The sequence below is a fragment of the Crinia signifera genome, chromosome 5 (assembly GCF_055691185.1).
Source record: "Crinia signifera chromosome 5, ASM5569118v1, whole genome shotgun sequence".
In the NCBI taxonomy this organism is placed as follows: Eukaryota; Metazoa; Chordata; class Amphibia; order Anura; family Myobatrachidae; genus Crinia; species Crinia signifera.
This window is the reverse complement of record NC_139221.1, coordinates 335633918-335705525: the sequence shown is the minus strand read 5'-3', so window position 1 is coordinate 335705525 and position 71608 is coordinate 335633918. Positions and strand designations below refer to the sequence as shown.

The following is a 71608-nucleotide window of genomic DNA, read 5'->3' as shown; positions in this document are numbered from 1 at the left end:
TGATGTAGCCAAATATATAGGAGATACACGCACCTTATATATCAGGTGTCCTTGAGGAGGCCATGTTACACAGGGGAGATCCTGGGGCCGGCTCTTACCCACATCAGAGCCGTGAGCAGGGGGGGGGTGAGACTGGGCCCGAGAGGAGTGGGGGGGGGGAGACTGCTGCCGCAGGCCGGGAAGACTGCCGACACGGGCTGAGGAGGAGTGTGGGAAGAGGAAGACTGCAGGCATGGGCGGGAGGAGGAGGTGAGGATGGGCATTATTGCGGACGGGACGGACTCAGAGGAGGCTGATGCCGGGCTGTGTTTGGGGGCAGAAGCGCACTGTGCCTGGCTCCCTGCACACCTTAAACAGCAGCGAGTAGGCTGCCGCAAATGCTCCCCTCCTCCCACAGCAGAGGGGACACTGACAGCTTCCCACTCTGCGCGCCGTGCACCGACCCGCTGCGGGTGCCTCAACCCGCAGCGGGACCATTTACACCAGCCTCTACAGGGGTCCTGACCGTGTTCTACCCAGGTCAGGACCAGGGTAGAGGATCCGTGTAAATGGACACGGCTTGACCCCATTTACACCGCCGCAGATCCGGTCTGACCCGCCGCTGACCCGGAATTTTGGGTGGTGTAAAAGGGGTATTACTCTGCCTACTCCCTGTAACTCTTCCTCTTACACCACATAAACCCTTCCACTATACCCACTACTTCCTGTATCTCTTCCTAATAAACCACATATTCCTTGCCACTAACTCTGCCTACTACCTATAACTCTTCCTATAATACCACATAACCCCTCCCACTAACTCTGCCTACTACCTCAAACTCTTCCTATAACACCACATAACCCCTCTCACTAACTCAGCCTACAACCTCTAACTCATACTATTACACCACAAAACCCCTCTCACTAACTCTGCTACTCGCTGTAACTCTTCCTATTACACCACATAACCCCTCCCACTAACCCTGCCTACTACCTCTAACTCTTCCTATAACACCATATAAACCCTCTCACTAACTCTGGCTACTCGCTGTAACTCTTCCTATTACACCACATAACCCCTCTCACTAACTCTGCCTACTCCCTGTAACTCTTCCTACAGTATTACACCACATACAATACAGTACAGTTGGGGCCAGGGATGGTCGCACGCATGCAAGTTTCCATCCCCGGCCCCCGGAGAGAGGGTGCCCTGGACGGAGGGAGATGACTGAGGGAGGTGGACGGATGGCGGCACGGTGACAGGCCCCCCCCCCGGCAAGGACGGGTGCACCTCCTCGGCAGGAGAAGCGGCACTGGACCAGGCCGCAGCCGCGACACCAGCACCGGCACAGCAACGCACACGGGACACCAGAGGCTCTAGACCCGGCCGCAGGCTCGGTCCCCCGGCATGATGACCCCCATAGGCACCAGGAGGCGGCTCCCAGCCGCAACAAAGGAAGATCAGGCCCGCAGGCCTCAGCCACTGTCCCCCAGCATCAGCGCAGATGCGGGAGCCCTCTATTCTGTGAAATGAGTTACGATTAGTCTATAAGGGGTAGCGGCGTGGAACTCAGCCCGGGGAGGGCCCAACTCCAGCCCCAGGCCTCACTGTCTCTCCCTAGGCCTCAGTGACTCTCCCCCACTACCGGTTTTTCTACAGGAACTTGGTGCCGCAAATGGCTGCCTGGGATCTGTGCACTCAGCCACATGTCCCCTGTGTGATAACTGTAATGTTCCTGCTGTAACTGAGCTGTCTTTGCCCATAATGTACTGTCCCTGCTTATATCATTACCTACCTGGGGGCTGCAGCGACCAGCTGGTATTGCTGATGACCGCTTAGGCGCTGTGCTGCTCGGCGGGTATGTGGTCCCCGCATGTAATGTCTCAATGTAATGTATATAATGTATGTAACTCCTTCACCCCCCCCCCCTCATCCGTGCTGATGCTGCACTGTAAATCCACAAAAAATTCATAGTGTGCGCAAGCACACATGGCCAATACAGTTGATTTCTATTCTATTCTAACACTTCCCACTAACTCTGCCTACTCGGTGTAACTCTTCCTATTACACCACCACATAACCCCTCTCAATCCATTCTTAACGCCGCTGCTAGGCTCATCTTCCTCTCCCGCCGCTTTACCTCCGCCTCCCCCCTCTGTCTATCTCTTCACTGGCTCCCTATTCCTTTCCGAGTTCTCTTTAAACTCCTCACCACCACCTACAAGGCTCTCTCCTCCACCACCGCTCCTTACCTCTCTTCACTGATCTCTATCCACACTCCCTCCCGTCCTCTTTGCTCCACCGACGACCGCCGCCTGACCTCTCACCTAATCACTTCCTCCCACTCTCATGTCCAAGACTTCTCTCGCGCTGCCCCCCTGCACTGGAACAACCTCCCGCCACCCATCAGGCTTTCTGATTCCCTTACCTCCTTCAAGCGCTCCCTCAAAACCCACTTCTTCCGACTAGCCTATCCCTCCGCCTAACCTCTTTCGCTCCTCCTATCCTGCCTACCCTATCCCTCCATCCGTTCCTACTTATCCTATTGTTTTTCGTTCATCCACCCACCTCCTTTTATTCTGTTAACTCTTATGAGTAGGGCCCTCCTTCCTCACGTACTCACCCTACCTCTTTACCTCACCTGTCCTCCTGCCCTGTTCTTCTCTTACTCTACTTCATCTTCAGTCTCCTCCACAATTTCGACACCTACTTCAAAACTGATGCTGATTTTAGTTCTACCAACTATACCCCTATTTATGCTGTATTTTATCAACACACCCTGTACGTTAATTGTTTTTTTGTTTGCTGTGTACGGCGATGTTGACACTTTGTGGCGCCTTACTAATAAATGAACTACTACTACTACACCACATAACCCTTCCCACTAACTCTGCCTACCCCCTGTAACTCTTCCTATAACACCATATAACCCCTCTCACTAACTCTGCCTACTCCCTGTAACTCTTCCTAATACACCACATAACCCTTCCCTCTAACTCTGCCTACTACCTGTAACTTCCTATTACACAACATAACCCCTCTCACTAACTCTACCTATGATAACGTCTAGTTATGGAAAATTACATTATAACACTTAAATATGACGGCAATGCTGAAATGATTGCACACCAACACAACCTTGTTATAAAATGTATGACAATGCTTTTCTTGAAAAATAGCTTCATTACAGGTATTTGCAAATGCAGACTAACACAAGAAACATGAAATTGATTAGCTAATACTTAAACAATAATTCTGAATCAAATCAAAATGGAAACTTTTCAAGGACAGTGATTAGCCATTAAACCTCCTTCATAGTTACCTCCAGCCCCCTGTGCCTGCCTGTTCTTCCTCAACTGCCTCCCCCTTCCTTCTCTAACTCTGATATTTAAACCTTAATCACATTAATTAATTACTCATAAGCATTGAGTCTTATTGGCAAGCTGTGCTTTCAATCATGATGTCATAATTAACCAGGGTTGCCGACCCTCCCGGAATTTGCGGGAGTCTCCCGAAAATCGGGTCCTTCCTCCCGGCCCCCGGAAGGGTGGGCAACCCTCCCGGAATCATCGGGACCCCCACTGAGCCCCCCGATCGTGGCATTTATATGCCGCAATCCGCGGGTCTCAGGGGAGGGGGCGGAGCTAAAACGGCACAATCGTGATGTTTTAGCCCCTGCCCCCTCCATGGATAACTGTTATTCCGACTATTTGCTGTAATGGGGGCGGGGCTTAATGACGTCACAGTTAAGCCCCGCCCCCAAAACGCGTAATGCAAGATTCCTCTCCGGGCTTCTCCCGGAGAGGATTTTTTGAAAGTCGGCAACCCTGTAATTAACCCAACACCCAACTTCCTTATTACTAGGCAAAGATTCAGTGGCCTTGGGGTCTACGCATGTGTGGCCCTGTTCCCATATTATTGATACGTTTTGTGGAGACTAGCTGTCTGTCCTTGCTCCATTATACTGTCAACATCACATTCTTAAGCTTCTAAAATGTTATTATGCAAGTCATAGTTCACAAAATGGTTGCTGCTTCTAACAAACACCTGCTGCGTGGCACAAAGGGTAGGCCTCATACGTCGTGGCTAGTACCTTGTGCAACAAACTAACACCACCTGCAGCAATAAATAACAATATTTGAGAAATCAGAGTATAACAAAAGCATAGAATTATTGATGCGTTATTTCTGTTATAACAGTAGTTAGCACGTTGGGTGCCAATTATGAATGCTAGGTAATTTCTAGTCCAGTGGACAACAAGGTAGTTAGGCTGTATCTGTTACCTTTTAAATTTACATCCATTACCCTTAACAACCACGGACTAATACTGTAAGTCTTACAGTATCACACGTCACTAAAAGCGTGTGACTCAGACGCTATATTACAGGTTGAGTATCCCGTATCCAAAATGCTCGGGACCAGGAGAATTTTGGATAACGGATTATTCCGTATTTCGGAATATTTTAATATTTCAATGATGTATTTTGAAGTATCTTGCATGTATGCTGTATAAACACATAAAATACACACAAATATATTTTATTACCACATAAAATACACACAAATATATTTTATTTGTTCAAAAAACAAGGTTTTAAAACATGAAACAAAATTTGTGTACTATCTCAGATATTGAATTTGAAGGCCAAGCAATCATTTTCTTGCACATATATAGTGCCAGTTACATATCATGTCACCAGTAGTGCTGTTACAAATGTCCCCAGTGAGTTTTTAGCAAAAAAAAATTTTTTTTTCACTTTCTGGAATGTATGGTTTTCGGAATAATTCGGATAACGGATACTCGGATACGGGATACTCAACCTGTAACAGAATACCACAATTTGCAAGCTTCTGGTTGCTGACAATTATCTTTCTGTATAAATCGTTATTCACACTTATAATAAGAAAATCTTGTGAAGCGTCTGGTACGCTATTATGATTATAACAAAATGATACACATAGACACATAGGGGTTTATTCTAGTTCATTCTTTCTGACAAAATCCTTCTTAGATGGACAAAACCATGTGCACTGCAGGGGGGCAGATGTAACATGTGCAGAGAGAATTAGATTTGGGTGAGTTATTTTGTTTCTGTGCAGGGAAAATACTGACTGCATGATTTTACACTTCAATATAGATCTCACTTTGAAGAAAAACCCCACCCAAATCTAATTCTCTCTGCACAAGTTACATCTGCCCCACCCACAGTGCACATGGTTTTGTCCATCTAAGAAGGATTTTGTCAGAAAGAATGGACTAGAATAACCCCCATGGTTTTGTCCATCTAAGACGGATTTTGTCAGAAAGAATGGACTAGAATAACCCCCTCAGTTATGTTGAGATTACGGGTCCAACCCCGTGTCCTAATATATTGAAGTCCTTAGTGGACAAAGGTGACTAAAAGAGAAACAACAATACAATCTTAAGAAATTATACAATACAACTTATACATGAATAGACATTACTATGATTTGTACAAATGCAGGTACAGCCAACACCCAACAACAAACACACATATATGGATATCAATTACCGTCATAGATGCAGGGAATAAGATCAAATGGTTTCCCCCCAGGATACCGGGCATCTGTTCTATTTAGATCACATCTGACTAAACTGTTCCCGGGATTGCACTTTTAAAGCTAGGGGGTGGGGAGGTCAAACTAGATGATCATTGGGTAAAGAAAAGAAACTGGGCATCTCCTCATTGGTTCTTCCTTCCACGGGGGTAACTTCCTTTTCACGGGAGTAACCTCCAAAGCATGCGATTCTTTGTCTTGACCATGAGGGAGAAAACTTTGTCTTTTGTTTGGTGTTCCACATAATGATTCACTACACATACAGATATATCTAAGGTCATGTATTGTGATGGCATTACGATCACTATACTGACCTTGCGTCTGTGACGGCAATTACAACAATATTAAATGTAAAGTATGGACGATCAGATTCCAATACTTTGGGGAATACATAAAAACACATGAAAGGGCACATACCATTACAATTTGGACATTAATGTTTCACGTCCGTCCTTGATCGCTAGGTTTAAGCTATGGAAACGCAAATGGCGTAATTAAATGGCGTATGAGTCGTTCGTAATACATTAATGGCATAGAGATCCCCTTCATTTTTAATTACAGGATGTGACGATCGGCGAGGGTGGAAGTTGTTAGATGCCCTCACAACGTTTTGTCATTTATCTGTAATTCACGTAGGTGTAGGTTATTTTGTTTTATTTTAGCTGCATTGCTCCGCTCGCCACAGATTTGTATTCCACTTCCAAGTATACGTGGACCCTGTGCATGATGGGAAAATTGACAAAACTGAAGGATCTAGACACTACCTAGGCAGATCCCCCTATATACCTGGAGGGCGAGAAGCAAGAAAGAGCCTAGCCTGGCCCATTCGCTCTGTTGCCCTGAACCAAGATAGCGGTACTGGCCGCACAGCACTGCCAAGCACAGACAGACTCTGTGCTATGCCTCCTGTCCCTCAGTTGTTGCTTTACATGCCCACCACCCGCCTGTCCTGCAAGCCTGATGGATGCATGCCAGCCGATGGTGGACACGGACAGGTGAGTACTATGCCCACCATGTATAGTGGCTCTTCCTATTTCAGTGTGATGCCTCCTATTACTCCTCATACTCAGTGTAGCGCCTCCTATTACTCCTCATACTCAGTGTAACTCCTCCTATTACTCCTCATACTCAGTGTAATGCCTCCTATTACTCCTCATACTCAGTGTAACGCCTCCTATTACTCCTCATACTCAATGTAACTCCTTCTATTACTCCTCATACTCAGTGTTACTCCTCCTATTACTCCTTATAATCAGGGTAACTCCTTCTATTACTCCTTATAATCAGTATAACTCCTTATAATCAGTGTAACGCCTCCTATTACTCCTTATAATCAGTGTAATGTTTCCTATTACTCCTCATACTCAGTGTAACGCATCTTATTACTCCTCATACTCAGTGTAACGCATCCTATTACTCCTCATACTCAGTGTAAAACCTCCTATTACTCCTTATAATCAGTGTAACTCCTCCTATTACTCCTTATAATCAGTGTAACTCCTCCTATTACTCCTTATAATCAGTATAACTCCTTATAATTAGTATAACTACTTCTATTACTCCGTATAATCAGTGTAACGCCTCCTATTACTCCTTATACATCTGTGTAATGCCTCCTATTACTCCTTGTAATCAGTGTAACTCCTTATAATTAGTATAACTACTTCTATTACTCCTTATAATCAGTGTAACGCCTCCTATTACTCCTTATAATCAGGTTAACTCCTTCTATTACTCCTTATAATCAGTATAACTCCTTATAATCAGTGTAACGCCTCCTATTACTCCTTATAACCAGTGTAACTCCTCCTATTACTCCTTATAATCAGGGTAACTCCTTCTATTACTCCTTATAATCAGTATAACTCCTTATAATCAGTGTAACGCCTCCTATTACTCCTTATAATCAGTGTAATGCTTCCTATTACTCCTCATACTCAGTGTAACGCATCTTATTACTCCTCATACTCAGTGTAACGCATCCTATTACTCCTCATACTCAGTGTAACTCCTCCTATTACTCCATATAATCAGTGTAACTCCTCCTATTACTCCTTATAATCAGTGTAACGCCTCCTATTACTCCTTATAATTAATATAACTCCTCCTATTACTCCTTATATTCAGTGTAACTCCTCCTATTACTCCTTATAATCAGTGTAACTCCTCCTATTACTCCTTATAATCAGTGTAACTCCTCCTATTACTCTGTATAATCAGTGTAACTCCTTATAATTAGTATAACTACATCTATTATTCCTTATAATCAGTGTAACTCCTTCTATTACTCCTCATAGTCAGTGTAGCGCCTCCTATTACTCCTTATAATCAGTGTAACTCCTCCTATTACTCCTTATAATCAGTGCAATTCCTTATATTACACCATGTAATCAGTAACTCCTCCCATTACACTATGTGGCCCCACCTATTTCTCCTTATAATCAGTGCAACTCCTTCTATTACTCCTTTTAATCAGTGTAACTCCTCCTATTACTCCCTATAATTAATATAACTCCTCTTATTACTCCTTATAATCAGTGTAACGCCTCCTATTACTCCTTATAATCAGTCCAACTCCTCCTATTCCTCCTTATAATCAGTGTAACGCCTCCTATTACTAATTATAATTAATATAACTCCTCCTATTACTCCTTATATTCAGTGTAACTCCTCCTTTTACTCCTTATAATCAGTGTAACGCCTCCTATTACTCCTTATAATCAGTGTAACGCCTCCTATTACTCCTTATATTCAGTGTAACTCCTCCTTTTACTCCTTATAATCAGTGTAACGCCTCCTATTACTCCTTATATTCAGTGTAACTCCTCCTATTACTCCTTATAATCAGTGTAACGCCTCCTATTACTCCTTATAATCAGTGTAACGCCTCCTATTACTCCTTATAATCAGTGTAACGCCTCCTATTACTCCTTATAATCAGTCCAACTCCTCCTATTACTCCTTATAATCAGTGTAACGCCTCCTATTACTAATTATAATTAATATAACTCCTCCTATTACTCCTTATAATCAGTGTAACGCCTCCTATTACTCCTTATATTCAGTGTAATGCCTCCTATTACTCCTTATAATCAGTGTAACGCCTCCTATTACTCCTTATATTCAGTGTAACTCCTCCTTTTACTCCTTATAATCAGTGTAACGCCTCCTATTACTCCTTATATTCAGTGTAACTCTTCCTATTACTCCTTATAATCAGTGTAACTCCTCCTATTACTCCTTATAATCAGTGTAACTCCTCCTATTACTCCTTATAATCAGTGTAACGCCTCCTATTACTCCTTATAATCAGTGTAACGCCTCCTATTACTCCTTATAATCAGTGTAACGCCTCCTATTACTCCTTATAATCAGTGTAACTCCTCCTATTACTCCTTATAATCAGTGTAACTCCTTATAATCAGTGTAACGCCTCCTATTACTCCTTATAACCAGTGTAACTCCTCCTATTACTCCTTATAATCAGGGTAACTCCTTCTATTACTCCTTATAATCAGTATAACTCCTTATAATCAGTGTAACGCCTCCTATTACTCCTTATAACCAGTGTAACTCCTCCTATTACTCCTTATAATCAGGGTAACTCCTTCTATTACTCCTTATAATCAGTATAACTCCTTATAATCAGTGTAACGCCTCCTATTACTCCTTATAATCAGTGTAATGCTTCCTATTACTCCTCATACTCAGTGTAACGCATCTTATTACTCCTCATACTCAGTGTAACGCATCCTATTACTCCTCATACTCAGTGTAACTCCTCCTATTACTCCATATAATCAGTGTAACTCCTCCTATTACTCCTTATAATCAGTGTAACGCCTCCTATTACTCCTTATAATTAATATAACTCCTCCTATTACTCCTTATATTCAGTGTAACTCCTCCTATTACTCCTTATAATCAGTGTAACTCCTCCTATTACTCCTTATATTCAGTGTAACTCCTCCTATTACTCCTTATAATCAGTGTAACTCCTCCTATTACTCCTTATAATCAGTGTAACTCCTCCTATTACTCTGTATAATCAGTGTAACTCCTTATAATTAGTATAACTACATCTATTATTCCTTATAATCAGTGTAACTCCTTCTATTACTCCTCATAGTCAGTGTAGCGCCTCCTATTACTCCTTATAATCAGTGTAACTCCTCCTATTACTCCTTATAATCAGTGCAATTCCTTATATTACACCATGTAATCAGTAACTCCTCCCATTACACTATGTGGCCCCACCTATTTCTCCTTATAATCAGTGCAACTCCTTCTATTACTCCTTTTAATCAGTGTAACTCCTCCTATTACTCCCTATAATTAATATAACTCCTCTTATTACTCCTTATAATCAGTGTAACGCCTCCTATTACTCCTTATAATCAGTCCAACTCCTCCTATTCCTCCTTATAATCAGTGTAACGCCTCCTATTACTAATTATAATTAATATAACTCCTCCTATTACTCCTTATATTCAGTGTAACTCCTCCTTTTACTCCTTATAATCAGTGTAACGCCTCCTATTACTCCTTATAATCAGTGTAACGCCTCCTATTACTCCTTATATTCAGTGTAACTCCTCCTTTTACTCCTTATAATCAGTGTAACGCCTCCTATTACTCCTTATATTCAGTGTAACTCCTCCTATTACTCCTTATAATCAGTGTAACGCCTCCTATTACTCCTTATAATCAGTGTAACGCCTCCTATTACTCCTTATAATCAGTGTAACGCCTCCTATTACTCCTTATAATCAGTCCAACTCCTCCTATTACTCCTTATAATCAGTGTAACGCCTCCTATTACTCCTTATAATCAGTGTAATGCCTCCTATTACTCCTTATAATCAGTGTAACGCCTCCTATTACTCCTTATATTCAGTGTAACTCCTCCTTTTACTCCTTATAATCAGTGTAACGCCTCCTATTACTCCTTATATTCAGTGTAACTCTTCCTATTACTCCTTATAATCAGTGTAACTCCTCCTATTACTCCTTATAATCAGTGTAACTCCTCCTATTACTCCTTATAATCAGTGTAACGCCTCCTATTACTCCTTATAATCAGTGTAACGCCTCCTATTACTCCTTATAATCAGTGTAACGCCTCCTATTACTCCTTATAATCAGTGTAACGCCTCCTATTACTCCTTATAATCAGTGTAACGCCTCCTATTACTCCTTATAATCAGTGTAACGCCTCCTATTACTCCTTATAATCAGTGTAACGCCTCCTATTACTCCTTATAATCAGTGTAACTCCTCTTCTTACACCATGTAATCAGTAACTCGTCTCATTACACCATGTGTCCCATCCCATTACACCATGTGGCCCCTCCCATTACACCATGTAATCAGTGTAACTCCTCCCATTACACTGTGCCCCTCCTATTACTCCTTATAATCAGTATAACTCCTATTACTCCTAATAATCAGTGTAACGCCTCCTCTTTTGCCATGTAATCAGTGTAACTCCTTATAATTTGTATAACTCCTTCTATGCAAGTATAGTCAGAAAACTGCGGGAGAAACAAGTACATTCACAGAGGAGAAAGTCCTCACAGAACTCTCAAAACTGAAAGTGGATAAATCAATGGGGCCAGATGGGATACATCCAAGGATACTAACAGAGCTTAAAGGGGAGCTGGTAAAACCAATAACAGAATTATTCAACCAGTCACTAGCTACTGGAGTAATCCCAGAGGACTGGAAAACAGTGAATGTAGTCTGGTAAATTTGATAATGAGAAACCTTAAGCACACTGGGTGACACTTAAAATATTTATTCAAGATAAAAATGATAAAATAACATAGACATCATACACATGAAAAAAGTTCCTCCTTACCCAGCGGAGATGGTGGAGCCAGGGAAGATGTTAACAGAGTGTTACAAAAAGGGCTCACCCTGTAGGCTCCACAGGTCTGATGCTGGGTTCAGTCCTTTATGGGTGGTTCCAATCCTGGGCCAACGCGTTTCGAGTCTACTTGAACTCTTTGTCAAGGCCTCAATCAGTATAACTCCTCCCATTTTCCTCCTAATATTCAGTGTAACTCCTACTATTATTACATGTGGCCCCTCCTAGTACACAATGTAATCAGTGTAACTCCTCCCATTACACCATGTGGCCCCTCCTATTCCTTCTTATAATTAGTATAACTCCTCCCATTACACCATATCGCATCCCGATAATCCCTTTCCGTATTGCATGTACATTCTAGAAACCCCTCAGCACCTTTTATGTGACTCCACCCATTACACCTTGTAGCCCCTCCCATTACACAATATCACACCCCAATAATCCCTCTCAGTATTGCATGTAGATTCTGGAATCCCCTCAGCACGTTATATGTGACATTATTGGGGGCAGTGCTGGACACAAGGATCCCCTGACTGGAAATAAGAATAGACATTGACTAATGGAAACATGGTAATGGCACCAAGCATGGAGCCCAGCTGTACCACTGCCCCGCACCACACAAGGGCGCTGTGTCCTTCATCGCGCAGGATCATTCCTATAATCACCTTGACGTAGGAGAGTATCCCGACAAATAGCACCCAGGCCAGGACCTGTATAGAGACAATGATACTCATCACACTGATACAGTATACAGGAGAGGTGTGGCCTGTACTACCTCCCACCCAGTGTTGTGACCAAGCCCCTCCCTACTCCAACCAAACTGTCTACCGTAGGTGAGTGTCAGCATCATCATGGGCCAAGTCACTTACATGACCCCCGAGTCACCGCCTTCCTGATGCTGACACTACCGTAAGTGCTCAGCCGACCCAACTGGGGCAAAATAAGGGCTAAATCTGGCCTAGAATAGGAAGTGTGTCATAGGTGTTCTATCATATAAACCCAATAATTCAAGGTCAAAAAATGAGTTTAAAGTGTACTTACGATGAGAGCGCCTCCTATGTTACCATGAAGGAGGGGGGGACATGGACTTAGCACCGCCATGCCCATTATGTATGAGCCGATGATGGAACCGGTCGCTGCCAGGCCCCCTAGTGTCAGAAGAGACCTAGAGAGAAACCAACGGATGAAGTTACTCAATCATTTTTCATTCCTGAGAAGATAGAAGTCATGTATGTAAAGTAGCATACGTGCCTGGTGCACCTTGCTACACCAGACGATCACAGATTTGTTAAACCCACTGGACATGGGCTATTAGATGATTTTCTTGTATGATCAGTAACTGTTACTGACTCCACCCACAGGTCTAGCATATATATTTAGTGTGCACCTGCAAACTCCTCCTCCTGCTTGCTGCACTACAGGTCTCAGCAGGTAGCACCTCATATGTCCAGGGTGTGCAGTTTAGGGCCCCTCCCCCTATGTACTATATATTGTGTATTCATACACACTGGAAGGAACTAGAGACGCCTTCCTCCTTAACTAGCACCCCACCCACCTGTCCCAGATTGATTTTAATTAGGTTGGAGTCCCAACATTCAAGACTGCACACCTCAGCTTGGCACTATGAGGGTAAGTCCTACTATACATATATGCTGAGTGTTGGTCTGTGGGACTGTGTTTGGGGCGCTGGGCTCTTTGGGCTGCTGTTGCTGGGGTGCTCCATGGCATCATATCGTACACTTTATCACCCCTTTAGTTTGTTTAATATATATGTAGCACCCTTCACATGTATTATTACTTCTTGCCTAGGTAAGTCCTATCACATATAATTTCCCCTATCCCTTTTACTATCACTTTAATTTCACACTAATGTGATGCCATGGGGTGGTTCTGCTGGGCTGGCCTGGGGGGCCCTGTGCCCTGGACCTGTCCCAGAGTAGTGTTAGGGACTTGTCCTATTGAGGTAACCTGGATGCGGTGGACAAGCCCATACTAATGGCCATTACTATGCTAATAACCTCAAATGCAATATAGCAAGATATTAAAAGGTCTAGCATATATATTTAGTGTGCACCTGCAAACTACTCCTCCTGCTTAATACCTCCGGTACCCGGAACCCCTTCTCTCAGGCAAATATCTCCGGTACCTGGAACCACCTCTCTCAGGCTCCTACCTCTGTTACCCGTAACCCTTTCTCTCAGGCTAATACCTCCAGTACCCCTGGGGAAGTGTGGATTACTTTTATGGCATGTGTGTTCTGTTGTTAATTATTTAAAGAACAGGGGAACTACAGGTACTAGCGTGCCTTTTATACCCTGCACACTAGTACTTGTTATTCTCCGAGGACCGGCATGTGGGGGAATGTTTTTAGGAAGTTTCCGGAGAACATTGGACTGACACCATGTCAAGATATCATTAAGGTCTAGAAGACAAGCTCTGAAAATGTTCAGCTGCAGAAACAACATACTGTATATATAACATGATAAGTAGGCCCCATATCACCTGGCTGGAAGGAAGGGAGAGTTATGTGCTTTACCTCCTCAGTCATCTCAGCAGATCAGGATGGAAATGACCAAAGAGTAGGGAAGGCAATCAGTGGTTCGGAAACATTGATAGTCTAAAACCAACAAGTTTTTCTATGATGGGGAACCAATGCTGAAGAACATTGGTTGCACATGTCTGATATATACTGTCTATGCGTGTGCAGCTCTCAGCCATAGTGGTTATCATGAAGAAACACATGGAACCATCAGCATCGGCCACTTATTACGTCATTTTGCAGTTGGACTGTGTAGGTTGCATTATAACAATTGGGGCTTCTGTTACTTTGTCTTAGATGAAGGTTCCCCGTATAATGAGCTGGTGAATAAGCTGTCACCTGGTGTATTCATTTACATAAACTTATTCTGCGTGTTTTCGTTTTCATTAGTTTTTGTGAAACTAAATCTTCCCCAATAAAATATAGTTCCACACTAGTCTGTAATACATTATAACCCACTCCACTATAGATGCCTGGATCGTGGAGGTCTCTAGAACTTGGGTCTGTCTGCACATAATGAGGGGGAACGTCACTTTGCATTGGCACTGGGTGGTTTTTCAGGGTGATTGACTGAGAGCAATAACATTGCGGGCTGAAGCATTATAGGAGTGTCCTTATAAACCCGGGACCATGGTGAGGCATTTTCGGATCATATATTCACGACATACAATTTCTTAGTGTTGCTGTAGACTGCATTTATATCATTAGCAACTCACCAACAAAATGGCCGCATCCACCTCAATAGACACCTCTATGCATATGTATACTATTACTAACAAGGGAGTGCCCCTTACGCTTACCTGTTGGGCAGACACATTGCTAGGCCACACGCCAGTGGATTTGCCATGGATGCCAGAGTTGCTGTGAGGTGATAGATGTGTCCTCCATAGGGAATACAGGAGTAAGTCTGCACAGCAGGAAGTACCGCATTGGTCAGAGCATTCACCCAAGCCAGGACTATGTAGATGAAGACCTTCTCCCAGACAGAGTACCTTTCCAACTGTCTACAGTCCTTCTTGGCCTCTTCTCCAGCCTCATCCTCCACCATCATAGGCTTCTGCTCCACACCCTTTCCCCATGGTTCCTTTTCTCCTCTCTTGTTGCCTTTCACTGCCTTTTGGGTCCTCTTGCACTGATTACAGGGGGTCCTGTGAAGGATTGTAAAGGCCATTAGACTGATCCCCATCATCCCTGCCAGGAACAGGAAGAAGCCCCATGCAGGGAATCTGGCCGGCTGGTATACAGCTGTTAGATTTCCAGTAGCATATGACCCATTTGCTTCAGTAATGTTCATTATGTTACAGCTCACCACCCCGACTCCTTGTCCCAGAGCCAGCAATGCTGGTACCAGCCCACTTAGACCTTCTCCGATGAAGTAGGATACAAGGTAGTCTGGTCTGAGGCGAGTCATATAAGGTAGGAAGGTAACTGAAGAAGTGCAATCCACCAATGACAGAAAGAAGATGAGAGCCAGCAGAGCAGTACTTCTCCGGGTTGACCCAACCCAGCTCGTTTCTTGCCAGAGGAAAGCCAACAGTATGCATGATGCAACCCCAATGGACAAAAGCCCAAAGATCACAGGCCCCTCATGGAGATGTTCCGGGCGCAGCTTGTGGACAAGTGTGACTACCAGTGGTCCAATATTGGCAAACTGAATTAGAAGAGAGAGGTAAGAGGGCAGCTCCCAACCTTCAGGTGTATGGGGTACTAAAACAGGCAGTTCCACCCAAACCCCATTGATGGCAACCCAAGAGCCAAGACCAAGCAAGCAGCTGAGGACATGTAGAATCAAAGCCATAATCCACCAGGATTAAGTGAGTTTCATCAAGTTGGAAGTTCTGTGTTCATTGAGGAGCTTTGATGTTGGAAGTCAATGAATCTGGGAATTAGATATAACTGGGTCTCTAAAATAGAAAGCAAATATGGAAGAATTATTCCCAGTGTTGCTAAATGGATACAAAACCTTGACACTCTAGGAAAGGGATCTACGAGATCCACAACAGTGAATGTGATCAAGTATAAGGGCAGAAAAAGACTCTTCACGGTGACTAAAATCAGGATTGATAACAGCAAACAAAGTAAGAATCAGAATTCATGGGAATCAGTGGTGTAGCTATAGACATAGTTGCCGACTTTTGAGCTGCCCTCTGCGGGAGAGGGCAGCCAGCTCTGTCAGGCAGGGGGGCGGGGCCATTTCCAGGACTGGGAAAAGAGGCGTTCCGGGGGCGTGGCCACACAGATGATGCCCTGTTGGGGGCATGTCTACAGCGTCACGGCATTTTAGCCCCGTCCCCCGCGGTGCAATGCCGGTATTTCAGTCATTGCACTGCGGGGGGCGGGGCTAAAATGCCGCGATCGCGGAATTTTACCTGCGGACCCCCCCGCCAAGGGACACATCGCAGGAGCTGGGGGGGATATGCGGGAGGATTGCCACCCTTTCCGGGGGACCGGGAGGGGGACCTGATTTCCGGGACCCTCCCGGCCATTCCGGGAGGGTAGGCAACCCTGGCTATAGAGGGTGCAAGGGGTGCACTTGCCATGGGGCCCGTGGGCCCAGCAAGCTACCCCCTGCACCACTTCTAGGATTAACTCCGCCATGGGACAAGGAACACTACCTGGCAACAGCTCTAGGGACATGTCCTGTACTCAGGTCCAGTGGGGGAGCGTGCTGGCAATCAGAGGCAGTAGCTACCCCCTACGCGCAGCAGCGCTATGCCTACCAGCACATTCTGCAGCAGGGACCCCAACCAGGAGCAGCGCTGAGCTGTCGGCAGTGGAAAGAGACAGGGCCCCTGACAACCAAGCAAGAGATGGCAGCAGCAACACCACCAAGCCAGCCAGGGGTAAGCTGCCCTTGTTTATTGTGGTGCCAGTGGTGGCTCCCTGAAGTCACTCCCCATACAAGGGGGGTTATTGTGGTTCACTCGCAAAGGCAAATTCACTATCAGATGGACAAAACCATGTGCACTGCAGGTGGGGCAGATGTAACTTGTGCAGAGAGAGTTAGATTTGGGTGGGGTCTGTACTTCAAACTAATATCTATATTGCAGTGGAAAAATAAAGCAGCCAGTATTTACTCTGCACAGAAATAAAATTATTCACCCAAATCTAATTCTCTCTGCACATGTTACATCTGCCCCACCTGCAGTGCACATGGTTTGTCCATTAGAGAGTGAATTTGCCTTTGCGAGTGAACTAGAATAACCCCCAAAGGGTGTATACTTATATAAATGCCTGACATAGGGGTGTATATAAGTATGCAGTCATTATATAGATGTATATATGGAAGGGTGGACATATGTATGTATATATGTATGTATGTATGTATGAGGGAGGCAGTGTATGTATGTATGTATGTATATATGTATGAGCATTGGCGGATTCGGGGGGGGGGAGGGGGGCACCCGGACACGTGCCCCCGTTATTTTATTTTGTAGCTGAGGACCAGGGCTTTCCAGCGAGCCCAGCACCGTGTCTCTAGCCCCCAGGAACCGGAGATATCGCCTAGCAAAGCTGTGACGTTTTCCCCATAGGATAATATGGGACCCGTTAATTCCGACCCCACCCGGTTCCGACGGCTGCCAGTTCCCCCCCTGGCATCACAGAAGTTTGGGGCAGTGCATGTGGGAGCGCCGGGAGCTGCAGTGCTATAGTTAAACCCCCCCCCCCCCAATCCCCCGCAGACTTACCTATCTCGCTGGTCCCGGTGGCTCCGTTCTTCTGCTGAGGACCACCACAAAATGGCCGCCCCCATATAGCACACAGTTCTCTAAAACTGTCTGCTGTATGGGGGCGGCCATTTTCTGGTGGTCCTCAGCAGAAGAACGAAGCCGCCGGGACCAGCGCGATAGGTAAGGCTGTGGGGGATTGAGTGGGGGTTTGCATGGGCGGCGGGTAGGCGGGGTGCTTGGCGGGGCGGCGGGGTAGGGGTGCTTGGTGGGGCGGCGGCGGGGGGGCGCCCAAAACTTAGCTACGCCACTGGTTTGGGGTTGATCTTATTCAGTTCCAAATCGCTGGGACTTCAATATGATACCAGGCTGGTCCATATTGGTTCCAGAGATATTGTGGGTAAACCAATTTTTTTATTTTTGAAATGTAATTTCATGGCTGTTCATGTTCTTTGAGGGCAAATTACTCTGGAACCAAACGGTCCAGTTTCACTGGACCAAAATCATTCTAAGCCCACTCAAAAGTTCTTCAATATGATACTTGTCTCATGTAAATGGGTCAGTTGGTTCCGAAGATATAGCCGGTTAAATTAGATAACAGGTTAAAGGGGGGAGGGGTGATTTTCTCTCCCCCTCACACCAGAAAATGCAGGGACTAGGCTGGTGTAAAAGGGGCCAACCTGGGAATACATTTTCTGGTGTGAAAGGGGTATTATTTCAAATAGCCGGGACCTGCAGTGCTCCGAATACAGCCAGGATCTGCCACTGTCAGTGGCTATTACTTCTGCCTGGCGGCTGTCCCCCATTTACCGCGAGCATGTATTCCCCCTTGGCAATGAGCATGGAACCTCTGGCAATGAGCATGGAACCCTTGGCAATGAGCATGTAGATAAGCAGCACTTATGTAGCATAATTTTTAATAGGCATTATGGTGTTTGGCATAATACATAATGGACATCATGCCGTGTAACTTAACGTGTAATGGACATTATGGTGTAAATGTTTAATGCGCGCTTTTGGTGGACAATGTCCCTGTTTATGAAGCGTATTGTGAATTTTGGCTCAATCCATATGGCATTATGTAAATTCTGGCTCAATCCGTGTGGCATTATGTGAATTCTGGCTCAATCTGTGTGGCATTATGTGAATGTTGACACAATCCGTGTGGCATTATGTGAATGTTGGCTCAATCCGTGTGGCATTATGTGAATTATGGCTCATTCCATTTGGCATCATGTGTAAGGGGCAAGTATAATGGGGTCTAGTATTTTGTTGCATAATGTGTAGAAGTTGTATATGGTGTGGTACACTACACTCAAGGACACGCCCCCTGATGAGTGGCCACACACCCCTTTTCCGGAGCACGCCTTCGGCGCGCGCACAACTACATCCTCCACTTTTGTCGCCATTGTGGGCCTGCGTACTTTAAATGCCAGGGCCTATTTTTAATCCCATTCCCACCCTCTCTCTGTCACTCTCTTAGCATGTACACCGGCACCACTAACACTGCCCCTCCCCCACCTAAACCCCCTTTTATCATGGTGCTCATACTCATTCCTCATCTCTGTCCCTGTGCTCTTTCTCATTCCTCGTCTCTATCCCTGTGCTCATTCTCATTCTTCGTCTCTCTCGAGTTCATTCTTATTCCTCATTTGTGTCTCTGCGTTTGTTCTCATTCGTTTGTCTGTGCCTGTGCTCGTTCTTATTCTTTGTCTCTGTCCCTGCGCTCATTCTCATCCATCTCTGTCCCTGCACTCAGATTCATTCCTCATCTTTCTCCTTGTGTTAATTCTCATTCCTCGTCTCTGTGCTCATTCTCATTCCTTGTCTCTGTACCTAATGTATGCTCATTCTCATTCCTTGTTTCTGAGCTCAGTCTCATTCCTCATCTCTGTTCCTGTGCATATTCTCATTCCTCGTCTCTGTTCCTGTGCATATTCTCATTCCTCGTCTCTGTTCCTGTGCTCATTCCCATTCCTAGTCTGTCTGTGCACTCATTCTCATTCTTCATATCTGTCCCTATGCTCATTCCTCATCTCTGTCCCTGTGCTCATTCTCATTCCTCATCTCTGTTCCTGTACTCATTCGAATTGTTTGTCTCTGTCCCTGTGTTCTTTTCTCAGTTCTGTCCCTGTGCTCATTCTCATTTATCGTCTCTGTCCCTGCGCTTGTTCTCATTCTTCATCTGTCCCTGTGCTCATTCCTCATCTCTGTTCCTGTGCTCATTCTCATGCCTTATCTCTGTTTCATTCTCATTCCTCTTTTCTGTCCCTGTGCTCATCTCGATCCTTGCCCCTCTCCCTGTGTTTATTCTCATTCCTCATTGCTGTCTCTGTGCTCATCTCATTCATTGTCTCTCTCCCTGTGCTCAATCTCATTCCTCATCTATGTCCCAACGCTCATTCTCATTCCTCATCTCTGTCCCTGTGCTTGTTCTCATTCATCTCGGTCCCTGTGCTCAATCCTCATCTCGGTCCCTGTGATCATTCTCATTTGTCGTCTCTGTCCCTGTGCTCATTCTCATTCCTCATCTAGGTCCCTGCACTCATTCTCATACCTCGACTTGTGTTCATCCTCATCTCAGTCCCTGTGCATATACTCATTCCTTGTCTCTGTCCCTGTGCTCATTCTCATTCCTCATCTCTGTCCCTATGTTCATTCTTTTTCCTTGTCTCTGTCGTTGTGCTCATTCTCATTCCTCGTCTCTGTCCCTGCGCTCATTCTCATTCCTCGTATCTCTACTTGTGTTCATCCTCATCATAGTCCATGTGCTCATTCTCATTCCACGTCTCTCTATCTCCTTGAGTTCGTTCAAATTCTTCATCTCTGTCCCTGTGTTCATTCTCATTCCTCATCTCTGTGCTCATTCTCATTCCCTGCACTCATCCTTCATCTCGGTCCCTGCGCTCATTCTCATTCCTTATCTCTGTGCTCATTCTCATTCCTTGTCTCAGTCTCTATGCTCGGTCTCATTCTTCATCTCGGACCCTGCGCTCATTCTCTTTCCCTGCGCTCATCCTAACTCCTCATCTCTGCAAAGGAAAGAACACATAGCAACGCATCAGGTAGCAAGCGCAGGTACACACCACACAAGGCACATTCCAGAGGAGATTTCCAACACGCTGGTGACCTACTTCCAGCTCCTATTTGGTAACATTACATTCAGGGCCAGATTCTCTAAGCTTCAAAAGTGATAAAATGGAGAGTGATAAACAGCCAGCCAATCAGCTCCTACCTGCCATGTCACAGGCTGTGTTTGAAAGCTGTCAGACAGGAGCTGATTGGCTGGCTGTTAGAGAATCTGTCCCTATGTAGGAGCTATGCGGGATGTTTCCTATAGTATAATGCAGCACCCTCCGCATCACATCTTAGGGGGACATTTCTGCCCATAGCAACCGATCCGACTATGACTACTATTTCTCTATTGTATCCTAGTAAGTGAAAGCCAGAATCTGATTGGTTGCTATGGGCAACATCACTGCTTTCTTTTATAAAAGCTTTAGTAAATTTACCCCATGATGGGAGGAGGGAGCGAGCAAGGGAGCGATGGATGGAGGGAGCAATGAATGGAGGGAGCAAGGTAGCAAGCGAGGGAGGATGGAGGGAGCGATGGATGGAGGGAGCGATGGATGGAGGGAACAAGGGATGGAGGGAGAAATGGATGGAGGGAGCGAGGGCGGGAACGATGGATGGAGGGAGTAATAGATGGAGGTAGCAAACGAGGGAGCGATGGATGGAGGGAGTGGTGGAGGGAGGGAGCAAGGTAGCAAGCGAGGCAGGTACAGTAAGAGGAGAGATGGATGGAGGGAGGAGGAAGCGATGGTGGGAGCAATGGATGGAGGTAGCGAGCGAGGGAGGGAGTAATGGATTGAGGTAGCGAGCTAGTGATGGATGGAGAGAGGTAGTGAGTGATGGTTGGAGGAAGCGGTGGATTCTCATTCCACATCTCTGTCCCTGCGCCCATTCTCATTTCTCATCTCTATCTCCTTGAGTTTGTTCAAACTCGTCGTTTCTGTCTCTGCATTCATTCTCAATCCTCATCTCTGTCCCTGCGCTCATTCTCATTCCTCGTATCTCGACTTGTGTTCATCCTCAGCTCAGTCCCTGCACACATTCTCATGCATTGTCTCTCTCTCTCCTTGAGTTTGTTCAAATTCCTCATCATAGTATTTCTGTAGGGTTAGAAGCTGTTTTAGCAAAGGGTGTTATTAGCTACCGGTGCCATCTGACCAGTTAACCCCTTCCCGACATTTGACGTACATTTACGTCATGGTCGGGAAGTACTTCCCGACACATGGCATAAATGTACGTCATGGTTTCTAACTGTCACTGCGTCTATAGACGCGGTGACAGTTAAGAGATGTCTGCTGTCCCTGACAGCAGACATCCCCCCTCGCCGCCCAGGGGGGGCAGGGGTGCCCCCCCCGGTCGGCGATCGCTGTGATTGGCTGTTCAAATCTGAACAGTCAATCACAGCGTTTCCTGTGTTACCGGCGGCTAAGCCGCTCGGTAACACAGAAAACGGTGGTGATCGGTGCAGCACCGATCACCACCGAGCGGCAGCACCCCCCTCCCACCCGCCGGGCACTCACCCGGCAGCAGCAGCAGCTCCCCCGGCTCCACCGCTACGTCCGGAGCGCACGCTGCGCTCCCCTCCTCCCCCCTCCCCCCCGCAGCAGCAGCAGCAGCAGCAGCAGCAGCATCATGCTGCTGCTGGAAAAGTTAAAAATAAAATAAAATAAAAAATAATGTGCAAATGTGTATATATATATATATATACACACACATATATATATATATATATATATATATATATATGTGTGTGTATATATATGTATATATATGTATATATATATATATATATATATATATATACACACATATATATATATATATATATATGTGTGTGTGTGTGTGTGTGTGTGTGTGTGTGCGTATACCGCACCGATCACCAACGATCGCCAGCCCCCCCCCCCTCCCACCCGGCAGCCCCCCTCCCTCCCACCCACCCGGCTGCCGCAGCGCCAGCACCCCTCCCACCCCCCCGCCAGCCGCAGCGCCAGCCCCCCTCCCAAAGCTGGTGACCAAAATGGGGTCACTTGTGGGGGGGTTCCACTGTATTGGTGCTTCGGGGGTCTTGCTAATGCGACATAGCACCCGCCATTCATTCCACCACCAAAAATCACTCCTTCCCTTCTGAGTCCTGCCATGCACCCAACTGGTATTTTTTGGTCACATGTGAGGCATTGCCGTACCCGGGAGAAATTGGGGCACAGATTTTGGGGTGCTTTGTCTCCTTCATTCCTTGTGAAAATTAAAAATTTTGAGCCAGAACTGCATTTTTGTGTAAAAAATTAAATTTTTTTACACAAAAATGCAGATCTGGCTCAAAATTTTTCATTTTCACAAGGAATGAAGGAGAAAAAGCACCCCAAAATCTGTGCCCCAATTTCTCCCGAGTACGGCAATGCCTCACATGTGACCAAAAAATACCAGTTGGGTGCATGGCAGGACTCAGAAGGGAAGGAGTGATTTTTGGATTTTGCAGCACAGATTCTGGTTGAATGACCCCTGAAGCACCTATACAGTGGAACCCCCCCACAAGTGACCCCATTTTGCAAACTACACCCTTCAGGGAATTCATCAGGGGGTATAGTGTACATTTCAAACCCCCAGGGGTTTAACCAATTTTGATACAACTGAGCTGTGAAAATGAAAAATTAATTTTTTTCATTTTCACAGCCCAGTTGTATCAAAATTGGTGAAACCCCTGGGGGTTTGAAATGTACACTATACCCCTAGATGAATTCCCTGAGGGGTGTAGTTTGCAAAATGGGGTCACTTGTGGGGGGGTTCCTAACTTTTAGCATCTTATGGTGCCTAGAAACCTACATGGTGCCTAAAAAATAATCTCATAAAAAGGAGGCTCCAAAATCAAGTAGGTGCTCCTTCTATTATGAAGCCTGTGGTTTGGTCACCGTGCACACTAGGGCCACATATAGGATATTTATGAAAACAAAAGAATTGGGGGAATCAATTTTTAGTCACATTTCTCTAGTAAAATCTACTGTATTCGTTAGAAAAATGTATTAAAATTGAAACTCTGCAAAAAAAAAGAAATTTTGAAATTTCACCTACACTTTGTTTTAATTCCTGTGAAACACCTAAAGGGTTAACAAACTTCCAAAATGCTGTTTTGAATACTGTGAGGGGTGCAGTTTTTGAAATGGCATCATTTATGGGGGTGTCTCACATACAAGTCCCTCAAAGTCACATCAGAACTGAACTGGTCCCTAAAAAAATCAGTGTTTGAAATTTTCTTGAAAATTTGAGAATTTGCTATTCATATTGTAAGCCTCCTAGTGTCCCAAAAAATTAAAAGGAAGTTGAAATAATGATGTCAACATAAAGTAGACATATGGTCTATGTTAGTTATTCACTATTTTGAGTGGTAAGATTATTTGTCTCACAAGCAGAAAATTTAACATTTTGCAAATCGCAAAATTTTCCATTTTTTTCCGACATTTTGGTATTTTTCACAAAAAAACACAGACTGTATCGACGAAAATTTACCACTAACTTGAAGTACAATGTGTCACGAGAAAACAATCTCAAAATCACTGGGATAAGTAAAAGCAAAAAAAAGTTATCCCCACTTAAGTGAGACATGTCAGATTTGAAAAAAATGGCTCTGTCAGGAACGCAAAAACTAGCTCTGTCAGGAAGGGGTTAAAGAAACAGTTTTATTCTGCAGGAATCTGGACTAATCCATCTATTTCTTGTCATCTAACAGGTATGTAACATCCACTGCACTACAGATCCCAGCCTAGCCTCTGCATTGTCTTCTGGCATGTTTTGCTGTAAATGTATGTAACATCCACATCCACTGCACTACAGATCCCAGCATAGCCTCTGCATTGTCTTCTGCCATGTTTTTGCAGTAAATGTATGTAACATCCACACCCACTGCACTACAGATCCCAGCATAGCCTCTGCATTGTCTTCTGGCATGTTTTTGCTGTAAATGTTTGTAACATCCACATCCACTGCACTACAGATCCCAGCCTAGCTTCTGCATTGTCTTCTGGCATGTTTTTGCTGTAAATGTATGTAACATCCACATCCACTGCACTACAGATCCCAGCCTAGCTTCTGCATGATCTTCTGGCATGTTTTTGCTTTAAATGTATGTAACATCCACATCCACTGCACTACAGATCCCAGCCTAGCCTCTGCATTGTCTTCTGGCATGTTTTTGCTTTAAATGTATGTAACATCCATATCCACTGCACTACAGATCCCAGCCTAGCTTCTGCATAATCTTCTGGCATGTTTTTGCTTTACATGTATGTAACATCCACATCCACTGCACTACAGATCCCAGCCTAGCCTCTGCATTGTCTTCTGGCATGTTTTTGCTGTAAATGTATGTACATCAATAGATAATTGTATTTTGTTAGATGTATGTATAGATTGGAAGGTGCTAAGCAAGCCAATATTAGCATACCTTTTGGCTGGCCAATCAGGCTAGTTTATGATCTCTGTACAATTAGCATTTCAATCAGGTGGGCAAATGGTCTGGCCTGGCCTTGCCCTTAATTTGGGATAGTATTTCTTTAGGGTTAGTAGCAAGGCAGCTTGCTGACTTTCAGCTTACTGTTTTAACAACGGGTGTTATTAACTAAGGGTAGAATCTGAACAGTTAAAGAAACAGTTGAACAACTACATAAAGAAATACCGGAGGAACACAGAAGGACATAAAATTAAACATCATCCACTGAAAATCCAGAATTCTGCAGTGAGTTACCTGGCCCAGCATCACCTACAGTCTGCACAGTTACCTGGCCCAGCATCACCTACAGTCTGCACAGTTACCTGGCCCTGCATCACCTACAGTCTGCACAGTTACCTGACCCAGCATCACCTACAGTCTGCACAGCCAGGACAATGACCTCCATACTGAACTAATCTCTGTACCAGAGCCATGGCTCCTCAATCCTGTGCATTCCATATTCACTCTGCATGCTTTCTGCCCCTAGCAGGGTGTGTTGTGGCATGGTCCATGGTGCCAAGCTGTTAGGGGTCAATGGTGCAGGAGGAGGGGGAAGAGGAGGAGACAGGGGACTACTTTGTCCATTCTCTCTACCTGCTGCCTCATATCCTGACCATCCCTGCCATTCTCACTTCTTGCCTCAGGTCTCCTTACCTGCACCTCATGTCACCTGTCTGTCTCCCCCTCCCTCTAGATTGTAAGCTCCTTAGAGCAGGGCCCTCCTCCCTCCTGTTCTCATAGCACTCTTTTTGTATTTCAACTACAGCTCTCTTACTCATCTACAATCTATACCTGCATCTCTTCTCATTCACTTCCTTATATCTCAGCTGTATTGTGTACTAAAGGCCCCCATACATTAGGCCGACTTGTCCTTAGGACAAGTCGGACCCAATTCTCCTGTGAGCCGCCCGGGAGGCTCACATACAATTTGGCACTTGATGAGCCAAATTTGACATGTGATAAATCACTTGTCGGGGAGTAGGGGGCGGGCGGTGAGGTGCAGGGGGGCGGCGGTCATCATCATCAGGGTGGAGCAGTGTGACGGGCAGCGGGTCCCTGAGTGCTTGGCTGGCGGCGCCGGTGAGTGCTGACCTGGCCAAGGGTGTGATGATCACAGTCTCTCATTCAGCAGCGCTGCGGATGGGATGCGCAGTGGCGGGTATTAGATTTTTAAAAAAACCTGTCAAATGACTGGCCGTTCTCTGATTGGCTGAGCTCCGCGAGAGAACGGACAGTCATTTGACAGGTTTTAAAAAAATCTAATACCCGCCACTGCACGTCCCGTCCCGCAGCGCTGCTGAATGAGAGACTGTCTGTGATCATCACACTGCCGGCCAGGTCAGCACTCGCCAGCGCCGCCAGCCAAGCGCTCAGGGACCCGCTGCCCGCCCCACTGCTCCCCCGGTGTCTGCATGCATATGCCTGTCAGGTGGGCAGGCATATGCATACAGGGAGGTCGGACGTGATCGTACATGCCTCCCTTATCCGGTCCGATGCGCACGGGACCGCGCATCGGATCGGATCAGATATCACACACCTGTGAGTTTGGGCTGATTTCACCCGGTTATCGGCCCAAAGTGCCGAAATCAGATGAAATCGTCCCAAAATCGCATAGTGTATGGGGGCCTTAAGAATTGTGCTTTAATTGTGTTATGTCTAGTTCTGTGTACCCTGTACTGTTCTTTTGTGTTCTATATGTACAGTACTGGCTGGTGCAATCACCATGTGGCGCCGTTGAATGGCTGCCTGGGTGCTGCACAGCTCAGTAATTATATGTTCCCCATGTCTGTGTCCCTCATTAGAGTACATCTAGTATATATATATCAGTACTTTTACTGGCTGTGCAATCACCATGTGGCGCCGTTGAATGGCTGCCTGGGTGCTGCACAGCTCAGTAATTATATGTTCCCCATGTCTGTGTCCCTCATTAGAGTACATCTAGTATATATATATCAGTACTTTTACTGGCTGTGCAATCACCATGTGGCGCCGCTGAATGGCTGCCTGGGTGCTGCACAGCTCAGTAATTATATGTTCCCCATGTCTGTGTCCCTCATTAGAGTACATCTAGTGTATATATATATCAGTACTTTTACTGGCTGTGCAATCACCATGTGGCGCCGCTGAATGGCTGCCTGGGTGCTGCACAGCTCAGTAATTATATGTTCCCCATGTCTGTGTCCCTCATTAGAGTACATCTAGTGTATATATATATCAGTACTTTTACTGGCTGTGCAATCACCATGTGGCGCCGCTGATTGGCTGCCTGGGTGCTGCACAGCTCAGTAATTATATGTTCCCCATGTCTGTGTCCCTCATTAGAGTACATCTAGTATATATATATCAGTACTGTTACTGGCTGTGCAATCACAATGTGGCGCGGCTAAATGGCTGCATGGGTACTGCACAGCTCGGTAAATATGTTCCCCATGTCCATGTCCCTTATTAGAGTACATCTAGTTTATATATATCAGTACTGTTACTGGCTGTGCAATCACCATGTGGCACCGCTGATTGGCTGCCTGGGTACTGCACAGCTCAGTAATTATATGTTCCCCATGTCTGTGTCCCTCATTAGAGTACATCTAGTATATATATATATATATATCAGTACTGTTACTGGCTGTGCAATCACCATGTGGCGCGGCTAAATGGCTGCATGGGTACTGCACAGCTCGGTAAATATGTTCCCCATGTCCATGTCCCTTATTAGAGTACATCTAGTTTATATATATCAGTACTGTTACTGGCTGTGCAATCACCATGTGGTGCCGCTGAATGGCTGCCTGGGTACTGCACAGCTTGGTAAATATGTTTCCCATGTCCATGTCCCTTATTAGAATGCGTCTTGTGCATATCTGTACATGTCTGTACTGCCATTGTTACCTGTTTCTTGTACTGATAACCTTTCTATTACATTATGTGCATTGTTACTTTTAATGTCTGTAAAGCGCCTTGAGTCCTGTTGGAGAAAGTGCACTATATAAATAAAACTTACGTACCTACTAATCTCTCTCCTTGTGTTCATTCTTATTATTAATCTCTATCTCTGCATTCATTCTCATTCTTCGTCTCTCTCCTTGTTCTTATTCTTTGTCTCCGTCCCTGCGCTCATTCCTAGTCTCTGTACCTGTGCTCATTCTCATCCATCTCTGTCCCTGCACTCAGTCTCATTCCTCATCTCTCTCCTTGCGTTCATTCTCATTCCATGTCTCTGTACCTAATTTATGCTCATTCTCATTCCTTGTTTCTGAGCTCAGTCTCATTCGTCATCTCTGTTCCTTTGCTCATTCTCATTCCTCATCTCTGTTCCTGTGCTCATTCTCATTCCTCATCTCTGTTCCTGTGCTCATTCTCATTCCTCATCTCTGTCCCTGTGCTCATTCTTATATCTCTCTATCTCCTTGAGTTCATTAAAATTCCTCATCTCTGTCCTTGCGCTCATTCTCATTCCTCGCCTCTGTCCCTGCACTCAATCTCATTCCTCGTATCTCTCCTTGTGTTCTTCCTTAATCTTAGTCCATGTGCTCATCCTCATTCCTCGTCTCTCTCTATCTCCTTGAGTTCGTTCAAATTCCTCATCTCTGTGTCTGCATTCATTCTCATTCCTCATCTCTGTCCCTGTGCTCATTCTCATTTCTCATCTCTCTCCTTGAGTTTGTTCAAGTTTCTCGTCTGTCTTTGTATTAATTCTCATTCCTCGTCTCTGTCCCTGTGCTCATTACTATTCCTCGACTCCGTCCCTGAGCTCATTCTCATTCCTCGTACCTCGACTTGTGTTCATCCTCATCTCAGACCATGTGCTCATTCTCATTCCTCGTCTTGTGTTCATCCTCATCTCAGTCCCTGTGCTTATTCTCATTCTTTGTATCTGTCCTTGTGCTCATACTCATTCCTCGTCTCAGTCCCTGTGCTCTCTCATTCCTCATCTCTGTCCCTGTGCTCTCTCTCATTCCTCGTCTCTGCCCCTGTGCTCTCTCTTTCCTCGTCTCTGTCCCTGTGCTCATTCTCATTACTTGTCTCTGTCCCTGCACTCAATCTCATACCTTGTATCTCTCCTTGTGTTCATCCTCATCTCAGTCCATGTGCTCATTCTCATTCCTTATCTCTGTCCCGATGTTCATTCTCCTTCCTTATCTCTGTCCCGGTGCTGATTCTCATTCCTCATCTCTGTCTCTGCGCTCATTCTCAATCCTCCTCTCTGTCCCTGCGCTCATTCTCATTCCTCGTCTCTGTCCCTGCACTCATTCTCATTCCTTGTCTCTGTCCCTGCGCTCATTCTTATTCCTCGTATCTCTCCTTGTGTTCATCCTCATCTTAGTCCATGTGCTCATTCTACGTCTCTCTATCTCCTTAAGTTCGTTCAAATTCCTCATCTCGGTCCCTGTGCTCATTCCTCATATCTGTCCCTGTGCTCATTCTCATTCCTCATCTTTGTGCTCATTCTCATTCCTTGTCTCAGTCTCTATGCTCGGTCTCATTCTTCATCTCGGACCCTGCGCTCATTCTCTTTCCCTGCGCTCATCCTAACTCCTCATCTCTGCAAAGGAAAGAACACATAGCAACGCATCAGGTAGCAAGTGCAGGTACACACCACACAAGGCACATTCCAGAGGAGATTTCCAACACGCTGGTGACCTACTTCCAGCTCCTATTTGGTAACATTACATTCAGGGCCAGATTCTCTAAGCTTCAAAAGTGATAAAATGGAGAGTGATAAACAGCCAGCCAATCAGCTCCTACCTGCCATGTCACAGGCTGTGTTTGAAAGCTGTCAGACAGGAGCTGATTGGCTGGCTGTTAGAGAATCTGTCCCTATGTGGGAGCTATGCGGGATGTTTCCTATAGTATAATGCAGCACCCTCCGCATCACATCTTAGGGGGACATTTCTGTCCATAGCAACCGATCCGACTATGACTACTATTTCTCTATTGTATCCTAGTAAGTGAAAGCCAGAATCTGATTGGTTGCTATGGGCAACATCACTGCTTTCTTTTATAAAAGCTTTAGTAAATTTACCCCATGATGGGAGGAGGGAGCGAGCAAGGGAGCGATGGATGGAGGGAGCAATGAATGGCGGGAGCAAGGTAGCAAGTGAGGGAGGATGGAGGGAGCGATGGATGGAGGGAACAAGGGATGGAGGGAGTAATGGATGGAGCGATGGATGAAGGATAGAAATGGATGGAGGGAGCGAGGGCAGGAACGATGGATGGAGGTAGCGAGCGAGGGAGGGAATAATGGATTGAGGTAGCGAGCGAGTGATGGATGGAGGAAGCGATGGATTCTCATTCCTCGTATCTCTCCTTGTGTTCATCCTCATTTTAGTCCATGTGCACATTCTCATTCCACGTCTCTCTCTATCTCCTTGAGTTCATTAAAATTCCTCGTCTCTGTCCCTGTGCACTTTCTCATTCCTCGTCTCTGTCCCTGTGCTCTTTCTCATTCCTCGTCTCTGTCCCTGTGCACTTTCTCATTCCTCGTCTCTGTCCCTGTGCTCTTTCTCATTCCTCGTCTCTGTCCCTGTGCACTTTCACATTCCTCGTCTCTGTCCCTGTGCTCTTTCTTATTCCTCGTCTCTGTCCCTGTGCACTTTCTCATTCCTCGTCTCTGTCCCTGTGCACTCTCATTCCTCGTCTCTGTCCCTGTGCACTTTCTCATTCCTCGTCTCTGTCCCTGTGCTCTTTCTCATTCCTCGTCTCTGTCCCTGTGCACTTTCTCATTCCTCGTCTCTGTCCCTGTGCTCTTTCTCATTCCTCGTCTCTGTCCCTGTGCACTTTCACATTCCTCGTCTCTGTCCCTGTGCTCTTTCTTATTCCTCGTCTCTGTCCCTGTGCACTTTCTCATTCCTCGTCTCTGTCCCTGTGCACTCTCATTCCTCGTCTCTGTCCCTGTGCACTTTCTCATTCCTCGTCTCTGTCCCTGTGCACTTTCTCATTCCTCGTCTCTGTCCCTGTGCTCTTTCTCATTCCTCGTCTCTGTCCCTGTGCACTTTCTCATTCCTCGTCTCTGTCCCTGTGCACTTTCTCATTCCTCGTCTCTGTCCCTGTGCACTTTCTCATTCCTCGTCTCTGTCCCTGTGCACTTTCTCATTCCTCGTCTCTGTCCCTGTGCTCTTTCTCATTCCTCGTCTCTGTCCCTGTGCACTTTCTCATTCCTCGTCTCTGTCCCTGTGCACTTTCTCATTCCTCGTCTCTGTCCCTGTGCACTTTCTCATTCCTCGTCTGTCCCTGCACTCAATCTCAAACCCCGTAACTCTCCTTGTGTTCATCCTCATCTCAGTCCATGTGCTCATTCTCATTCCTCATCTCAGTCCATGTGCTCATTCTCATTCCTCATCTCTGTCCTTGCGCTCAATATCATTACTTGTATCTCGACTTGTGTTCATCCTCATCTCTATCTCTGCACTCATTATCATTCCTTGTCTCTGTACCTGTGCTCATTCTCATCCATCTCTGTCCCTGCACTCATTCTCATCTCTCTCTATCTCCTTGAGTTTGTTCAAGTTCCTAGTCTCTGCATTCATTCTCATTCCTCGTCTCTTTCCCTGCGCACATTCTCATTCCTCGTCTCTGTCCCTGTACTCATTACTATTCCTCGACTCTGTCCCTGCGCTCATACTGGTTTTACAGGCATTGCACAGCAAGGGGGGTCATGATGACATGGTTCGCGTCATCTGGTCCCCATGGACCCCCTGCTAAGGGGGTATTGCAATTGACTTGTCCATCTTTCTGGGAGGCAGACCATATTTTCGGGAGCCTCTTGGCCATTCTGGGTACTTACCACCACTGAGGACCACATTCCACTGCTGGATGAGAAGACCCTGCTTCTGAAGGTAACGAGTTATGGGAAAGCTCCAATTGCTTAACTAGACCACAGCAGGGCGGGTGGGGTGCTAGGGTGTCAGACCAAGTTTAGCTGATGTCGGAGATATCGGGTATGTTCCAGAGGGGTGAGAAACGAGATACAGCGATGTCTATAGGTCATTGTGTTACCCGGGTTTTATATTAAGCATGCATAGCCATCTCCAAATTAGGCCACACCCCCATAAAAGTATCCAGGCCCCTGTACATGAGGAGGGAACCCATCACCCCATCCCCTGTACATAAGAGACCCCCCACTCACCCCGTCCCTTATACACGAGAGTGACCTCCTCACCCCATCCCCTGTCCATAAGGGAGAGCCCTCACCCGGTCTTTTTACATAAGAGAGCCACTCACCCCATCCCCTATACATGCTGTAGAGACCCCCTCACCCCCTCACTCCCGCCACCCATCAGGATTCTGATTCCCTTACCTCCTTCAAGCGCTCCCTTAAAAACCCACTTTTTTCGACTAGCCTATCCCTCCTCCTAACCTCTTTCGATCCTCCTATCCTGCCTCCATTCCCCTCCGTTCCTACTTATCCTGTTGTTTTTCGTTCGTCCACCCACCTATTTTTAGTATGTTAACTCTTATGAGTAGGGCCCCTCCTTCCTCACGTACTCACCCTACCTCTTTACCTCACCTGTGCTCCCGTCCTGTTCTTCCCTTCCTCTACTTCATCTTCAGTCTCCTCGACAATTTTGACACCTACTTCTGAACTGATGCTGATTTTAGTTCTACCAGCTATACCCTATTTATACTGTATTTTTCAACACACCCTGTAAGTTACCTCGTAATTTTTTTGTTGCTATGTACGGCGCTGCGGACACTTTGCGGCGCCTTATAAATAAACGTACTACTACTACTACTACTACAGATCCCACCGCTGCCACCAAATGTCACGGACCCACCGGTCGCCTGCTCCGATACGTCAATCTGAGCAGCGCCCGGCCCGTGACTGGGGTTCACTCAGGACACTCGGGTCCTTTCCTTGAGGTACACTGCCACCAGCCAAAACCTGATTTTAGCGCCTGAAACTGCGCAAGGGGCGGCTTGGCTCGCCCCTGACCATACAATACAAAGATAACAATGGTAACGTTTTTCAGCCGTTCTCTTCCGAGGCTAATGAGTCTTAGGAACACAGAACCAGAACTGGAATAATGTATTATTTATTCCTAGAAATACTACAGAGCTTTAGATAATAATTACAAGATTTTACAATGATTTTAAAAGTACACACAAGTTTTAAATGCAAATTTCAGTAATAAAATAAAAGGAAAAAGACAGAATCGTATCCTACAATCCTGAAAGTGGGGGGGGTCCTCCACAAGAAATCTCTCGTCGCCTACAGCCTGCTTGCTCGACCCCCAGGTAGTGACTCTGAACTATAGGGAGAAGGTCTTGTTATACCTTGCAGGCTCCCTCATCCCTCCCACCCTTGGGATTCCACTCTTTCCATGCTGAAGGAATGTGGAAGGTCCCTGGCAATGTACAGTCTGCTGTTTTCAAAGTGATTGATCTCTTTCCTTGCATAGCAGACCCACTGATAAGAGATGTGAAGGAAGAGGACAAACTCTAACCTCTTCTTCTGGACCATGGTTTATGAGGGCTCAGATCTTATCTTACATCCTAACTCCGGAGGAGTCACAGATGTCACACTGAGGAAATACAGGCCTCAAACTAAAACCAGGGTCACCTACAGTTTACATACAAGACATGTCCTGATTCCAATACTCACAGGAGACATAACTATTACACCCAATATCAGACATACATTGATTGAACAGATAATCAGAACAGAGGCATCCACCGGAGACATAACTATTACACCAATATCAGACATACATTGATTGAACAGATAATCAGAACAGGAGGCATACGTTAATTTGATCGATCACCTGATCTGATCGTTACACCGCCCCTTATACATGAGGTAGAGACCCCCTCACCCCATCCCTTATACACGAGTGACCCCCTCACCCCTTCCTAATACATGAGGGAGAGACCCCCTCACCCCGTCCCTAATACATGAGGGAAAGACCCCTCACCCTGTCCCTTATACATGAGGGAGAGACCCCCCTCACCCTGTCCCTTATACATGAGGGAGAGACCCCTCACACAGGCCCCTATACATGTGGGAGAGACCCCATCCATTATACATGAGGGAGAGACCCCATCACCCTCAATCCTTTATACACGAGTGACCCCCTCACCCCTTCCCTAATACATGAGGGAGAGACCACCACACCCTATCCCTTATACATGAGGAAGAGACCCCTCACCCCTTCATTTAAAACATTAGGGAGAGACCCCCTCACCTCGTCCCTTATACATGTTGGAGAGACCCCCTCATCCCGTCCCTTATACATGAGGGAGAGGACCTTCACCCCATCCCTTATACATGTGGGAGAGACCCTCTACACCAGTCATGTCCAACCTGCGGCCCTCCAGCTGTTGTGAAACTACACATCCCAGAAGGCCTTGCCACAGTTTTGATATTAGGACATGCTAAACTATGGCAAGGCATGCTGGGATTTGTAGTTTCACAACAGCTGGAGGGCCGCAGGTTGGACATGCCTGCTCTACACCATCCCTTATACATGTGGGAGAGACCCCCTCACCCCGTCCCCTATACATGAGGGAGAGACCCCCTCACCCATCCCCTATACATAAGGAAGAGACCCCCTCACCCCGTCCCCTATACATGAGGGAGAGACCCCCTCACCCCGTCCCCTATACATGAGGGAGAGACCCCCTCACCCCGTCCCCTATACATGAGGGAGAGACCCCCTCACCCCGTCCCCTATACATGAGGGAGAGACCCCCTCACCCCGTCCCCTATACATGAGGGAGAGACCCCCTCACCCCGTCCCTTATACATGAGGGAGAGACCCCCTCACCCCGCCCCTTATACATGACGGAGAGACCCCCTCACCCCGTCCCTTATACATGAGGGAGAGACCCCCTCACCCCGTCCCTTATACATGAGGGAGAGACCCCCTCACCCCGTCCCTTATACATGAGGGGAGAGACCCCCTCACCCCATCCCCTATACATGAGGGAGAGACCCCCTCACCCCGACCCTTATACATGAGGGAGAGACCCCCTCACCCCGTCAGCTATACATGAGGGAGAGACCCCCTCACCCCATCCCCTATACATGAGGGAGAGACCCCCTCCCCTATACATGAGGGAGAGACCCCCTCACCCCCGTCCCTTATACATGAGGGAGAGACCCCGTCACCCCGTCCCTTATACATGAGGGAGAGACCCCCTCACCCTGTCCCTTATACATGTAGGGAGAGACACCCACACCCCATCCCTTATACATGTGGGAGAGACCCCCTCACCCCGTCCCTTATACATGAGGGAGAGACCCCCTCACCCCATCCCCTATACATGAGGGAGAGACCCCCTCACCCCGACCCTTATACATGAGGGAGAGACCCCCTCACCCATCCCCTATACATGAGGGAGAGACCCCCTCACCCCGTCAGCTATACATGAGGGAGAGACCACCACACCCCATCCCCTATACATGAGGGAGAGACCCCCTCACCCCGTCCCCTATACATGAGGGAGAGACCCCTCACCCCGTCCCTTATACATGAGGGAGAGACCCCCTCACCCCGTCCCTTATACATGAGGGAGAGACCCCCTCACCCCGTCCCTTATACATGAGGGAGAGACCCCCTCACCCCGTCCCCTATACATGAGGGAGAGACCCCCTCACCCCGACCCTTATACATGAGGGAGAGACCCCCTCACCCCGACCTTATACATGAGGGAGAGACCCCCTCACCCCATCCCCTATACATGAGGGAGAGACCCCCTCACCCCGTCCTTTATACATGAGGGAGAGACCCCCTCACCCTGTCCCTTATACATGTGGAGAGACCCCCTCACCCCGTCCCTTATACATGAGGGAGAGACCCCCTCACCCATCCCCTATACATGAGGGAGAGACCCCCTCACCCTGACCCTTATACATGAGGGAGAGACCCCCCTCACCCCATCCCCTATACATGAGGGAGAGACCCCCTCACCCCGTCAGCTATACATGAGGGAGAGACCACCACACCCCATCCCCTATACATGAGGGAGAGACCCCCTCACCCCGTCCCCTATACATGAGGTAGAGACCCCCTCACCCCGTCCCTTATACATGAGGGAGAGACCCCCTCACCCCGTCCCTTATACATGAGGGGAGAGGACCCCCTCAACCCCGTCCCTTATACATGAGGGAGAGACCCCCTCACCCCGTCCCCTATACATGAGGGAGAGACCCCCTCACCCCGACCCTTATACATGAGGGAGAGACCCCCTCACCCCGACCCTTATACATGAGGGAGAGACCCCCTCACCCCGTCCCTTATACATGAGGGAGAGACCCCCTCACCCCGTCCCCTATACATGAGGGAGAGACCACCTCACCCTGTCCCTTATACATGAGGGAGAGACCCCCTCACCCTGTCCCTTATACATGTGGGAGAGACCCCCTCACCCCGTCCCTTATACATGAGGGAGAGACCCCCTCACCCCATCCCCTATACATGAGGGAGAGACCCCCTCACCCCAACCCTTATACATGAGGGAGAGACCCCCTCACCCCATCCCCTATACATGAGGGAGAGACCCCCTCACCCCGTCAGCTATACATGAGGGAGAGACCACCACACCCCATCCCCTATACATGAGGGAGAGACCCCCTCACCCCGTCCCCTATACATGAGGGAGAGACCCCCTCACCCCGTCCCTTATACATGAGGGAGAGACCCCCTCACCCCGTCCCTTATACATGAGGGAGAGACCCCCTCACCCCGTCCCTTATACATGAGGGAGAGACCCCCTCACCCCGTCCCCTATACATGAGGGAGAGACCCCCTCACCCTGTCCCTTACACATGAGGGAGAGACCCCCTCACCCCGACCCTTATACATGAGGGAGAGACCCCCTCACCCCGTCCCCTATACATGAGGGAGAGACCCCCTCAGCCCGTCCCTTATACATGAGGGAGAGACCCCCTCACCCCGTCCCTTACACATGAGGGAGAGACCCCCTCACCCCGACCCCTATACATGAGGGAGAGACCCCCTCACCCCGTCCCTTATACATGAGGGAGAGACCCCCTCACCCCATCCCCTATACATGAGGGAGAGACCCCCTCAGCCCGTCCCTTATACATGAGGGAGAGACCCCCTCACCCCGTCCCTTACACATGAGGGAGAGACCCCCTCACCCCGACCCTTATACATGAGGGAGAGACCCCCTCACCCCGTCCCTTATACATGAGGGAGAGACCCCCTCACCCCATCCCCTATACATGAGGGAGAGACCCCCTCACCCCGTCAGCTATACATGAGGGAGAGACCCCCTCACCCCGTCCCCTATATATGAGGGAGAGACCCCCTCACCCCGTCCCTAATACATGAGGGAGAGACCCCCTCACCCCGTCCCTTATACATGAGGGAGAGACCCCCTCACCCCGTCCCTAATACATGAGGGAGAGACCCCCTCACCCCGTCCCTTATACATATGAGGGAGAGACCCCCTCACCCCGTCCCCTATATATGAGGGAGAGACCCCCTCACCCCGTCCCTAATACATGAGGGAGAGACCCCCTCACCCCGTCCCTTATACATATGAGGGAGAGACCCTCTCACCCCGTCCCTTATACATGAGGGAGAGACCCCGTCCCTAATACATGAGGGAGAGACGCCCTCACCCCGTCCCTTATACATGAGGGAGAGACCCCCTCATACTGTCCCTTTTCCCATTGGCAGATGCAGACCCCATATGTTTCTCTGGGGATAACAAGAATATGCAGAATTATGGAGATTACCCCCCCCCCCCACACACACACCCTATACATATATATATATATATTATTCACACACACCCCATCTATCTATATACACACACTTTTAGCAGCCTAATACCATGGTTCTCAGGACAGCGGGAGAGAGTGTAAGCTCACATGACTAGTAACATTCCTCCCCAACCAGTGCTGGTTATATGCCGTAGTTATACACTATTATAATCCCAGTAACACCAGTGCCCGTCCCTGCTGGGATCACTCACCTTTCTGGGTGTCACTCACTGAGCACCGGGCACAGCACAGCTCCATCACTAAGGTCTCCGCTGAGAGGTGTGACTGTATCATGAGCCCAGAGGCAGGTCATATGTCCAAGACAGCCCTGTGTGTCTACAGAGACTGCACTGAGAGAGACTGCTCCATCTGTATCTACAGAGACTGCACTGAGAGAGACTGCCCCATGTGTATCTACAGAGACTGCACTGAGAGAGACTGCTCCATCTGTATCTACAGAGACTGTACTGAGAGAGACTGCCTCGTGTGTGTCTACAGAGACTGCACTGAGAGAGACTGCTCCATCTGTATCTACAGAGACTGTACTGAGAGACTGCCCCGTGTGTGTCTACAGAGACTGCACTGAGAGAGACTGCCCCATGTGTGTCTACAGAGACTGCACTGAGAGAGACTGCCCCGTGTGTGTCTACAGAGACTGCACTGAGACTGCCCCGTGTGTGTCTACAGAGACTGCTCCATCTGTATCTACAGAGACTGCACTGAGAGAGACTGCCTCGTGTGTGTCTACAGAGACTGCACTGAGAGAGACTGCTCCATCTGTATCTACAGAGACTGTACTGAGAGACTGCCCCGTGTGTGTCTACAGAGACTGCACTGAGAGAGACTGCCCCATGTGTGTCTACAGAGACTGCACTGAGAGAGACTGCCCCGTGTGTGTCTACAGAGACTGCACTGAGACTGCCCCGTGTGTGTCTACAGAGACTGCACTGAGAGAGACTGCCCCATGTGTGTCTACAGAGACTGCACTGAGAGAGACTGCCCCGTGTGTGTCTACAGAGACTGCACTGAGACTACCCCGTGTGTGTCTACAGAGACTGCACTGAGAGACTGCCCCGTGTGTGTCTACAAAGACTGCACTGAGAGAGACTGCCCTGTGTGTATCTACAGAGACTGCTCCATCTGTATCTACAGAGACTGTACTGAGAGACTGCCCAGTGTGTGTCTACAGAGAATGCACTGAGAGACTGCTCCATCTGTTTCTACAGAGACTGCACTGAGAGACTGCCCCATGTGTATCTACAGAGACTGCACTGAGAGAGACTGCCCCATGTGTGTCTACAGAGACTGCACTGAGAGAGACTGCCCTGTGTGTATCTACAGAGACTGCTCCATCTGTATCTACAGAGACTGTACTGAGAGACTGCCCCGTGTGTGTCTACAGAGACTGCACTGAGAGAGACTGCCCCGTGTGTGTCTACAGAGACTGCACTGAGAGAGACTGCCCCGTGTGTATCTACAGAGACTGCACTGAGAGAGACTGCCCCGTGTGTGTCTACAGAGACTGCACTGAGAGAGACTGCCCCGTGTGTATCTACAGAGACTGCACTGAGAGACTGCCCCGTGTGTGTCTACAGAGACTGCACTGAGACTGCCCCGTGTGTCTACAGAGACTGCACTGAGAGAGACTGCCCCGTGTGTATCTACAGAGACTGCACTGAGAGACTGCCCCGTGTGTATCTAGAGACTGCCCCATGTGTATCTACAGAGACTGCCCCATGTGTATCTACAGAGACTGCACAGAGAGAGACTTCCCTGTGTGTATCTACAGAGACTGCACTGAGAGACTGCCCCGTGTGTATCTAGAGACTGCCCCATGTGTATCTACAGAGACTGCCCCATGTGTATCTACAGAGACTGCACTGAGAGAGACTGCCCCGTGTGTGTCTACAGAGACTGCACTGAGAGAGACTGCCCCGTGTGTATCTACAGAGACTGCACTGAGAGAGACTGCCCCGCGTGTATCTACAGAGACTGCACTGAGAGACTGCCCCGTGTGTATCTAGAGACTGCCCCATGTGTATCTACAGAGACTGCCCCATGTGTATCTACAGAGACTGCACAGAGAGAGACTGCCCTGTGTGTATCTACAGAGACTGCACTGAGAGACTGCTCCATCTGTATCTACAGAGACTGTACTGAGAGACTGCCCCGTGTGTGTCTACAGAGACTGCACCGAGAGACTGCTCTATCTGTTTCTACAGAGACTGCACTGAGAGAGACTGCCCCGTGTGTATCTACAGAGACTGCACTGAGACTGCCCCGTGTGTATCTACAAAGACTGCACTGAGACTGCCCTGTTTGTATCTACAGAGACTGCACTGAGAGACTGTTCCATCTGTATCTACAGAGACTGCACTGAGAGACTGCCCCATGTGTATCTACAGAGACTGCATTGAGACTGCCCCGTGTGTGTCTACAGAGACTGCACTGAGAGAGACTGCCCCGTATGTATCTACAGAGACTGCACTGAGAGACTGCCCTGTTTGTATCTACAGAGACTGCACTGAGATGCTGCTCCATCTGTATCTACAGAGACTGCACTGAGATGCTGCTCCATCTGTATCTACAGGGACTGCACTGAGAGACTGCCCCGTGTGTGTCTACAAAGACTGCACTGAGAGACTGCCCCGCGTGTATCTACAGAGACTGCACAGAGACAGCCCTGTGTATATCTACAGAGACTGCCCCATGTGTATCTACAGAGACTGCACAGAGAGACTGCCCCGTGTGTATCTACAGAGACAGCCCTGTGTGTATCTACAGAGACTGCCCCATGTGTATCTACAGAGACTGCAGAGAGACAGCCCCGTGTGTATCTACAGAGACTGCAATGATAGACTGCCCCTTGTGTATCTACAGAGACTGCACTGAGAGACTGCCCCATGTGTATCTACAGAAACTGCACTGAGAGACAGCCCCGTGTGTATCTACAGAGACTGCACAGAGAGACAGCCCCGTGTGTATCTACAGAGACTGCCCCATGTGTATCTACAGAGACTGCCCCATGTGTATCTACAGAGACTGCACTGAGAGACTGCCGAATGTGTGCCTACAGAGACTGCACTGAAAGACTGCCCCATGTGTGTCTACAGAGACTCCACTGAAAGACTGCCCCATGTGTCTACAGAGACTGCACTGAGAGACTGCCCCTTGTGTATCTACAGAGACTACACTGAGAGACAGCCCCGTGGGTATCTACAGAAACTGCACAGAGAGACTGCCCCATGTGTATCTACAGAGACTGCACAGAGAGACTGCCCCGTGTGCATCAAGAGACTGCACTGAGAGACTGCCCCATTTGTATCTGCAGAGACTGCAATGAGAGACTGCCCCTTGTGTATCTACAGAGACTGCACTGAGAGACTGCCCCGTGTGTATCTACAGAGACTTCACGGAGAGACTGCCCCGTGTGTCTACAGAGACTGCACGGAGAGACTGCCCCGTGTGTATCTACACCGGGAGAGAGCAGTAGTATATGTGCCTGGGTTACACCGGGAGAGAGCAGTAGTATATGTGCCTGGGTTACACCAGGAGAGAGCAGTAGTATATGTGCCTGGGTTACAGCAGGATAGAGCAGTAGTATATGTGCCTGGGTTACACCGGGAGAGAGTGGTAGTATATGTACCTGGGTTACAGCAGGAGAGAGCAGTAGTATATGTACCTGGGTTACAGCAGGAGAGAGCAGTAGTATATGTGCCTGGGTTACACCGGGAGAGAGCAGTAGTATATGTACCTGGGTTACACCGGGGAGAGAGCGGTAGTATATGTGCCTGGGTTACAGCAGGAGAGAGCAGTAGTATATGTACCTGGGTTACAGCAGGAGAGAGCAGTAGTATATGTGCCTGGGTTACACGGGGAGAGAGCGGTAGTATATGTGCCTGGGTTACAGCAGGAGAGAGCGGTAGTATATGTGCCTGTGTTACACCGGGAGAGAAAGCAGTAATATATGTGCCTGGGTTACAGCAGGAGAGAGCAGTAGTATATGTGCCTGGGTTACAGCAGGAGAGAGCAGTAGTATATGTGCCTGGGTTACAGCGGGAGAGAGCAGTAGTATATGTGCCTGGGTTACACCGGGAGAGAGCGGTAGTATATGTGCCTGGGTTACAGCAGGTCAGAGCAGTAGTATATGTACCTGGGTTACAGCAGGAGAGAGCAGTAGCATATGTGCCTGGGTTACAGCAGGAGAGAGCAGTAGTATATGTGCCTGGGTTACAGCAGGAGAGAGCAGTAGTATATGTGCCTGTGTTACACCGGGAGAGAGAGCAGTAATATATGTGCCTGGGTTACAGCAGGAGAGAGCAGTAGTATATGTGCCTGGGTTACAGCAGGAGAGAGCAGTAGTATATGTGCCTGGGTTACAGCAGGAGAGAGCAGTAGTATATGTGCCTGGGTTACAGCGGGAGAGAGCGGTAGTATATGTGCCTGGGTTACACCGGGAGAGATCGGTAGTATATGTGCCTGGGTTACACCGGGAGAGAGCGGTAGTATATGTGCCTGGGTTACAGCGGGAGAGAGCAGTAGTATATGTGCCTGGGTTACAGCGGGAGAGAGCAGTAGTATATGTGCCTGGGTTACAGCGGGAGAGAGCGGTAGTATATGTGCCTGGGTTACAGCAGGAGAGAGCAGTAGTATATGTGCCTGGGTTACAGCGGGAGAGAGCAGTAGTATATGTGCCTGGGTTACAGCGGGAGAGAGCGGTAGTATATGTGCCTGGGTTACAGCGGGAGAGAGCAGTAGTATATGTGCCTGGGTTACAGCAGGAGAGAGCAGTAGTATATGTGCCTGGGTTACACCGGGAGAGAGAGGTAGTATATGTTCCTGGGTTACAGCAGGTCAGAGCAGTAGTATATGTACCTGGGTTACAGCAGGTCAGAGCAGTAGTATATGTACCTGGGTTACAGCGGGAGAGAGCAGTAGTATATGTGCCTGGGTTACAGCAGGAGAGAGCAGTAGTATATGTGCCTGGGTTACAGCAGGAGAGAGCAGTAGTATATGTGCCTGGTTTACAGCAGGAGAGAGCGGTAGTATATGTGCCTGGGTTACAGCAGGAGAGAGCAGTAGTATATGTGCCTGGGTTACAGCAGGAGAGAGCAGTAGTATATGTGCCTGTGTTACACCGGGAGAGAGAGCAGTAGTATATGTGCCTGGGTTACAGCAGGAGAGAGCAGTAGTATATGTGCCTGGGTTACAGCAGGAGAGAGCAGTAGTATATGTGCCTGGGTTACAGCAGGAGAGAGCAGTAGTATATGTGCCTGGGTTACAGCAGGAGAGAGCAGTAGTATATGTGCCTGGGTTACAGCAGGAGAGAGCGGTAGTATATGTGCCTGGGTTACAGCAGGAGAGAGCGGTAGTATATGTGCCTGGGTTACAGCGGGAGAGAGCGGTAGTATATGTGCCTGGATTACAGCGGGAGAGAGCGGTAGTATATGTGCCTGGGTTACACCGGGAGAGATTGGTAGTATATGTGCCTGGGTTACAGCGGGAGACAGCGGTAGTATATGTGCCTGGGTTACACCGGGAGAGAGAGGTAGTATATGTGCCTGGGTTACAGCAGGTCAGAGCAGTAGTATATGTACCTGGGTTACAGCAGGTCAGAGCAGTAGTATATGTACCTGGGTTACAGCGGGAGAGAGCAGTAGTATATGTGCCTGGGTTACACCGGGAGAGAGCGGTAGTATATGTGCCTGGATTACAGCGGGAGAGAGCGGTAGTATATGTGCCTGGGTTACACCGGGAGAGATTGGTAGTATATGTGCCTGGGTTACAGCGGGAGACAGCGGTAGTATATGTGCCTGGGTTACACCGGGAGAGATCGGTAGTATATGTGCCTGGGTTACAGCAGGAGAGAGCAGTAGTATATGTGCCTGGGTTACAGCAGGAGAGAGCAGTAGTATATGTGCCTGGGTTACAGCAGGAGAGAGCAGTAGTACATGCGCCTGGGTTACACCGGGAGAGAGCGGTAGTATATGTGCCTGGGTTACAGCGGGAGAGAGCAGTAGTATATGTGCCTGGGTTACAGCGGGAGAGAGCAGTAGTATATGTGCCTGGGTTACAGCGGGAGAGAGCGGTAGTATATGTGCCTGGGTTACAGCAGGAGAGAGCGGTAGTATATGTGCCTGGGTTACAGCAGGAGAGAGCAGTAGTATATGTGCCTGGGTTACAGCGGGAGAGAGCAGTAGTATATGTGCCTGGGTTACAGCGGGAGAGAGCGGTAGTATATGTGCCTGGGTTGCACCGGGAGAGAGCGGTAGTATATGTGCCTGGGTTACATCGGGAGAGCGGTAGTGTATGTGCCTGGGTTACAGCAGGAGAGATCGGTAGTATATGTGCCTGGGTTACACCGGGGGAGAGCGGTAGTATATGTGCCTGGGTTACATCGGGAGAGCGGTAGTGTATGTGCCTGGGTTACAGCAGGAGAGATCGGTAGTATATGTGCCTGGGTTACACCGGGAGAGAGCGGTAGTATATGTGCCTGGGTTATACCAGGAGAGAGCAGTAGTATACGAAACAAGCGTCCAATCTAGCGCTTGTTTACAATGAGACAGCCTGTTTAGGATTTCTAAAGTAGAATATATTCTGAACTTTACAGAGATGTCAATAATAATCGCAGTGTGCTCACATTTTATTTATCACAGCAAAACCATCTTCCTTGGAAAAAAAGGGATTTTTGTAAGAACTTACCGTTTGAATCCCTTTCTTTGATATGGTCCTGGTGACACAGCTCAACATTGGGATGTAGGAGGGTCCGTAGGAGCCAGGCACCTATCCTAAAGCTTTTGGAGGGTAGGCTCCTCCCTTCTGCATCTCAGACTCCTCAGTTCAATCTTTCAAAGCCACTGGAATACATTAACTCAGTACAAACGCCTGCACATATTATATGCAAAATTTCAAAATTAACTTTTCAACCATATATAACATGAAACATCATGAACCTGGCATACTTACTGAGCGTAAGGGAGGGATCGCTGTGTCACCAGGAACATATCAGAGAAAGGGATTCGAACAGTAAGTTCTTACAAAAATCCATTTTTCTCTTTCAATGGTCCGGGTGACACAGCTCAACATTGGGACGTTCCAGAGCCGGTCCTTTGGGTGGGTACGCTCAGGTCTGCAGCTCTCATCACTGCTCACCCGAATGATGCGTCCTCCGACACAAACTCATGGAACCTATAGAATTTGGCAAAAGTGTGAACAGATGACCAAGTGGCGGCCCTGCAAACCTGCTCAGCTGTGGCCCCATGTCGAACCGCCCAAGAGGTGGCGACCGACCTGATGGTATGCGCATTAATCCTGGCCGGCACAGGCCTACCAACCTTAGTATATGCAAAGGCAATGACAGAACGCAACCACCTAGTAATGGTCTGCTTAGAAGCAGGCCAACCAATCTTGTGCACATCATACAAGACTAGCAAAGTGTCAGTCTTCCTGACACCCTTCACCCTGTCCACATAAATGCGCAAGGCGCACACAACATCCAAATTCCTCAATTTGTCCCTTTTTCTTGAACCCTCTGGGGGTTGAAACACAGGCAGAACTATCTCCTGATTTAAATGAAAAGCAGAGACTACTTTTGGCAAAAATTGGGGTATTGTTCGAAGAACAGCCCTGTCATCATGAAATATAAGGAAAGGAGACTTGCATGACAACGCTCCCAACTCTGATACTCTCTTTGCTGACGCAACAGCCAACAAAAATACAAGCTTCCATGTAAGAAACTTAAGGTCAGCCGACCTCAGTAGCTCAAAAGGCGCCTTTTGAAGACACTCCAGTACCAGCGATAAATCCCATGGAGCCACTGGTTGCTTGTAGGGGGGTTTCAATTGTGAAACCCCTTGCAGGAAAGTTTGCACCTCCGGTAGCAAAGCTATCCTTTTCTGGAAATAAATTGACAAGGCCGATATCTGTACCTTGAGTGACTGATCCTGCAAAAAACTCCAGCAATTTAGAAAGTCGAAATCGTGATGTGTGCGACTTCTGCCTTTCACACCATCGAATATAGGTCTTCCAGACCCTATAATAGTTAGCCGAAGACACTGACTTCCTAGCTTTAACCATGGTGTTAATCACAGCTTCAGAGAACCCCTTATTCTTCAAGATGGTGGTCTCAATAGCCAAGCCATCAAATTTAGCCGAGCTGAATCCAGGTGTAAGAACGGCCCTTGGCTTAACAGGTCTGGCCTCAGAGGTAGACGCCACGAGTCCACAGACAATCTCTGAAGCCTCGAGTACCAGGACCTCCTTGACCAATCTGGGGCCACTAGAATCACCGGAATTCCTTGGGACTGGACTCTTTTTAATACCCTCGCCAGCATTGGAAACGGTGGGAAGACATAAAGCAGATTCCCCTCCCAGGGGATAGTCATTGCATCCACTGCTTCGGCTCGTGGATCTCTCGTCCTGGCATAGAACCTGGGCACCTGATGATTGAGTCTCGATGCCATCAGGTCCACCTCCGGAGTTCCCCACTTCAGTGTAATCTGATGAAAAACCTGTGGGTTCAAGCTCCATTCCCCTTCTAGCAGCTCCTCCCTGCTCAGGAAATCAGCCTCGATATTCTCCACCCCTGGGATGAATATCGCTGACAACGCTGGAACATTCTGTTCCGCCCACAAGAAGATCCGGGAAACCTCCCACATGGCCAGCTTGCTGCGTGTGCCTCCCTGATGATTCAAGTACACCACAGCCGTGGCGTTGTCAGTCTGAATCCTCAAATGAAGACCCTGCAATCTTTCTCCTGCCAGAGATATCACTTTCCACACAGCCCGCAGTTCCAGGATATTGATCGGCAAGGCAGACTCCTCCGAGGTCCATAAGCCCTGAAGGCGCAGGTCCAAAACCACTGCCCCCTAGCCCCTGAGACTGGCGTCGGTAGTGACTACCAGCCAGTCCCAGGACTGCAGAGACCGACCCCACTGAAGGGAATCCACCTCCATCCACCATTGCAGGGAAGACCGTGTTTCTGGAGACAACACTATGTGCTCTGACTTCATGGTCTGAGTATTCCCTGACCAAGATGTCAGGATCTTCCACTGGAACTCTCGAGAGTGGAACCTGGCGAACTGTAACGTCTCGAAAGACGCCACCATTTTCCTTAACAGTTGGAGACACCTCCAAACCGATGGGCTCTGAGACCCGAGGATCTCCTGAACCAAGGAGGCCAGGTCCCTGGCCTTTGTCTCTGGTAGGAATACCCGATGTAGATGGGTATCCAGGACAACTCCCAGGAACTGGAGTCTCTGTGACGGCACCAACTGAGACTTAAATTTAAAAGCCAACCTTGAGCCTGCAAAACCTTGATGGCTTCTGCCAAGTGACTCTGCAACCTTTCCGCCGTCCAAATACGGAATCACAGTGATTCCCCTCAGTCGGAGGACCGCCGCCATTACTGACATTATTTTGGTGAATACCCTTGGCGCTGTAGGCAGACCGAAGGGCAACGCCTGGAATTGCAAATGCAGGTCTCCTATCACAAACCTCAAGAGAGCCTGATGTTCTGGATGGATAGGTACATGAAGGTATGCGTCCTGGACATCCATGGAAGCCAAAAATTCTCCCTGGTCCAGGCTTAGCAGCACAGACCGTAGAAATTCCATTTTGAAATGGTCTACCCACAGATGGAGATTCAAGGACTTGGGCACCAAAAACAGAGTGGAATAAAAGGCTTTCTTCCACTCCGCTCGAGGGACCGGGATAACCACACCTTTCTCTGAGAGATTGAGCCGCCCCCAAAAGAGCAACACGGAGCCGAGACTCCTTTGGCAGTGGTGTAGGAATGAATCTTCTCGGAGGAAGACCTTTGAAGGGAATTTTGTAACCCTGGGATACAATGTCTAGCACCCAGGAATCCCGGTCCAACAATGCCCACGCGTCCCTGAACCATCTCAGACGCCCCCTCCACCTTGACCATCGCTGGGATATTCCCCAGGTAGTCATGCGGAGGGCTTGTCCTCTCCTTTGGTGCTCGGTTTCTTATGAAAGGAACCGAATTTAGACTTTGGGGCCTTGCCCCTGGAGGACTGAAACTTTCCCCTAAAAGACTGTCCTCGAAAGGACGCACCCCCTCTAGGGGAGGGCCGAAAGGACGGCCTAAAAGCAGAAAACCTTGAGGCCTGCTTAGCTGCAGGAAAGTACTTTTGCCTCCCGTGGCCTGCTTTATAATCTCTTCCAGCTCTGAACCAAACAACAGCTTTCCTTTAAAAGCCAATGCCTCGAAGGCCTTTTTTGATTCGTTATCCGCCTCCCAGGCTTTAAGCCAAAGCACTCTCCTGGCATTGACGGACACTGTGAAAACTCTGGAAGCCATTTTGAGAGCCTCCTCAGCCTCAAGCACATATTCTGCAGCTGCTTTAAGCTTCTCAGCAATTAGTAACACACATGGATCAGCATGTAAAATTGTACACAGGTCATTGGCCCACACAATCATGGCCTTAGAGACCCAGGCTGATGCTATAAGAGGGCGTAAAGCCCACCCCTTCAAATATTGCCTTGAGGTTACCTTCTGGCTTCTTGTCTACGGGGTCCTTAAAGGCTGCCCCCCCCCTACCCTGGACAGGTAGAACAGTGGTTTTAGATAGCCGTGCCACAGAAGCATCTACCACTGGAACTTTTTCCCAGAGGTCTGCATGAGCCTCAGGCATGGGGTATAGACTTAAAAATCTCTTTGGCATCTGCAGCCTTTAATCGGGCGTTTTCCAAGCCCCTTCCAATAAATCCTGTAAACCTTCATCCGCAGGGAAGGTAACAGCTTCCTTACGCTGCCGTTTAAAAACACCTTTTGCAGGAGTTTTATCCTCCACAGACAAATTCAAAGCCTGTTTTAACAGCAGTAATCAAATCCTCCACCCCTGAGGACGAGGAATCCTCAGAATCATCACCCTGATCCCAGGGAATGTCTGTATACTCTCCCTCCTCTTCAGCAACAAGCAATGGCACTGAATAAGACCTTTTAGGGGTCCCCACAGTGTCACCATCAAATTTGTCTAACAAATCATTAAACCTGCTGATCCCCTTAGCAGTATCCTGCATGACCTGTAAGAAGCCAGGATCTGCCTGGGTCAGAGGCAAGGAGCCAGAGGACTGCTGAGATGATGACATAGGTCTCGGGGAAGCTACCAACACATCACTCTGCCTGTCCAGCAATTGCACTAAGGCATTAACCGACCTGCCCAGGGCACTGGCCCACGCAGGTTCCGATTGCTCTACCCTCTGGGGTTCACTCCCCATGGGTCTCACAGCAGCGCAAGCAATACACAAGCCCCCCTTGGCCATCTGCTCAGGGACAAAATTCAGTGTACAAACACTGCAAGCGCTCAATGCATTAAGGGCTCCCTCCCCCAAAGCCACAGACTGTTGCTCAGACATGATGTAAAAGTAACAGTCACAGCACACAATGTACAGGTGTTTTATACAGAGCCAATGTACTACAGTCACTTATCTGGCTGAAGCTTTCACAGTGGGGAAAACGATGCCCAGGAAATCCAAACACTCTGCCAGGATCTGCCAGCCAGCTCAGCTCCGCTGCAAGCGTTCCGAATGGCGCCAAAACAGAGTGAGGGAAGAGACCAAGTCCCTGCTGCTGCGGGGTCCGTGGCTTTTGGCGCCAACCACCCCCAGACAGCTGCTCCCACTGCAGGATCTCCAAGTTCCAGTGTCTCCCCCTCTGCTGGGGACCACTTGGAACATGCCTGTAACACACTGCTGTCCTCTCATATAGGAGCTCAGTGTGTAAGCTCCGCAGAAAATGGCCACCGCCATCACGGAGCGCCTGTCCCCCATGATCCCCACCTAGCGTGAAGCCGGTTTCAGAGCGCTCCGGAGCAGAGGCAGCTTCTTAATAGAGAGGACCAGACAGCGTCTCCCCTGTGCACAGCGAGCTGACAGAACGCGCTTCTGTCAGCTCCTGCTGCGCTGTCAGTGTGAGGATTCAGTGAGAATCCTCACACTGTGCCTACCTAGCTAGTGTAAAAGTTAATAAAATAAAAAACTCCTAACTAACTCTAATCCTTCGGCTGCTCCTGCAGCCCTTTAGAATAGCACCCACTCCAGTGGGCACCTAACACGAACTGAGGAGTCTGGGATGCAGAAGGGAGGAGCCTACCCTCCAAAAGCTTTAGGATAGGTGCCTGGCTCCTACGGACCCTCCTACATCCCAATGTTGAGCTGTGTCACCAGGACCATTGAAAGAGAAAATACAATACAATGCAATATATTTCTTGCATTTAGGAAATTGGTTGGTATAAATAGAATAATTTAACCATAGAGCAATGTATCTGTATAATATATAACTTTTTATTACGTTTCTTTTCCCAAACGGAATTGTATTCAACCAGTTATGGTGGTGCTCACTGGTGACATCAATAAAGCTGTTGGAATCCGTTAATTTACGGTAAGTTTTAGTTTTCAACATAAATTAATAAGTCCAAAAACAAAACTGATATTAAACTTGAACAAAAACTAAATTTAATTGAACTCAAATTGATATTTAAATCGGTGGTAAATGAAATCAAATCTAATTCACTCCCACGCCAAATAAAGAAAATGTCATCAATAAATCGATGCCAGGACACCAGGTTCGCCACCAGCTGCCCCCCTGGCCAAATCCTTCGTTCTTCCCAATAGGCCATGAAGAGGTTGGCATAGCTGGGGGCGAACCTGGTACCCATAGCAGTACCAACGCACTGTAAATAATAATCCCCTTCGTGATAAAATAAATTGTTTGTCAAAATAAATGAGATGCTGGACAGAATGAAATCTTTAACCTGTTCACTCAATTCACTTTTATTTAAAAGATAGGCCACTGCTTTTAGTCCATTTTCCTTTGTAATAATTGTGTACAGCGTACTTACTTCTGCCGTACAAATCCGTGTAAACTGATAAATTTTGGGGGGATTGAACAGATCTCAGCAAATTGGCGATCTTGTGGGGTAGATTTAAAACTCTCCCAAACAGAAATGAGGTGGATTCACCGTTTGAGGACCTTGGTTCCACAAGGACTCAACGGTGAATTCGAACTAAAACCTTTCCTCGTGTAAATATCACCGATTTTAGTATTTAGTCCAAATATCCTTCGTTCTTTCCTTCTTTGGTATTCCTCTTCTTTTATTACCGGGGTATGTACCTGAAATTATTGTGTTGATTTGTATACTCATATATTTTTATCTTCTTTTAGATCACTTTTAAAAGGAATTACGACTATTTTTTAGTCTCCTATTCTTTTTTTTTTTAAATTTCATTTTTATTTACTTTTTCAAAATATCAAAGATATGATACAGCAATACATGGTATCAAGATTAACAGTGCGTCAAAACTCAAGTACAGTTAAATTTCATTCATTTTACACAAGGCGCTTTTTGTGGCCCTTTATCTCCCCATTTCCAGTCCTCTCTCCTACTCCCTTCCTCTCTTTCCCTAGGCTCCATTACGGTTGGAGACTCCATCTGTCTGTGTATGGGGACTGCTAGCTTAGAGAGAGTGGATAAAGCCTTTCAAGGTGAAGCTAGGACGTGGCACAAGTACACTATGAGCGTTAGTTACGCTTTCTCCCAGTCTAATCTGCAATTCTCGATATGTGGTCTGCTCCTGTTGTACAATTGAGTTTAAACTGCATTCAGTTGGTCTCTCAAATTCGTGCTTGGCAAGAGACTTAATATATCGATAAGGAAGGGCAGCATCGTTGCAGGGAATAGGTAAAGGGTAACGAGATTAGATTAGGGTGGGGGGAAGGCACACTGTAATCCTAAAGTCGTTATACCCCGGGAATAGCCCTAGTAACTATATGTAAAATTAGCTGTGCACTTGTATATGGGTATCGGCTTAATTGCGCTGGCCTCTCTAGTTCCTATCGAATGCATGGCTGATTGTATCAATCGGGAGAGACGTCACGATTAAAGAAAGTGGGTGAAGAATCCCCTGTTGACATTAAGTCTTTGTTCCCGTGGCCTTACCCCTATTTATCTCTCTAGAGTTGGCTGGTACCGTACTGCTGGGCAGTTACTGGAATGCGTCGGCCTCGCAAATTGATATGACCTAGGTCCCTCTGTATAGGGTTACCTGCCAACGCTCTAGTATTTACCCGGTGGGGGCGTCGACCTCTCTCCTTCGTAGGAAAAGGGTAAGTAAATATGTCGATAGGGAGGGACCACACAATTAAAGAGAATGGGTAAAGGACAGAAGGACTAGGTCAAGGAGGAACAAAAGGACACTGTGATCTCTATGTAGGTACTCCTATGATGTGTATTATGTGTTTCGCCGAGATTGTACTATCTCTTCTTTCCTCAATCCCGATCTAAACACTTTGGGAACCATTATATCGCCTTTTTCTTATCTCGATATTTAGTCGTACTGTATATTTTAGAATTTTATTTAAGGGTTCTGGAAGTCTGGTTATTATTTCCTTAGACCCTTATATTGTGTTTTTCTGATATTTTATATCGGACAAACAAGACAAACAGGGGGAGACAAGGGAAAGAGTTTGGGAAGAGGGAATGGGGAAGTGGGTAGGGTGCTGTCGGTCTGTTGTATACCTGTTATCTTATTGTTCTCTGTGTATTGATCTCCCTGCCTTATTATAGGTTTGAACGTCAATAGGTCAACCCCTTTTTTTTTTTTTTTTCCTTTTTATTCATTCGAAATATTATGATATTCTGTCCATGGGGTCCAAATTTCGTTGAATTTTTCTGTTTTTTCGTCTACTATACTTGCCAAAAGTTCCATTTGGTATATGTACCAGATGGTTTCTTTTATAGCGTTAATAGATGGGGTTATCTTAGTTTTCCAATTACTGGCTATTTTTGCCTTGACTGCCCCTACCACGAACCATATAAATTTTTGTAATGCCTTATCTGTCCCAGGTATTTTTAAGGGAAATAGTATATGCTCCGGGGACATGGGAATGTGTGCTCCAGTTATCTGGAGAATTAATTTCCCCACTTTTTTCCAGGTTTCCTGTATACTGGGGCAACCCCAGAAAATATGGCTGACTGTGCCCCGTTCCCCGCACTCTCTCCAACATCGATCACTGGCGTCTGGATATATATTTTTCAATCTGCTAGGGGTCAGATACCAACGTGTATATATCTTATAGGTATTTTCTCTGTATCTTATTGATTGGGAGACTGATATTAGATTTTGTTTAATTTTGTTCCATACCTCGGGGGTCTGCTGTTTCCCCAATTCCTCTTCCCAGGCTATTTCATGTGGTAGTTTACTCTGTTTTTTATGATTCTGTAGTAATTTGTAAATGATTGAAATTAAACCTCTAGATGCTGCCCTCTTCTGACAGAGGCCTTCTATTATGTTTTTGCTCTGTTCTTTTCTGGTTTTCCCAAAAAAGCTACGTATTTGTAGATATTGGAAGTAGGCTTAAGGTGTTATATCGTATTTTACTTTGAGGTCCTCAAAGGGGGGGAACCCTCCCGCTGTGTTTAGTTCATTGATAAATAAGATACCAGTTTTCGCCCAGTTTTTCTTAAAATTTATTTCTTTGCTGACTGGTAGTTTTGGGTTGTCCCACATTGGGGTCAGGGTAGGTGGATAGGGGGTCAAGTTATATTCTTTATTCAATTTGTCCCATATTGACAATGTAAGCATAATAGTTGGGAAGTTTTTAACTTCTACTGGTCTCTCTTTTTTGGTCTGCCATAGGAGTGTTGAGATGGAATGCAGCTGGAGTGATTCTGACTCCAGTTGAACCCATCTCCGGGTTTCAGGGTCCGAATGCCACATAATCATTTGGGCACATTGTGCTGCATAGTAATAATTTTTTAGATTTGGAACACCAAGTCCCCCCTCTTTTGTACCGCATTGCAAGGTTTTAAGACGCACCCTGGCTTTTTTCCCTGTCCATAAGAATCGGGTGAAGATGCTGTGTAAGTTTTTAAATGTCACCACAGGGATTCTTATGGGCAGGGCTTGAAATAAATACAGCAGTCTCGGCAATATATTCATTTTCAGGGCGTTGGCTCTTCCCGTCCATGATATAAAAAGCTTTGACCATCCCTTAATATCATTCGTAATCTCGTTTATTATTTTTGGGAAATTTGCATTGTACAGTTGATTATAATTTTTAGTAATATTTATTCCTAAATATTTTAGCTGTGTTTTCTTCCATTTTAATGGATACGCCAATGATATACTCCCTTTCTCTTCCTGTGCAAGATAAAAATCTAATACTTCCGTTTTTTCTGCATTAATTTTGAAATTTGAGATTCTACCAAATTGTTGAATTGTCTCGAATAACCTTCGCGTCGAGGCTACCGGGTCGGATATCGTGAGGAGTATATCATCGGCGTACATAGCCGTTTTATATGTGTCCTTCCCTATTGTTATTCCTCTGATTTCGCTCTCGTTCCTTATCCTGGCCGCCAAGGGCTCCACCATGAGGGCGAAGATAAGGGGCGAGAGCGGGCATCCCTGTCTGGTCCCATTGTTTATCATTATTGGGGTCGATTTGGTTCCGTTGAGGCTAACTACTGCCGATGGTGTTTTGTATAGTGCTTGAATGCCTGTCAGGAATCTTCCCCTAATTCCGTAATTCTGAAGGATCTGGTACAAATAAGGCCATGAGACCCTGTCGAAGGCCTTTTCGGCGTCTAGGCTCATTAATAAGGCCGGGGTCTTGGAGTTCTGAATGGCCTGTATTGTGTCAATAACTCTCCTAATATTTTCAAAGGCCTGTCTCGCTGGGATGAACCCGACCTGGTCCGGGTGGACTATAAAGGGAGCGACCTTTGATAGGCGATTCGCCAAGATCTTTGCGAATAATTTAAGATCCGAGTTTAGTAATGATATTGGACGGTAATTACTGCAAAGGGTGTGGTCTCTATTTGGTTTTGGGATAACTATTATCTCAGCTGCAGTTGTAGCCTGGTCTAAGGGATTTCCGTCTCCTATGGAATCAAACGAAATTTTTAGGTTGGGGGCTAAAATTTTACTAAACGTTTTATAATATATGGCCGAGAAGCCGTCCGGGCCAGGAGCTGATGAATTTTTTAAAGTTTTAATAGTGAGCTCTATTTCTTCCAGAGAGATGGGAGCCTCCAAAATTGAAATTTGGGATGCTGTCAACCTCGGAAGGTTACATGTTTTAATAAATTCTTCGGTTTTGGTTTTGCGTTCTTCCTCTATCATTTCGTTTGGGAGGTTGTATAATGCATTGTAGAACTCTCTAAACTGTTGCGACATTGCTCTTGGGTCGTATATTAGATTGTTGTCAGTGTCCCTAATCGAGAAGATTCGATCTCTCTGTCTTTTTTTTCTAATTCGATGAGCTAATAGAGCGTCGGCTTTGTCACCTTTGGAATAAAATTTGTATTGAAGCCATTTCATCGTATTTGCAACTTTTTTTGAGTGTAATTGAAATAGTTGGCTTTTTAAAGCTAGGAGTTTGCTATATATAGTCCGATTGGTTTTTTTTTGATGGCTGAAAGTTAGCATATTAATCTGTTGTTCTAGTTCTTTTATTAGTTTTTCATCTTTTATTTTTGGGATTTTCGTTAGTTTTATAATATGACCTCTGATTACTGCTTTGTGAGCTTCCCAAATTATGGCTGGTTTAACTTCCTCCGAATTGTTAAACTCGAAAAATTCTATTAATGAATTTTCTATTTCCTTCCTGTCCTTCTGTTTGGACAGAATTGAGGAGTTTAGTCTCCATCTATATCCTGTTGGATCCAAATTATTAAGTTGGAAACTTATTATAATAGCTAAATGATCCGACCAGACCACTGGGATAGCCCATGCCTTGGTCAGATCCTTAGTTAGTTGTGCATTTACGAAGAAATAGTCTAGTCGGGAGTGGACTTTATGTGGAATAGAGAAGTGCGTAAATATTCGATCCTTTGGGTAGAGAGCCCGCCAGGCGTCATAGAGGTTATTTGACTTTATGTTTTCTTGTAGTCTTTTTGACTCCTTTCTCACGGCCAGGCCCGGGGGGGTTTCTGCTTTTCTGTCCATGTCGGGGTCGACTATAGCATTGAAATCCCCTCCTATAATTATTTTGCCCTTTGATATCTTATCTAATTGTTTAAAGAAATCTACATAAAACTTATTTTGTTCTAAATTTGGAATATATACTGAAGCGATTGTAAATAACTTGTTTGCAATGGAGATAGTTATAATATTGAATCGACCGCTTGGGTCTGAGTATTGTTGAATCATTTTGTGGGCCAATGAGTTATGTATTAAGATTGCCGTCCCTTTTTTTTTCTTGGCAAAGGTGGAAAAGTATACCTCTGGGAATGCTCGTGAGGTAAGGGATGGATGTTCAGTTTTGAAATGTGTTTCTTGAATTAGTAAGATTTTAACCTTTTGTTTTTTGAAAAACTGAAGGGCCATAGTCCTTTTTCGCGGTGAATTTAAGCCGTTAACGTTCAGCGACATTATACTTACGGACATGGGAGTTTTAAGGTGGATTTTTTAGTTGAGACCTGCGTATTCCTATTTTGATATACATACCGGCAGCACCCTTGGGAAGAACATACTAGACATAACACAACATGTACTGGAACTAACAACACATAACATATAAAACAAAGAGATTTTGATGCGTCCATGCGCATCTAGAAAACCGTTAATTTTTAGTAAACGGTGACACACCCCTTTAGGGGACCCTTATTAGAGGGATTCCTCACGGGGTAGGGTGTCTCTGTGTTGGGGGGGGGGGGGGGGGGAAAGGGCCGCTAGAACTATTCTCCGGAGGCAGGGGATTAAAAGAATGATCAGCGGAATAGCAAAACTACTTCTCTTTTTGTCATCTGTTAATAGGCAACTGCAAAAGGGGGGGGGGGGTTATGGGTTTGTAAGGGAGTGGGTCTGGGGAGGACAAAAAAAAGGGGGGGGGGGACCAATTATTGTGTTCTTCCCTAATCTCTTTTCTTTTCTCTCCTTTTTCTTCCCTTCACTCTCTTCCCTCTCCCTTCCATTTACCTTTCTTTCACTCTCTCCTTTCCCTCCCCCTCCCCTCCTCCACCCCTCCCCTCCCTCTCTCTTTTTAGTCGGCTGTCTTGGAGCCTTTTAGATCCTGCTCCTCTGCCCCAACCCTCCATTCTTTGAGTAGCTGAGGGAAGCAATAGTTTTTTTTCCCTTTTTTTCCCCCTTTTCCTTTCTTTCCCTCCTCCCTACTTCTCCTTTGAAATATAATAGGTATAACTAGCTGAATTGCTCCATTTCTCTAGTTTTCCTAATTAGGGTTTTGTGATGCCATTAATTTTTAGTTGGGACTCTCCTTTTTAGAATAATCTGTATGGGAGTCTATCCCGATGTTTTCCTAATGAACTACACACAAACGAAAAAAAAAAAAAAAAGAGGAAAGTATATCACTAACGTATATAAGAAGATGGGTGGGGAATTTTATAGAGAGAGCTATGTCTATTATTCAATTGCCCCACTTGGCTTGCTTAACCTACAAACGTATAGTATGTTGACCAATACTTATGCACAATTATACAGGCGACCCCTCGTACCAGCTAAGGCAAGGTTTGACCTATTTGTATACTGACAAGATTAGGGTCTCTTAATACAGGGCGCCAAGGTAGTATTGCCCTATTTTTCTGTGATGTTTAGATGTGGCCTCTCTAGTTCTTCAGTGAAACCTGCTGAATTTTGTGCAGGCTTATCCCTGACATAGTGGCAAGTACTTAATATGTTTTATAAAGGGGCAGGACACGTACTTATCAAAAAAGATAAGGTCCCCTGAGAGTGGGGTATGTGTGCGACGTATTGCCTAGGCGCACGGAAAGCTAGAGGTCTAAGATGAGGGTAGGCCTAAGTGAAAAGATAAAGAAAAAAGAAGAATATGTGAAGAAAAAAACAAAAAAGTGCCGTGGGATTACTATATTGACTAAAGTGACAATATCTAAGACCCCATATTGGGGAGTATATGTGAGATGTGGGACCTTACCACTCCTTTTCTTTCCCTTTACCCCTCTCCCCCCCCTTTCCCCCCTTTTATCCCCCCTTCCTTCCCCTCCCCCCACCCCCTCCCCCCTTTGTGTAAACTGTGTGACAATATTTCAACCTTGGGACTTTATACTATTAAACAAAACATCTCCTAAAAAAATGTGACTTATTGTGCAAGATCTAAGTGTCTTTCTGGAGCCACAAATCAGGGTTCCAAAAATTATTTATACATATCTTAAGTGCCTAAAGTAATTTATCAACATTTCTTTTCAGCCTCTGCTGAGCCTTTATGTCCAGTCCATTGCGCATCAGATTTTAATTACTCTGAGTTTGAGGCCTGATTCCTGTAGGGGAAAAAAAAAAAAAAAGGAAAACTGTTCGTCATGTAGCGGTTCGGTTTTATTTCTGAGACCATTCCGCACTCGGCGGCTTCCTTAGTTCAAAAGTCCCTCGGGCATCCGTTGGGGCATTTCGGGGGTCCGGGTCTAGGCCGATACCCTGTAGTATTGTTATCCCGGAGGCAGGATCTTTAATCATGTATTTCTTTCCATCATAGGAGAAGTTTAGCGAGAAAGGGAAACCCCATCTGTACAGTATCTTCTGATCACGTAGGGTTTTGGTGATTACTCCCATCTCTCTTCTCTTCCTCAGTGTGGATGGGGCGAGATCTTGAAAGATTAAGAGGGATGATTCTTTATATTGAATAGTTGGAGTTGCTCTGCTATAGTCCAGGATTTTTGTTTTTATATGGTCATAGTGGACTCGAATAATTATATCTCTAGGGGGTTGCTCTGCGGTAGGTTTCGCTCTTAGTGCTCTATGTGCTCTGTCCACTATGAGTTGGTCCTCTTTGCAATTCGGCAGCATGTGTTGCAAAAGCTCTTTTAAATATATGGGCAGAGTTTGATTGTCAATGGATTCAGGCACATTACGTATACGTAAATTCTGTCTTCTTGACCTGTTTTCCAGGTCTTCTACTTGTTCTTTTAAGAGACAGATTTCTGTTTTCATCTCTGTGACGTCTCGACAAAGATCTGCCTGGAAGTGGCATATTTCATCGGACTTGTGCTCCAAGGTGTCTATCCGGGCCCCTAGAGAAGATATCTCTGATTTCAATTCTGTCACTGCCGCTTTTAGTTCTGTTTTAAAAGAGTTAGTGATTCTTTGAATCAATGAGTCATAGGGATCTGGGTCTACCAATTGGGATGAATCTGATCTGGAGATTGAGCTGGAGGGACTCATAGTGGGTGTTGACACCACCTGTTGGTTGGCTTGTTTGCCTTTTTTGGTGCCAAAGATAGCCGCTGGTTCCTGGGCGTTGCCCTTGCGGCCTTTACTGGACATCTTTCTTCTGTCTCTAATGTATTATATATCCTTTTTTTTTTTTTTTTTCCCTTTTCTTCTTCCCTTTTTTTTTTTTTTTGTTACCTGTCTTTTAACTTTTTTTATGTATATATATTCTTTTTGTCCCTTTATTCCGTCTTTCCCTTTAGTTGGTAGATAGAGATACTCAGATTTTATTCAATCTCTGCTTTTTATACTCTTAATCTTCAGTTCTGATTCTCTCTCCTCTCCTCCTTCCCTCTCCTTTTATTATGGTTCTCCTTTTTTCTTCTCCCTCCTATTCCCTTCTTCTTGCTCCTTTTCTGACTTCCCCCTCCTTTACATGCTGTCTATATGTTTGGTAGTTTACTGCTTGTCATTCTGCTTTTTCGCTGGCATTCCTTGCTACCAAAACCCGGTGTGGCACAGTGTTCCCGTTTGGCCGGCCTGGTGTTATTACATCCTCTCTGCTGGACTGCTGTATGTTTTTTAACACTAAGTGTCCAGTCTCTCTTATGCGAATTTGAGAGTTTGTTTTATTCTTTTTGTTTACTTCGGGGTGGGCTTGGACTTGGGCCTAGATATGCAGTTATGGGGAGTTTTGAGTGTGTGATAAAAGTAAAAATCAGCCAAAGGCTTGGCACTCACCCCTGCATTCTGCTCATGTGTCTTTTAGGTCTCCCAGTCCGAAATCCACTGTGTAGTAGTTTCATGTAGTAGTAGTCACTTCACTACCCCCTTCCGGGTTCCACTCTGCCGGCGCCTGTGTTCGTCCCGTTTCTCCTCCTCGCTGGTCTGTGCTGCCTCAACCTGCAGCTCCGTCCTGAGCCCGGCTCTGAGGTAGGGACCGCTCGGGGGGATTGGTGATAGGGTCTGGGGTCTGGTTTACACTGGCTCCGTGTTCTGCAGCGCTTGTCCGGTTAGAGGATCATGCACGAGACACTCCAGTACGTGTCTGTGCGGCTTCCTCTTCCGGCCACTCCCCATCTCTACATGCAATAGTCTCCTATTCTTATAAATTGATGTACTCTTAAAATGTTGTAAGTATTTGGGAAAATGGCTGAGTAATTTTAAGTAAAAGAAACGTAATAAAAGATATATATTATACAGATACATTGCTCTATGGTTAAATTATTCTATTTATACCAGCCAATTTCCTAAATGCAAGAAATATATTGCATTGTATTGTATTTTTTCCAAGGAAGATGGTTTTGCTGTGATAAATAAAATGTGAGCACACTGCGATTATTATTGACATCTCTGTAAAGTTCAGAATATACTCTACTTTAGAAATCCTAAACAGGCTGTCTCATTGTAAACAAGCGCTAGATTGGACGCTTGTTTGGTTGCGTTCCAAATCACGGAACTGTGACACGCACAGCCAACTTCTTTGTTATGTGATACGCAGATTATGACAACTTCCGTTTTTTCCTATCCCGGACATCCGGCAGTCGCCGAGTCAGCGCATCTGAATCAGGTGTTAGCTGGGGACTTTAGGGTATAAATACGCCTTTAGAACCTGCAGAAAGCATGCACTCCTGAAGAAGGTTATCAAAACGCGTTGAGTGTTTTATGAGGACTCCCCAGGAGGAAGAAGCTGATCGACGGTCTATTTGGCGTACAGCAGCAGATTCCATCTCCTAGCTCCGGACTGGTATATGGACCTGTTGACGTTGTTTGCCTGATCCATCTGACTGTTAGCAGCTTTGCCTGAGGGGTTGATTACCTATGCTGTTTTAAAAGTCTACTCTTTGTAAGTGTTTGTGTATATTAAATTTCTTTTTTAACCAAGGATAATCTGTACTATGGGCCTTATTTTGGTTCATTCTTTCTGACAAAATCCTTCTTAGATGGACAAAACCATGTGCACTGCAGGGGGCAGATGTAACATGTGCAGAGAGAATTAGATTTGGGTGAGTAATTTTGTTTCTGTGCAGGGTAAATACTGACTGCTTTATTTTTACACTGCAATATAGATCTCACTTTGAAGTAAAACCCCACCCAAATCTAATTCTCTCTGCACATGTTACATCTGCCCCACCTGCAGTGCACATGGTTTTGTCCATCTAAGAAGGATTTTGTCAGAAAGAATGAACCAAAATAAGGCCCTATATTATTTCCCTATTCCACCCACTCACATGCAATGTGAGAATAGGTGGTTATCATTTCAAACACAAATCCTGTTTTTAGAAATCTCCAATAAGAAACCTGTTGGAAACAAATGGTGATAGCTCTGTTCATATTATATTCACTGAGTTATAAGGTTATACACTGAGTGCTGTGTGTGTGTAACACCTCTTTCTGTATCTGCATCCAATCGGTCTGAATTGGATCCAGATTGATGGGATTGTGCCCAAATCGTTTACTGTCTGATAGACAACTGCTCATTGTAAAAGCTGCAGGGTAGAAGGAACACGTCTTCTGTCAATCATACTCTAAATTGTAGCTACAATGTTACAAACCTTCCTCAGAAAGGAAATATGTTACACAGTATCTTGGAGTGTTGAAATGTACCTGATGCTATTTAGCCAAAATTAATGGATCAACACTAGAATACTGAATTATTAACCACCAAGACGCTGGTCCAAAACCATAGCAATTATTGAAACTGTTAAAATGAAATAGCAGAATGCCACCTGCTCGCCACCTTGTCCTTTGTAACAACACCACGGTCTTTGTTTTGTCTAAACATCACTAAATGTTAAATGTATATATATATATATTTTTTTTTTGCAGGCTTTTAAATAGTGATTTAATAAAAGTGCATTTTTTTAAGCAACTAGGTGCACCGTATCAAGGACAAACTTCCACATAACCTGACAGAGAGATGCTGGTGCACGTGCTCTGAATCATACCCATAGCCTGGGGTACTGATAGTATGGGTGTGGTATGGCGGTCCAACAATTGGGATACCGACATCGGAATTGTGACTGCCGGTGCTCCGATAGGGTGGTGAGCACAGAGAAGCCCCCTGCGGGCTCAGTGGCTTGCCACAGGTTCCAGCCTCCCTTTATGGGGGTTGTGGACCCCAACAAGGGACAGCAGCCCATCAGTTGGGATGTTGGAGTACTGACCCCAGGAATCCAGACTGTCGTGCAGGCATGCGGCACCCGATAGTATTACAGAGGTGGCACTCCTTAGGACTATGCTAAGTTACCGGACAAGACACGTTATCGTGCCGGCAGCAGATTTAATCAGTCAGACAAACATTTGTGGAAAAGTTTTGGTTTAATCATATAAAAAAGATCCTGAGAGAGAACAGAGAGATACTAGTGAGCGAGAGGCGAAGGCAACGTCTCAGAGACTACAGCTGTCATGGCAGTCTCGCCCGCTCTGGAACAGCTGGTAAATGCTGACCATGGGAAACATCAGCAGAGCCCCGAGCAAGGAGCCAACCTGGATGACCGCTCCACACCACAGGAGGGCGCTGTGCCCAGCTTCATGCAAAAGGCTTCCAATAACCACCTTCAGGTAGGACAAGAGACCCATGAAAAGGGACCACGCCAACACCTGCCAACAGAAGACACCATGAATAGTCATAGCATTCATCTCACCCCACCATGGCTACAGCTGTGCAGAAACACTATGGAGGCCGGTTCCTCTAGGGCTGAGCACTGACCCACATCATGGAGCCCATATTGTACTATCCCTCCCCAGCTCCTGGATATGGATATAACAGGAGGGCTGGCTATTAGTGGGTTACTGTGGCTGCAGTTCCTGTGGAGAGTGCATGGATAGAAGAGAGGCAGAATAATCGGGGGAGCCTTATTCTGGGGAGGAGGATGGAGGGGGCTCCTGGATTAGTGGGAGGGTGCACGGAGTCACCGTTGTTACAATGGCTCCGTGCATGAGATCAGCGCAATATGCAGAGATTACACCATTATGTGACCGCACTGTATACTGTGTGAGACTAACAAATCCCTGTAACACGCGGTCCAGCTGGCTAATTGTCTGCGCTCCCTCTCTCCTTTACCGGCTGTAACCTGCCCCAACCCATAACTCCACCACCGACGGTTCATCTGCTGTATCCTGCCCCAACGGATAGCTCCACCACCAACGGCTCATCTGCTGTAACCTGCCCCAACCCATAGCTCCACCACCGATGGCTCATCTGCTGTATCCTGCCCCAACCCATAGCTCCACCACCGATGGCTCATCTGCTGTATCCTGCCCCAACCCATAGCTCCACCACCGACAGCTCATCTGCTATATCCAGCCCCAACCCATAGCTCCACCACCGACGGCTCATCTGCTGTATTCTGCCCCAAAGGATTACCGGCTGTAACCTGCCCCTACCCATAGCTCCACCACCGACAGCTCATCTGCTGTAACCTGCACCCGATGCATAGCTTCACCACCGACGGCTCATCTGCTGTATCCTGCCCCAATGGATAGCTCCACTGCCCTGATGGCTCACCGGCTGTAACCTGCCACAACCCACAGCTCCACCACCGACGGCTCATCTGCTGTAACCTGCCCCAACCCATAGCTCCACCACCAACGGCTCATCTGCTGTAACCTGCCTCAACGGATAGCTCCACTGCCCTGATGGCTCACCGGCTGTAACCTGCCCCAACCCATAGCTCCACCACCGACGGCTCATCTGCTGTATCCTGCCCCAACGGATAGCTCCACCACCGACGGCTCATCTGCTGTATCCTTCCCCAACGGCTCACCGGCTGTAACCTGCCCCAACCCATAGCTCCACCACCGACGGCTCATATGCTATAACCTGCACCCAACCCATAGCTCCACCACCGACGGCTCATCTGCTGTATCCTGCCCCAATGGATGGCTCCACTGCCCTGACGGCTCACCGGCTGTAACCTGCCCCAACCCATAGCTCCACCACCGGCAGCTCATCTGCTGTCTCCTGCCCCAATGGATAGCTCCACCACCGACGGCTCGTCTGCTGTAACCTGCCCCAACCCATAGCTCCACTGCCCTGACGGCTCACCGGCTGTAACCTGCCCCAACCCATAGCTCCACCACCGACGGCTCATCTGCTGTATCCTTCCCCAACGGCTCACTGGCTGTAACCTGCCCCAACGGATAGCTCCACCACCGACGGCTCATCTGCTGTATCCTTCCCCAACGGCTCACCGGCTGTAACCTGCCCCAACCCATAGCTTCACCACCGACGGCTCATCTGCTGTATCCTGCCCCAACGGATAGCTCCACTGCCCTGATGGCTCACCGGCTGTAACCTGCCACAACCCATAGCTCCGCCATTGACGGCTCATCTGCTGTATCCTGCCCCAACAGATGGCTCCACTGCCCTGATGGCTCACCGGCTGTAACCTGCCCCAACCCATAGCTCCACCACCGACGGTTCATCTGCTGTGTACTGCCCCAATGGATAGCTCCACCGCCCACCTGCTGTAACCTGCCCTGACCAACAGCTCACTCGCTGCAACCTGCCCCAACCGATAGCTCCACCACCCAATGGCTCACCTGCTGTAACCTGCCCAACAGCTCACCTGCTCTAACCTGTCCCAACCGACGACTCACCAGACGGAACCTGACCCAACAAACGGCTCCACCACGGTCACTTGCCCCTGGCCGATGTCTCAGCGGCTGTCACCTGCCCCTGGCCGAAGACACAGCAGTGGTCACCTGCCTAGGCTGGAACCTGCCCCTCCATCTGTGTCTTCATATTACCCCCCCCCCCTCACCTGTCCTCCCCCCACCTCACTGTGTCCACAATCTGCGTTCTGTGATCTAAATTCCTCCAGCACTGATCCCACACAACTAATGATCTTCTGCCTACAAATGTTAATTACTAATCCTTCTGGGCAAAAAGCCACGTTTCACATGACCCGAGCCCTCTCTGGGTTTCTTTCCATTCCCATTGAATAAACGTGTACATAATGTAATGCCAGGGGCGCGCGACGCACTGCTGGAGGGTACACACAATTGGTCCACACAATGTACTGCTTAGTAGCGATGTTCAGAGATCTGCGCCAGGCCCACAGTGCAATGATTGCTGTACGATGCTGAGAAAGGACACCGCCACATACACACTATTTGCGCCAATGATAGTTTGCATTTTGTTTGCGTTTGACCCGCGCTCTGTTTGTTTGGCGTCATTGATGATATCATTAAAGATAGTAAACTACTCCATACTCCTTCCATGTGATATGGAGTCTGCAGATAAAAGTGGTAAATATTTTCTGTAACAGGTAGATTATTACCTTATGTGACTCATTCCTTGTCTTAGTACATAACCTCACATTACATAAGCATGGCGGGAATCACAGAGCAGAACACATCAACTAGGTATACGCAGCTAAACCGTTATGTAACCACCCAAGGCACAGCTGCTATATATATATATATATATATATATATATATATATATATATATATATATATATATATATATATATATATATATATATATATATATATATATATATAGATATATATATATATATAGTCGATGGAGTCGGCCCGGCACTCTCCCTTTGGGGCAACTGCCCGGGTGCCTTCTGGAACTGAAGGATAGTGATACGAAAGAAGACAGCAGCGGCACTCAAACGGGAACTTTTCAAACGTGTTTATCACAGCATAAAACGGACCGTTTTATGCTGTGATAAACACGTTTGAAAAGTTCCCGTTTGAGTGCCGCTGCTGTCTTCTTTCGTATCACTATATATATATATATATATATATATATAAGGGCGGAGTGAAAAAAATGAAATTGAGAAATTCAAAATCGGCTAGTGTGGGAAAGATGTGACTTGACCTGAATAAGAAACGTGCAAAAGTCAACATCTTCTGTTCTGGCAAGAGGCCTGAAGTTTCACTTTTTTGGTAAAAATGACGAAAACTGTGAAGATGCTCCGATCTAGTTAAAATTAGGTCATGATGTCTTAAGAGTGGTTTATTAATATACTTTAGCTTAGTAAAAGAGAGTACGAGCCTGTCCTAGTGCAAAGACTTTGGCGGGAGAAAAAATCCCTGATAAATGACCCATTTTCATGGTTTCATATGTGAATATGGTGTATTCTCCGGAACGTGTTTTTTTTTTTTGGGAGAGGATGCTCTGTAATTGATGTGATCAAGAAAAGAAACTTGGTGGAAAAAAAACAGGGTAAATCCCTTTTGTTTGCCTTTAATAGAATAGTGCACCTACGAGTCTTCTAATGTCCAACAAACTCTATACTTAATGCTCCAGTAATTTCAGTAACAATGCGTTACACTCTAAGCCTTATTCTGGTTAGGTCGGTGCAACGTCCGTTTCACCTTACGTTTCCCGTACGCGGATGGTGAGCGTAAGTCCGCCCACAAAACAGCCGCACACGGACGGTCACAAACACCGACAAAGGGGAGTGGCGTACACTTGAGCGTACGCCACCGTACACGGACGGATCTCCTCTTAGCCACCGATAACTGGCGTACAACAGAGCGTACGCCACCATATACGGACGGATCTCCTCTTAGCCACCGATAACTGACATTCAACAGAGCGTACGCCACCGTATACGGACGGATTTCCTCTTAGCCACCCATAACTGGCGTACAACAGGGCATACGCCACCGTATACAGACGGGTATCGTCTGTTTTCCCACCGACATCTTGCGTATATCTGAGCGTACACCACAGTGCACGGACTGGTCTCGCTTTTTTTCAATGGAAAACTCAGCGTGTGTCACCGATCGTGAGAGTATGTCCGTGCACGGTGGCATACCCTTCACATATATGGCACTGCAAATCTTGCCTTTCAACTATAATTAAGACCATTAATGAATTATTCTTAAGGAGCCCATACACGGTCCGTTGTGTAGGGCTCCATTCTGTACTATGCGATGCACGCTCCCGCGCATCACATAGTACGGTACAAAAAGTATGTGCTGCACATACTTTTTGTACTAGGTACACATCAGATCGGATCGCAGTGCATGCACACTGCATGCACTAGGGATCCGATCCGATGTGTGCTTATTAAGTCCCAAACGGATCCATTAAACGGACCGTGTATGGGCTGCTTAACTGTTATTCAATAATTGTTTTCTATTAACTCAATTGTCTACCTTAATAAACACCCTAATAAAACAACATTTTAACCCTCATTACATGTATATTTATAATGTTGTAATGTGGCATTTTACTCACTATCTATGTGTCCCCACATTGGTTTTACTTTTAAATAGTTATGTTGGTGTTACAGTGAAAAAGTTGACACATGTCGACTTCTGTGAATTGAGTGTCCTGCTTTTTAAAGTATATATACTTTACCGCTTACCTGTCCTGACGAAGGGGGAGACCCCGAAACGTAGACGGACTCTATATGACTGAATAAACAGTCTTCTGCTTTCACCTTTCAAAAAGACCCTGAGTGCCCTTTGTTTTGCTCTGTATATACCAGGGGCTGCAAGGTCCCTATTGCCGGCACCGGGGCGCTTCAACCTCACCTTGGCTACACCTAAGTCCTGAAGTGCCGGATCTATCCTCTGTCTATATGTATATATATATATATATATATATATATATATATATATATATATATATAAACAGGTCTTAGAATGAATCTTACCTAAAATTAAAACAACCTTTACATGTAGAGAAGTGTAGAATATGTGTCACGACCACCATGGCTGCTACCCATACCTCCCATACTATGGTTACCCCTGGGGTCCCTAATAGGGCAGTACATGCTCTGGTGCTTACCTCCGCTGGCAGTCCCCAGGTTACTGGGCTGTGTACTGTCGCGCTGTCACCTGCTGGTGACAGTGATGACGTGCGCGCTGGTGACATGCGGGTACTGCTCGGCGTGGGGCCTGAGGCTCCATGATGCTCTGTGCCTCTGTTTTGGCCTTGCTGGACACACAGCCTGGAGTATGCTGCACATGCTTCCTGCAGGCTGGGAACTGTCGCCGCCCCTAGGCGGCGGCCATCTGGTTTCTCCAATGGGACTGCACTGCCAATCAGCTCCAACCAATTGCAGTGCAGCTCTCCTGATAAATACTGACTGTTTAGGTCTAGGAGTCAGTCAGTACAATGATGTCCTTCCCTAGACATCTGACTCCCTCCTGCTGACAGCGCTGCTGACTGCCAGGTATCTCCTAGAGGAATCCTTCTGCTCGCCTGCTGTACTCGACCATCCACCTGCAGGACCCTGCTGCCGCCTCTACGGTCTGGACAAGGTTAGCCCCCCAAAGGGGATCACCCTTTTCCTCACCTGACGGTCACTTCACCTGCAACCCTCCTGGTCACAGCCATTCAGGCCTGCTATTATTCCTTCCGGATTCCAATCGTCCAATCTTTCATTCGATTCTTCAATCATCAATCCAATCATCTTTCCAAGTATATTCTTCAGTTCGATTATTCAAGTTTACGTTTATTATCCAATCTACACTTCAAGCCATCTTCAGATATCAAATTCGTGCTCCACCCACTACGAACTTTACAATAACTTTTATATATCATTGACTTTGGTTATCGCATATCTTCAGTATTACCTTTGTGCCACAGTTCATCTCCTGTATTACAGTATCTTTATTAAAACTGGTTTTCTTTTATCCAATTGCATCACTCCCTTCTGTCGTTTATGCAAAAACCTTACATCAAGGCACCTGGCCTCCGTTACACTCCAGCTGGTGCCACTGCTAGCATGACAATATGCTTCCAATGTGTTTGAGGGCAAATACACTTCAAAGTATTTAACTGTTAATATATTGGCTTATCTTTGGCATAACTATATGCCGTAATGCAGCCCAATCATGTTTCCAGCATAGGGGATGCAAACTGTTTTTCAGACTGTTTTTCAAATAAACTGCCACAAGTAAAGACAATAAACAGAAGTGTTTTAAATCCTGCACCTAAAGAACAGAGTGTAATGCATTGTTACTGAGCTTACTGGAGCATTCAGTATAGAGTTTGTTGGACATTAGAAGACACATAGGGTGAGATTTAATAGGAAGAGAGATTCAGAAAGTGAGAGATTTGGTAAAAAAAATCTCCAGTTTTTTAAAGCAGCAATCATTTACTCTGCAAAACCAGTTTGATTTTGAAGTGTAAATGATTGCCGCTTTAAAAAAAACTGGAGATTTCTCACCAAATCTCTCACTTTCTGAAACTCTCATCCCATTAAATCTCACCCAAAGTTACACTATTCTATTAAAGGCAAACAAAAGGGATTTAAATTGTTTTTTTTTTTTCACTAAGTTTCTTTTCTTGATCACATCAATTACAGAGCATCCTCTCCCAACAAAAAAAATAAACATGTTCCGGAGAAAACACCATATTCACAATTGAAACCATGAAAATGGGTCATTTATCAGGGATTTTTTCTCCCGCCAGTCAGTCACTTTGCACTAGGACAGGCTCGTACTCTCTTTTACTAAGCTAAAGTATATTAATGAACCTCTCTAAGACATCATGACATAATATAACTAGATCGGAGAATCTTCACAGTTTTCGTCATTTTCACCAAAAAAGTGAAACTTCAGGCCTCTTGCCAGAACAGAAGATGTTGACTCAGATCAAAAAGATTTTGCACTTTTCTTATTCAGGTCAAGTCACAACTTTCCCACACTAGCCGATTTTGAATTTCTCAATTTCAGCTTTTTCACTCTGCCCTAATATATATATATATATATATATATATATATATATATATATATACACACACTATCTGAGGTATACACTAATGTCATCTACATCCCAGTACAGCACAGGCGCCATTCCACTCGCAGCGGACATGCAAAGATATGCTAATTATCCAGCAGTCATAATGTGCACAGTGATGCGTCTTACATTAGCGGGAACATCACGGGTGACATTCTATGGGATGAGATTTTTTCGCACTTTCAAAATCGCCCATTATCGCACTTTTTTAATATCGCATTTTTGCCGCGAATTCGGATATTTAATGAGGTGTGAATTCTGGAATGAAAAGTGCGATTAGGTGCAATAATGTGCGAAATTTAGGCATGAAAATGTGCGAATTTTAGGCATGAAAATGTGCGAATTTAAGGAAATGTGCGATTTTTTGTTCATAAAAAAATAAAAATTGGCGTGGGGTCCCCCCTCCTGAGCATAACCAGCACCGGGCTCATTGAGCTGGGGCTGGTTCCAAAAATACGGGGGACAAAAAGCATAGGGGTCCCCCGTATTTCTGAAAACAGCCCCGGACTCTTGGACCGGTCCTGGTTCCAAAAATACGGGGGACAAAAAAATCTGGGGGTCCCCCGTATTTTGAAACCAGCACCGGGCTCCAACAGCCCTCGGTGTCATGCCACAGCCGGGGGACACTTTTTATATAAGGTCCCCCGGCCGAAAAATGAGCACCGTGGCTGGTCAGCCTTGGACGGGGTACCTGGAGGAGTGGGGACCCCCCCATAAAGGGCTGAAGCCCGGGGCTGTCACCGGCGTCCCTGGCCAATGGACGCCGGCCTGATGGGGTTAAATCTTCCATACATAAAAAGTGCGAAAACGGCCGTTTTTGCGATAAAATTCGCTAAAGTCAGATTATCTCATCCCATAGAATGTCACCCCAGGTGTCTACTGACGTCTCTGGCGTCAGCAGGCGTGCCTTGCGGCTCTGGCGCCAGAAGGCGTGCCGCGTGGCTCTAAATCAGCAGGCGTGCCGCGCGGCTCTGGCGTCAGCAGGCGTGCCGCGCGGCTCTGGCGTCAGCAGGAATGGCTCCATCAGGCTCAAAGTTACACAGTGTGAACTAGCAATACTTACCACTAAGACAACACCCGCTGTGCTTCCTATCAGGGGGGGACAGGGACTGAGAGCTGCCAAAACCATCAGGTACCCTCCAACCAGCACTCCAAGAGCCATGACCAGCCCCAACCCCAGAGATGACCTGAAAGGAGAAATATAGGGTCAGATCAGGGATCCTGTACTGCAGCACATACCCTCTCGTGTCACTCATATCTCCCTGCTCACATCGCACTGCATGCTGGTCCTCACCTGCTCACAACATGCTGGTCCTCACCTGCTCACAACATGCTGGTCCTCACCTGCTCACAACATGCTGGTCCTCACCCAACCATTGGACGCAGTACAGGTATTGAGGCCTTCCCTACAGCACTGTGTCTACTAGTGAAACAGGTTCTCTACAGGACGGAGATACCACAGCCCACACCTCACCTGCAGCCAAGTACTCAGGTGCTTTAATCAACTGTTGTAAATAATTTGTTGACTGATGGAGAAAAGTTCTTGTATATTTTCTGAACAGTGTATTAGATTGAGTGTGTGTATGGACACACACACACAAGTTTGGGGTCACTTAGAAATGTCCTTACACTGTGGGTGTATTTCAATGAAGAGAACATTAATGAGAAATTCCCTCTATACATTGTTACTGTGGTAAATGACTACTAGCTGCAAACGTCTGGTTATTAAAGGAATCGCTACATAGGCCAGGCATGTCCAAATCTAGCCATCCAGCTGTTATGAAACTACAAGTCCCATCATGCTTTGCCACAGT

General features: G+C 46.7%; 2 protein-coding genes across 8 annotated transcripts in view; both read right to left on the bottom strand.

Moving 5' to 3' along the window:
* Positions 1 to 11399: 11399 nt before the first annotated feature.
* LOC146079798 (solute carrier family 52, riboflavin transporter, member 3-B-like) lies at positions 11400 to 38241 on the bottom strand. The gene is made up of 4 exons (XM_083186442.1): positions 38134 to 38241; positions 14772 to 15875; positions 12474 to 12597; positions 11400 to 12142 (listed from the first exon to the last, which is right to left on the bottom strand). The coding sequence occupies exons 2-4, from the start codon at positions 15767 to 15769 to the stop codon at positions 11930 to 11932; spliced, it is 1335 nt and encodes a 444-aa protein (XP_083042568.1). The 5' UTR covers positions 15770 to 15875; positions 38134 to 38241; the 3' UTR covers positions 11400 to 11929.
* Positions 38242 to 62370: 24129 nt separating this feature from the next.
* SLC52A2 (solute carrier family 52 member 2) overlaps positions 62371 to 71608 on the bottom strand; it is a 76907-nt gene continuing 67669 nt past the window's right edge. For all 7 annotated transcript variants that reach the window (XM_083145088.1, XM_083145090.1, XM_083145091.1 and 4 more), the window contains 2 exons: positions 70858 to 70981; positions 62371 to 62671 (listed from right to left, as the gene is read on the bottom strand). In XM_083145088.1, coding sequence (XP_083001214.1) covers positions 62459 to 62671; positions 70858 to 70981 — 337 coding nt within the window. In that variant the 3' untranslated portion in view covers positions 62371 to 62458. The remainder of the gene's footprint in view (positions 62672 to 70857; positions 70982 to 71608) is intronic.

Excerpts from the sequence above, each read along its gene's own strand:
- LOC146079798 (XM_083186442.1), bottom strand. The coding sequence starts at position 15,769 with ATGGCTTTGATTCTACATGTCCTCAGCTGCTTGCTTGGTCTTGGCTCT. Across the intron at positions 12,598-14,771 it reads GCAATGTGTCTGCCCAACAG|GTCTCTTCTGACACTAGGGG; the intron begins GTAAGCGTAAGG and ends GTTTCTCTCTAG. Across the intron at positions 12,143-12,473 it reads ACATAGGAGGCGCTCTCATC|GTCCTGGCCTGGGTGCTATT; the intron begins GTAAGTACACTT and ends GTCTCTATACAG.